Source organism: Henckelia pumila, chromosome 2 (genome assembly GCF_033568475.1).
Source record: "Henckelia pumila isolate YLH828 chromosome 2, ASM3356847v2, whole genome shotgun sequence".
Classification (NCBI taxonomy): Eukaryota; Viridiplantae; Streptophyta; class Magnoliopsida; order Lamiales; family Gesneriaceae; genus Henckelia; species Henckelia pumila.
In genome coordinates this window covers 23,281,354-23,353,442 of record NC_133121.1, presented here as the reverse complement: position 1 = coordinate 23,353,442, position 72,089 = coordinate 23,281,354, and the positions used below count along the sequence as shown (strand labels likewise).

At 36.8% G+C, this 72,089-nt stretch overlaps 4 protein-coding genes across 4 annotated transcripts; 2 read left to right on the top strand and 2 right to left on the bottom strand.

The window, feature by feature from the left end:
- Positions 1–40,409: 40,409 nt before the first annotated feature.
- Positions 40,410–46,887, bottom strand: LOC140879956 (kinesin-like protein KIN-5D). The gene is made up of 23 exons (XM_073283952.1): positions 46,755–46,887; positions 46,270–46,464; positions 46,047–46,176; positions 45,529–45,684; positions 44,967–45,443; positions 44,721–44,818; positions 44,460–44,616; positions 44,289–44,358; positions 44,139–44,215; positions 44,004–44,057; positions 43,843–43,923; positions 43,650–43,761; positions 43,285–43,371; positions 43,021–43,196; positions 42,753–42,914; positions 42,562–42,669; positions 42,310–42,468; positions 42,148–42,231; positions 41,531–41,736; positions 41,353–41,454; positions 41,173–41,282; positions 40,940–41,091; positions 40,410–40,799 (listed from the first exon to the last, which is right to left on the bottom strand). The coding sequence occupies exons 2-23, from the start codon at positions 46,428–46,430 to the stop codon at positions 40,596–40,598; spliced, it is 3,123 nt and encodes a 1,040-aa protein (XP_073140053.1). The 5' UTR covers positions 46,431–46,464; positions 46,755–46,887; the 3' UTR covers positions 40,410–40,595.
- A 2,455-nt stretch (positions 46,888–49,342) lies between these two features.
- On the bottom strand, positions 49,343–49,855 carry LOC140877376 (uncharacterized). Its single transcript, XM_073280910.1, has 2 exons — positions 49,696–49,855; positions 49,343–49,542 (listed from the first exon to the last, which is right to left on the bottom strand). Exons 1-2 carry the CDS (start codon positions 49,853–49,855, stop codon positions 49,343–49,345), a joined length of 360 nt encoding a protein of 119 aa, XP_073137011.1.
- A 7,874-nt stretch (positions 49,856–57,729) lies between these two features.
- On the top strand, positions 57,730–59,385 carry LOC140885468 (chitinase 2-like). Its single transcript, XM_073292449.1, has 2 exons — positions 57,730–58,171; positions 58,913–59,385. The coding sequence occupies exons 1-2, from the start codon at positions 57,730–57,732 to the stop codon at positions 59,383–59,385; spliced, it is 915 nt and encodes a 304-aa protein (XP_073148550.1).
- Positions 59,386–62,205: 2,820 nt separating this feature from the next.
- On the top strand, positions 62,206–63,484 carry LOC140885483 (chitinase 2-like). Its single transcript, XM_073292471.1, has 2 exons — positions 62,206–62,632; positions 63,012–63,484. The coding sequence occupies exons 1-2, from the start codon at positions 62,206–62,208 to the stop codon at positions 63,482–63,484; spliced, it is 900 nt and encodes a 299-aa protein (XP_073148572.1).
- Positions 63,485–72,089: the final 8,605 nt, after the last annotated feature.

Sequence of the window (72,089 nt, the reverse complement as noted above, 5' to 3'; positions counted from 1 at the left end):
CTATGTCAATTCGTTACCGTTGGCTTACCCAAAATCCATGAGTTAACATAGTTGATCACCAATCAACTAATTCCAAGCCAAACTTAGTAAAATTACTTGTAATCAAACACGAATCTTTGAATAAGTAAAACATGTATCATTACTTCAAGTTATGTACAATTTCCTTTATTACAATCCCATGTAATACATACAGTATTCAAAATACAACAAAATGTACATCCAATAACTTGAACTGATACAACCAAATTCTGATGATTCATTACAACTAAAATACTGTTTACAAATACATCAATACAGTATTTAAAATCGTCGAACTTGTCTTCACTCCTTGAGCATGAAGCTTCCAATCGACACACGCATCGATACAAGCATACTTCCGTCCAAGTCTCTCTACATGTCCTCCAGCGAAGAACTCCGTAGAAATAGCACGTGATAGCTAACCAGCTATGCTCTGCGTCAATGCATGTCAGTCGACTTCTTCTGCTCACGATCTACCATCAGCATTCTTCTTGTATCTAAATCATGCTTTTGAACATGAAGTTTTCAGTATGCCTACCAAAAGCATCGATACAAGCATACCGGCAAAACCATGTTCTGCACGAGTTTACAGACCTTACGTTCGAAACCTGTCATGCCTTAGGCACTCAAAGTATCTCCTGTGAAGGTCTATCTGACAATCTCTCCAGCTACGAGTGGAGAATCTTCAAGGACTGGAACCACATGGATTACTAAACACCATTCGTTCCAAAAAGCCCTCAGGGGTATCTAACGCGATATACTCGATCTTCCCTTCCAATCCTCCCTGGTTGAAATCCATATATTCTTCGATCAGCATCCCAATGCATCGAATGATGAACCGTCCACAACAGTCAGTCTATCTATCGATATGCTACTACTGGTGTTCTCATCACTGCTGCATTCCTTATAGTAAAGACTTATGCCGCAAACCTCGGCAATAAAAAACCAAATCTTCTTTCGCTAGGCCTCAATCAATCCTACAAGGATAATCAAGAAGTCTTATTATCAATTTCCTAAGTCCCATGCATGCAGCTCTGATACCAATAAATGTAGCGACCCGACCCGGATCCACTACCTAATCAGAGTTAAGAGCCTAATTAAGCATGCATTAAATAAAATCGATGTGGAAGACTTAAATACAAGTAGACCGACAGAATACAACCGGCTAACAAACTCGATTTATACAACCCAATCGAATTACTTAGATAAAAACCTACAGCTAAATACTGCTGTCTTCAAGGTCGCTGGCTCCTCCAGGCTCCTGGTGCTCAATCCTGCACCTACACCTACCCCGTAGAAATAGGGTATCCAGATACATAGAAAATACTGGACGTGAGCTCTAAGCTCAATACGAAAGCATGGATAAAAATACAGATATGATGCATGCAAATGACAGGGTATCCATATCTGGGATAACTGTATACAAACTACACAGACTGGCGCCTGGGATATAAGCTCGTCAATTCGGGGTAGCTAACCACTGTGTGCGACCACTCATTCCCGAATCACGGACGCGGACCACGGAGTCCTTCAGGTATCAGTACCTAGGGGTACTCGATATCAAACGTCCTAACAGGGCTGAGCAACCCTAACTGGCTCATCTCGAAAGATATACAGATGTACAGGCACAAGATGATATGCACATGCCGCATAACAATAATAACATGCAAACACATAAATGCAACATATAAGCATGCATATCCGCTGGCAATCTCAGTCAGTACTTAAGTACCTTTCTAAGGCAGTCCTAGTAGTCCCACTCTAGGTTCCAAGCCTATCATCAAGTCTACAATTCAAATACCCATGCATCATTCAATAAGCTCTAAAAGTCTTAACTAAGCTATTGCATACTCCTAAATAATTTAAGGAGACCATAGCTATACCTGTGTCCGTCGTCAGCCCACTGATGGCGACTATCCCGCAACTAGGGCACTCCCCTGCTGCGAATCCACAGCCTCGAACACGGCTCTACAACACGAGCACTGCTCCGCTACTATGTCAGACACTGTCTGACTATACTAAAACAATTATCCTACTCCAACTCTAACATAAGAGTACCCAAAGCCTTAAAATAGGACCACGAGGGCGAAGGAGAGAATTCGGAATTGGCAAGAAATGAATGCCTCGGACCTTATATTTATAGGCATCGATCGGAACCTCCGATCCTCGATCGGAACTTCTAATCCTTGATCGGAACGTCCGATCCTGCCATCGGAGCTTCCGAACTTCCTTATCTGCCACATGTCAAAATCTCACTGGTTGACTTCGGATAGGGGTGATCGGAGCTTCCGATCCTGTTTGGAGCTTCCGATCAACCACACGTCATAGATGACGTAATTCGATCGGAGCTTCCGATCGTTCATCGGAGCTTCCGATCACCTTCGGAGCATCCGATCCTAACTTCGGAGCTTCCGATCTGTCTGACCCTCCGAACCATTTCTGATCATTTTGGGTCTATTTTCGGGCTCCGTTAATCCATTTAGAAGTCTCCTTAATCACGTTTTATTAAATATAACATGATCACACGATAATTACTCATTATCGTTAATTCTGGATATGGGCCACTACAGGTTAGCTATCACATGCCATTTCTCCAGAATTCTTCGCAAGAGGACATGTAGAGAGACTTGGATGGGAGTATGCTTGTATCGATGCGTGTGTCGATTAGAGGCTTCATGATCAAGAAACGAAGACGAGTACGATGATTTTAAATATTGTATTGTTGTAGTTATAAACAGTATTTCAGTTGTAATGAATCATCAGAATCCGGTTGTATCATTTCAATTTATTGGTTGTACATTTCGTTGTATTTTGAATACTGTATGTATTACATTGGATTGTAATAAAGAAGTTGTACATAACTTGAAGTAATGTATATGTATTAATTATCCATGAATTTGTGAATGACTGTGATGATTTTCTAAGTTTGGCTTGGTCCTAGTTGATTAGTGATCAACTATGCTAGCTCATGGGTTTTGAGTAAGCCAGCTGTAACTGATTGACATGGAGTTAGTCTAGGTGTTTCCTGGGATTGAACTAATTAGCCGTTTGACTGGGCTAATGCTAGTGATGAGGTGATTCATCTGGAGGTACGTAAATATTGTTTGGATAGGAACTTTGGGCTTTGTTCTAGGTTGTTTCCTTAGAACTGTAATCTGTTTGACCTTCGTTAGGTTGAGAATTGCGATGATGGGATTTCATCAGGAACCAGGTCGAGTATATGTCGAGTTGTGGACTATGATCATGACTAGACGTGATGGGGCACGACCCTATGCCAGTGTTACTCTGGAAGTCTTCGTACTTCGGAGGTTGTCTGGAAGCCCTTGTGCTTCAGGATCGGCAGTGGGAATGCTTCTCAGTATAGAGTCTTGGTAACAGTCACGACGGGATATGACCTTGGATTAGGTGCCTGGTTAGGTATCAGTGGTTCAGATATTGTCTGACTGTCATCGAAGATATTGGTTTGGATTTCTGCCGTAAGGACTAGTCCTGGAGGGATTTCCTTGACGAGCATGTATTTTGAGCAGATAGTTTTAGTCAATGGGATACTGCGAGACTAGTGGATCTAGTCGATGATTGGATTCTCTTGTGGTAGGAGTTATCCAGGAGATGGTTTTGTAAAATTGTCTGAAACATTGACCCGGGGGAAGTATCTTCCAGCAATGATAGTTTCCTTCATTAATGAGCTATATCTGATGCTAAGGATTGTACATGACTATTTGAAACTGAAAGAGTGGGTGCCCGGTTAGCCAACTTGTGGCTAAGGGCTTTTATGACTCTATGTAAAACAATCTTTTGTTTAATATAATTTACACTTTTATAATGGCATTGACTTTATCTTTCTTCATATTGTTATATTATGATATACTATTGTTGTTTTGATAAAGACCTTGAATATACTATAATATATGTAAGATGTGGTAGCACGTGGGGATGGCTATCATGAAACACATCTTACAGTCACTGTATATTTTAAACAGTTTCTAGTCAATTGAGCCGTCCGCAAATAAGGATAAGGATCGCTCGAGATTGAGACTAGCATTTGCGATGCCGAGTACCACGTTTCATTGGTATGGAACATAGAGATGTTCAAAGCATGCAAATGGATATTCATATGATGAATGATCGAACTACCCTATTCGGATTTTCCAAGTGGTTATCACTTATCGAGTGGATAAAGTCCGCGGTTTTGGTTGGACACCATTAGTCCTTATTACTTGAAACATCATTGAGACTCTATATGCTAGTACTGTACTTTGACTCATTTACCGACTCTATTGGGGTTATCAGGTGTCGAGATTGGGTACAGTTACGACACATATAGGAGTCGATGCTTTGTTGTCAAGGATTCACCACATACTTGCGAGTGTGGATATCCTATGCGATCTGAGGAGATATTAGTGTGACGAATCTCTGGCCAGAGTACATGATGTGTTTTAGGTTACTTGGTGTTCCTAGTAACACATGCGATGTCACTAATAGATCTCCAAGATGTTATGCATAGTTATCGAATCTCGAACGACTCTCGATGCACCAATGGTTGTTGATTCGATCGGGATATTTGGTTGAAGGGACCGTACTGTACGCTAACCAAAATCTACTGGTTCTTGCAGGCACTATCAGTAATACCTAGGGAATCATGGGGCGATGTTGCTAGGCGCTCTTACCATGATTCGATGGGTAAGTCGGAAATTGTTGTTCCGAGTCACAAGGAGTTGTGAGCTCACGGCTAGCTGTATTCCTGAACCATTGAGGGTTACACAAGTAATGGATTACTAAAACCCCATAGAGATAGTTAAATTTAAAGAGTTAAATTTAATAAAAGAGAAGTTGGACTTCTTAATTAAAAGGGAGTGGGATTTCCTAAAATGACATAGGGATGGGCATTTTTGGAAATCACTGAATTCGGATTCAGAAAAATTATCTTGACTTTAAAAGATGCAGAAATGGTTTCTGTGCACATTGGTAAAATCAGTTTATCAATCGGAGTCACGATGAATTTTATATTAATTTCTAGAACAACGGGCTTGGCTTGTTGGGCTTAAGTTATGGATTGTGGGCCCTAAGGAGTTAGAGTCTTAATGCAATTATAACTTAATCTAGTCTAGAAATTATCTATAAATATATGTACTGTGTTCGAAAATTACACAAGCTTTCAGTCTAGCAATTTTTGAAAATCAGTCTATATTATTCAAGAGGTTTTTCGAAAATTCCTCTGTCCTTTTTAGAGAAAATTCGACTTGTGATTTTTGTGAAAAATTACAAATCGAATTAACAGATCATATCTATTTATTCTCTACGTAAAACTTCTGATTGATTTCTAGTGCAGTCAATTAGAGGGTTTCTGTTTTTCATTCATGGACCTAATTCCGGAGTTAGATCGTGACTGTCATCGGTTCCCGGGATTTACAAGAAGAGCAGATTAAATTCTGTTGAAGTCCACGATCAAGCCTTTGCTTGACGAGGTAAAAATTTAACTGTGTTTTATTTTTACTTGAACAAATTTAATCGTAAAAGTTTTGATCACCATATATGGAATCGTTCCATATAATAAAATAAAAATTTTTAAACTTCTGCTGCACCGGGTATCAATTTTTAATTGATCTGAACACGTATTCCAACAGTGGTATCAGAGACAGGTTGCTCAGATCAAACGATTAAATTAATCGATTGTACAAAATTTTTAAGCCTCGATTTTTGAAACAAAACGAAAATTTTAAAAATTGAATTTTAATGGGCAAATCGGGCAGCGATCGTCGCTGCTCGGGGCAGCGAGCGTCGCTGCCATTGGATCGCTGCCCAGGGCAGCGACGGGCTGCCCTGCCCGGGCCCCTTTTTGGGGCGCGGGCTGCCCGGGATTGTCCCGGGCAGCCCGGAAAAATTATTTTTAATTTTTAATTAAAATTTTAATTTTTTTGAAATTCTAGTTTTTGATTCGATCGAAAATTGTTTTTGATTGGTTCACGAGGCATCGGATCGAATTGTTCGAGTTCGAAAATTTTAAAATTGATTTTGGATAAATTTGAATTTTTGGAAAATTTATAAATTTTATTCGTTAAATTAAATTTTATAAAATTAATTATTTTGGTACAATTGATGATAAGATATGATCTTATGGTTGGATAAGATAAAATATGATTTTATCTTTTAAATTATGATGTCTTTGCATGTTTATCCAATTATTGAATTAATTATTGGATAAAGGATGATCGATTGCCATGATCAATGTTTTAGGTGTATGTTAGATAATTTACATTTGTCTTATTGTTGTTGGATTTTATTAATGGGCTTGGTTTATAGCCCAATATGATTGTCATATGTAATAAAAGTGGGCCTGGTTTATGGCCCGTTCCCATCCCTAAAAATGTATCTCATATTTGTCATCGAAATTTATTGTAAATTTATTAGAATTAGTGGGAGACAAAGATTTGAAGAAATGGTGGGCCCAGCAGACAATGAAGACCGAAGAAATGTAAATTGGAAGCTCAATGTAATAGGATTGCATTGCATACTTGCATATCACCTAGGATTGGACTTAGACTCGTGATTGGCAACCACGGATCGATTAGTTAATGGGATCGATCATCCTTAGATAATATATGATATTATTGATGTATGCATGTTTAGACTAAATTGTATGAATCCCGCAAGCATACATAAATTGCATGATGAGACAAATTTTCAAAAATTAAAAATCCCTCATTTTAAATATGATTTAAAATTGATATCAAGATTAATAAAAAGGAAATTTAAATATTGTTTAAATATTCCTACCTTCCATCAACTATCAATGTATGAGATGCTACCCGCGGATACGGTCCGGCTCATATTATTGGGGGGGCCCGTTCGTAGAAAAGCTGTATATTGGATCGACACATGTTGTAAGTTGGGTGGAACTCCCATGGGATTGGCTCATATTATTGGGGATCCACATGGCGACCGTCCATCACAACTTAATATTGATGGGTTATCTTGACATGTCACAATAAACGGCATCATATTATTGGGCCCTTATTGGACATGAGGTAAAAACATGGGGGTTACTTTGAAAGTAATTGGGCTCTACCTTTTGAAAATTATGGTTGGCTGATATTATTCGGGATCATGATTTGTCAATTGGACTCCATGTTCTCACTAAGGAAAACATTTCCCGTTTTCACTAGAGGGTAGTGAAATCGTTAAAATAGTGGGAGTGTAATTCATAAAATTAAAATTCGCCATATTTTATGTCTTAGTAAATTAATTAAACAATCATTGATTATTGTCTGTTTCCTTTTCAGTATACTATTACAATGACTTCTCGCAATCCACTGTTTTCAATTCTCGAACAAAACAAATTGACTGGCGCAAACTATACGGAATGGTTCCGTAAGTTGAAAATTATTCTTAATTCGGAAAAAGCTTTCTACGTGTTAGAGAAGCCGCCTCCGAAGGAAGCCCCGGCTAATACAAGTCCGGAAGAGTTGGCCAAACTTGATTTATGGTGGGACCATGATATCAAGGCCAAATGCTACATGCAGGATTCGATGTCTGATGAGCTTCAAAGGAGATTCGAGGATGCCGTGAATGCTGCTGACATTCACAAGAACCTCAAGGAACTCTTTGGAGCTCAGTCAAGGTCGGAGAGGTATGCCACCATCAGAGAGCTCATGACGAGCCGCATGCGAGATGGGACTTCGGTCTGTGAGCATGGGGTGCACATGATTGGGCTCATTGAAAAGTTGGTAACACTCGACTTGACTTTGGAGCATGAACTTAGCGCGGACTTGTTGCTTCTATCACTTCCTTCATCGTTTGACGGTTTTGTCATGAACTTCAATATGAACAAGATAGAGGCCACCCTTGAAGAGATGGTCAATATGCTTGTCACATATGAAGCCACACTAAAGAAGGATAAACCGGTACTCTTGGTTGGCTCCTCTTCTAACTCTAAGAAAGGACCAAGTGGAAAGGGTAAGAAACGTTCTGCTCCGCCCAAGAAGATTGTACCAAATAAGAAGGGAAAGGCCAAGGCTTCAATTGGGATAAAAGATGAAAACGTTTGCCATTACTGCAAGAAACCCGGTCATTGAAAACGTAACTGCAAGGAATACCTCGAACAGTTGCGAACTGCAAAGGGTATGTTTTACATTGAAATAAATGTTTCGCTTAATACTTATTCTTGGGTATTGGATACCGGATGTGGATCTCACATTTGCAATGATTTGAAGGTGATGACAAGAAGTCGTAAGCTAAGTATGGGTGAGACCCAGCTAAGGCTCGGGAATGGTTCTAGAGTCGAAGCCAAAGCTATAGGAGACATTTATGTAGTTTTGCAGAACAATTTTAAGTTATTTTTGAGAGATGTTTTATATGTTCCGGATTTGGTCAAAAACATTATATCTATTTCTATGCTTGATAGAGATGGTTTTTCTTGCAATTTTGTGAATGGGATTTGCAATATTTACAAGAATGAATGTTTGATTGGAAATGGACAACTTGAAAATGATCTATATAGCTTAAAATTAAAAGACGTTTCAATTAATTATGTTGATAAACCGGTAACAAAAATTAAAAGGAAAAACGATAGTCGAAACCCGGTAAACCTTTGGCATGCTAGGCTAGGTCATATTTCCTCAAGGAGGATGAACAAGCTAGTGGGAGAGGGCATGTTTGATATGTCTGATATTAACTCTCTACCTACTTGTGAGTCCTGCCTAAAGGGAAAAATGACTAAATCTCCTTTCAAAGGAAAACCTGAGCGTAGTCAAAATCTGTTGGATTTGATCCATACAGATGTTTGCGTTCCATTTAGGATTGGTACTAAATGTGGCAACACCTACTTCATTACCTTTACCGATGATCATTCTAGGTATGGGTATTTATATTTAATGAAATATAAGTCTGAAGAATTTGAAAGGTTCAAAGAATTCAAGGCTGAAGTAGAAAACAAACTAGGTAAAAGTATTAAGGCACTTCGATCGGATCGAGGTGGAGAATACTTAAGTACCGAGTTTTTGGACTATCTAAAAGAGAATGGGATTCTCTCTCAATGGACTCCTCCGATGACACCTCAGCTGAATGGTGTTTCGGAGCGTCGCAATCGAACTTTGTTGGACATGATTTGATCTATGATGTGCTTCACTGAGCTCCCACCTTCATTTTGGGGCTACGCGCTTGAAACGGCGGTATTGTTGTTAAACAACGTCCACACTAAAGCAGTAGATAAAACACCATACGAGTTATGGAATGGCAAAGCTCCTAAGTATTCGTACTTGAGGATTTGGGGATGTCCTGCTTACGTGAAGCAGACAGTGGGAGATAAGTTGGATAGTCGATCCACCTTATGTTATTTTGTACGGTATCCGAAGAATTCAATCGGATATTATTTCTATCATCCTGCTGAAACAAAAGTGTTTGTTTCAAGGGATGCCACCTTCTTGGAGAAGGAGTTCTTATTGGATAAGAAAGGCAAGATGATGGAACTCGAAGAAATTCGAGAAGAACCCGAGATACAAAATAGCGATCCTACACCTCAAGAATCATCACAAGACACGCCTATTACTAGAAGATCCGACAGGACTTCTAGGCCTCCTATTAGATATGGTCTTCTTCTTGAAGGGGATCAAAGTGAACCCGACATTGGATGTGATCCAAGAAACTTCAAGGAAGCAATTTCTGATGCGGATTCGAATTTATGGCTTGAAGCTATGCAATCGGAAATAGACTCGATGCATTCTAACCAAGTTTGGTCTTTAGTAGATCCTCCCGATTGAATTGTTCCAATTGGGTGCAAATGGATCTACAAGAGAAAGCTTGGGCCTGATGGAAAAGTATTGACCTACAAGGCACGATTGGTGGCAAAAGGTTATACTCAAAGACAAGGAGTTGACTATGATGAAACCTTTTCAACAGTCGTAATGTTCAAGTCCATAAGAATCCTTATTGCCATAGCAGCATGGTATGACTATGAGATATGGCAAATGGATGTAAAGACTGCATTTCTTAATGGAAACATTAAGGAAGAGATCTATATGATGCAGCCTGAGGGATACACATCCATGGGAAGTGAGCATAAGGTATGCAAGCTTCAGAGATCAATCTATGGTCTCAAACAAGCATCAAGAAGTTGGAACCAGAAATTTCATGAAACGATAAAGGATTTTGGTTTTATCAAGAACCCGGAGGAACCATGCGTGTACAAGAAAGTAGTTAAGAATGCGGTAACATTCTTAGTACTTTATGTTGATGACATCCAACTCATGGGGAATGATGTAGGGATGTTGCAGTCAACAAAGATATGGTTATCAGGTAGATTTTTGATGAAGGATTTAGGTGAGGCATCCTATATTCTAGGAATTCAGATCTATAGAGATAGATCTAAAAGAATGATAGGACTCACTCAATCAACCTACATCGACATCATATTGAAAAGGTTTTCAATGGATGGGTCCAAGAGAGGACATCTACCTATGTGTTATGGAGTTTCTCTATCCAAGTCTATGTGTCCCAAGACTGACGAAGAGATAGAGAAGATGACACACGTGCCATATGCGTCAGCCATAGGTAGTATCATGTATGGGATGATATCTACCAGACCGGATGTGGTCTATGCTCTGAGCGTCACGAGCAGATACCAAGCCAATCCCGGTCAAATGCATTGGAAAGCCGTGAAGGATATTCTTAAGTACTTGCGAAGGACTAAGAATTTATTCATGGTTTATGGAGGGAGAGAATTGAAGTTGAAAGGCTATACCGACTCTAGCTTCCAATGTGACGTGGATGACTCGAAATCAACCTCTGGATTTGTATTCGTGCTCAATGGCGGTGCTGTCTCTTGGAAGAGTTCCAAGCAGGACACCACAGCGGATTCCACCACTGAGGTAGAATACATTGCAGCATCAGCTGCTGCTAAAGAGGCGGTTTGGATAAGAAAATTCATCCAAGAGTTGGGTGTAATTCCTGAAACTGTTGGTCCAGTCCCGGTGTACTGTGACAACACGGGTGCCGTTGCTCAGGCAAAGGAACCAAGGTCTCATCAGAAGTCCAAACACGTACTGAGGAAATACCACATCATCCGGGAGATCGTGGAAAGAGGAGACATCAGTGTCGAGAGAGTGGCCTCTACAAACAATATCGCTGATCCACTTACTAAGCCCTTGCCAGGACCATTGTTTGACAAACATCGCGAAGCAATGGGATTACGTAGTATGACTAGTTGACTTTAGGGCAAGTGGGAGATTGAAAGAATGGGTGCCCGGTTAGCCAACTTTTGGCTAAGGGCTTTTATGACTCTATGTAAAACAATATTTTGTTTAATATAATTTACACTTTATAATGGCATTGACTTTATCTTTCTTCATATTGTTATATTATGATATACTATTGTTGTTTTGATAAAGACCTTGAATATACTATAGTGTATGTAAGATGTGGTAGCACGTGTGGATGGCTATCATAAAACACATCTTATAGTCACTGTATATTCTAAACAGTTCCTAGTCAATTGAGCCATCCGCAAATAAGGATAAGGATCGCTCGAGATTGAGACTAGCATTTGCGATGCCGAGTACCACGTTTCATTGGTATGGAACATAGAGATGTTCAAAGCATGCAAATGGATATTCATATGATGAATGATCGAACTACCCTATTCGGATTTTCCAAGTGGTTATCACTTATCGAGTGGATAAAGTCCGCGGTTTTGGTTGTACACCATTAGTCCTTATTACTTGAAACATCATTGAGACTCTATATGCTAGTACTGTACTTTGACTCGTTTACCGACTCTATTGGGGTCATCAGGTGTCGGGATTGGGTACAGTTACGACACATATAGGAGTCGATGCTTTGTTGTCAAGGATTCACCACATACTTGCGAGTGTGGATATCCTATGCGATCTGAGGAGATATTAGTGTGTCGAATCTCTGGCCAGAGTACATGATGTGTTTTAGGTTACTTGGTGTTCCTAGTAACACATGCGATGTCACTAATAGATCTCCAAGATGTTATGCATAGTTATCGAATCTCGAACGACTCTCGATGCACCAATGGTTGTTGATTCGATCGGGATATTTGGTTGAAGGGACCGTACTGTACGCTAACTAAAATCTACTGGTTCTTGCAGGCACTATCACTAATACCTAGGGAATCATGGGGCGATGTTGCTAGGCGCTCTTACCATGATTCGATGGGTAAGTCGGAAATTGTTGTTCCGAGTCACAAGGAGTTGTGAGCCCACGGCTAGCTGTATTCCTGAACCATTGAGGGTTACACAAGTAATGGATTACTAAAACCCCGTAGAGATAGTTAAATTTAAAGAGTTAAATTTAATGAAAGAGAAGTTGGACTTCTTAATTAAAAGGGAGTGGGATTTCCTAAAATGACATAGGGATGGGCATTTTTGGAAATCACTGAATTCGGATTCAGAAAAATTATCTTGACTTTAAAAGATGCAGAAATGGTTTCTGTGCAAATTGGTAAAATCAGTTTATCAATCGGAGTCACGATGAATTTTATATTAATTTCTAGAACAATGGGCTTGGCTTGTTGGGCTTAAGTTATGGATTGTGGGCCCTAAGGAGTTAGAGTCCTAATGCAATTATAACTTAATCTAGTCTAGAAATTATCTATAAATATATGTACTGTGTTCGAAAATTACACAAGCTTTCAGTCTAGCAATTTTCGAAAATCAGTCTATATTATTCAAGAGGTTTTTCGAAAATTCCTCTGTCCTTTTTGGAGAAAATTCGACTTGTGATTTTTGTGAAAAATTACAAATCGAATTAACAGATCATATCTGTTTATTCTCTACGTAAAACTTCTGATTGATTTCTAGTGCAGTCAATCAGAGGGTTTCTGTTTTTCATTCGTGGACCTAATTCCGGAGTTAGATTGTGACTGTCATCGGTTCCCGAGATTTACAAGAAGAGCAGATTAAATTCTGTTGGAGTCCACGATCAAGCCTTTGCTTGACGAGGTAAAAATTTAACTGTGTTTTATTTTTACTTGAACAAATTTAATCGTAAAATTTTTGATACCCATATATGGAATCGTTCCATATAATAAAATAAAAATTTTTAAACTTCCGCTGCACCGGGTATCAATTCTTAATTGATCTGAACACGTATTCCAACAGAAACGTGAGGGAAGCGTGACTTGTGACAGTGTACACTTGGTGGTGATTCCAGGTGGGACATCGTGGTAGGTTACCTCAGTCTTGATTTGTTTCAGTCTTAGCGAGGGATATAACTATCAAGAGCATGTTCAACGATAGTTGGAATCTTTCGGACTTGTATTGCATCCTGAGTTTAGCAAGTCCTAATAGTCATTTTGAATGAATATAGACAGTGGATAGTATGTCTAGACGGGTGTAGGCTTGGCACTAGTGACTACGTGTAGCTGTTGGTTGACTCTGTCAGAGATAGAGGATTGAATCAAGTGTGATTCTTTTGATTTCAAGTATTTAGGATTTGCGGACGTGTGGCAGTGAGATCATCGATACTGATCGAGCCCTGAGAGTTCGTCATTGATAAGTAATTGTGTGATTATAAGTGATATCGTCAGGCGGAATGAGAGCTACAATAGATCGACTGGAATCAATCAGATTATTCCAATTGGTGCAGATTGGGATATAGTGAATCAAGAAGTACTTGGGATAGTACTAGAAATATGGTATGCTTAGATTCAGCGATTCAAGTGCATTTAGGGAATTCTTCAGTCATTAGGAATTCCCAGGAATGCGGGAATCGGGACTTTTGGATTCTGCAGATCACGAAAGTGGTCTTAGGTTGACTCGTGTGATCATAGTTTGTTGATATTGTTGCTGAGATTACCATGGATGGATTTTGATCTGAGCATAGCTTGGTGTTAGCAACGATTCAATTTGCGGAAATATGATTTAGTGATTGTCCCAGGATTGTCAGCGGGCAAAATTTTGGGGACTGTTAGTCGGAGTGTTTTGCTTGGGTGCTTCCAGCATAGTTCTCAAGAGTTGTTCTTGAGGGACGATTCGAAAAGTGCTTATGGATTTCAACGAGCATTTACTGGTTAAGCATTAGTTGCTTCATGGGATGAGACAACAGCTGAGACTTGTGTTTCTGAGTCTGGCGGGAGTGTTGTCGCTGATATCCCAGTGCGTTCTGATATGCTGTGTCATTAAGAGGTTAAGATAGCGGGATTGCCGCTAGTATTGATAGATTCGGTGTGAGTTCAAGGTGAACCAGTTGGTTATTTCAGTTAGCGAGTCAAGGGTTTTTCGTTATCTAGGACAAGATAACTGAAATCGTTTTCATCGATACTATCTCTAGTGACGAGATAGAGGTAAGCGTTCGATATAGACTACTAATGCTGAGGACGGTGTTAGTCCATCCGAGAGTTTCAGCAGGATGGTAGAATATTTCGAGGCGATGACCTTGAAGAGTGCATTAAGACAAGAAATTGTGTACATTGATTTTGTCACAATTGGGGTTAGTAGACAGAAATTTTGTCATCTATTTACTTAGTTGGTGTTCTTGGGAACATCCGTCAGCATCAGGCAGGGTAAGTACTGAAGATAGGTGTTATGATTCCAGGAATTGTCAAGATTTGGTTGTTATCTATGGCAAGATGACTAATGCGATCGAATAGATACTATCTACGATGGCGAGATTCGGATCAAGATCGATCGCAATCAGTCTGAGGATTTCAGATGGTTAGAGCAGGATCTAGATCTATTGTTGAGCGATTTGCGATAACATCGAGGGATGCGATGATATCGTTAGATCAGGGAGATACAATGTGTTGTATCTTGTTTTTCTCATTGGACAGCGATGGAATTCGTGCGTGTCTAAAGATAGCTGAGAACTAGTTACGATCTTAGCAGGAGTGTCATCGCTAAGATTTGGAATCAGTGCGGATTCTAAACCGAGTATATGTTCTGATGTGATCGAACAGACCCTGCAGGTTAGCGAGGTTTGGGTTTGTCAAGGTTATTCGACCAGATGTTTCGAACTGGAACTATTGGAGGATTGGGCAAGTGGTCTATGTTACGTTCTCGGGGTTTACCCTAGATTTCGAGGACGAAATCTTTCAAGGGGGGAGAATGTAGTAGCCCGTATCCAAAACTAACAATTAATGAGTAATTAATTGAAGGATCATGTTCGGATTAAGTAAAACATGATTAAGGAAATTTCAAATGGATTAACGGAGTCCAAAAATAGATCCAGGACACTCAAAAATGGTGGGTATGGTTCGGCAAGTTCGAGCGCTCCGAACTTTAGTTCGGAGGATCCGAACATGGACGGAGCCATACTTCGGAGGCTCTGAAGACTTCGGACGGTTCGAAGTGGGTTCGGACGATCCGAACTCATGCGGCTAGCTGTCCCAAAATAATACATCATTGATGACGTCATCGGGAAGATGTTCGGACGATCCGAAGAGCCAGTTCGAACGACCCGAACAGTGTATTGGACAGGTGTATGGTTGCATGCAATTGGTTGGACTCGTGGCGGAGATCGGACGATCCGATGAGGCGATCGGACGGCCCGAAGCAGTTCGGACGATCCGAAGTCAGGATCGGACGATCCGAACGTGCTCTATAAATATGAGGTCCGAGCTCCTCATTTGGTGCGAATTCCGAGTTCCTCTCCTTCGCCCACGTGGCTCTATTTTAGGGCTTTGGGTACTCTTATTTTAGAGTTGGAGTAGGGAGAAATATTATAGTATAGTCAGACAGTGTCTGACATAGTAGCGGAGCAGTGCTCGTGTAGCGGAGCAGTGCTCGAGGTTGTGGAGCTGCAGCAGAGGTGTGCCCCTAGTTGCGGGATAATCACCATCAGTGGGGTGACGACGGACGCAGGTATAGCTATAGTCTCCTTAAATTATTTAGGAGTATGCAATAGCTTAGTTAAGGATTTTAGAGCTGAATGAATGATGCATGGGTATTTGCATTGTATAGTTGATGATAGGCTTGGAACCTAGAGTTGGACTGCTAGGACTGCCTGTAGAAAGGTACGTAAGTACTGACTGAGATTGCCAGCGGATATGCATGCTTATATGTTGTATTTATGTGTTTGCATGTTATTGTTATTGATATATGGCATGCACATATCATCTTGTGCCTGTACGTCTGTACATCTTTTGAGATGAGCCAGTTAGGATTACTCAGCCCTATTTAGACGTTTGATATCGAGTACCCTTAGGTAATGATACCTAGAGGACTCCGTGGTCCGCATCCGAGATTCGGGAGTGAGTGGTCGCACACAGTGGTTAGCTACCCCGATGTGACGAGCTCATATTCCAGGCGCCAGTCTAAGCAGTTTGTATACAATTATCCCAGATATGGATACCCTGTCATTTGCATGCATCATATTTGTATGTTTATCCGTGCTTTCGTATTGAGCTTAGCGCTCACGTCCAATCTTTTTTGTGTATCTGGACACCCCATTCGACGGGGCAGGTTTAGGTGCGGGATTGAGCACCAGGAGCTTGGAGAGGCCAGTAACCCTTGAAGACAGCAAGATTAGCTGTAGGTTTATTTTAAGTAATTCGATTGGGTTGTATAATCGAGTTTGTTTAGCCGGTTGTATTCTGCCGGTCTTCTTGTATTTAAGTCTTCCGCAGCGATTTTATTTAATGCATGCTTAATTATGCTCTTATCTCTAATTAGGTAGCAGATCCGGTATGGGTCGCTACATCCTATCAGTTTCTTCCAATGATTAAAAATCTCTTAGTTCAGTTCCTAATTACCAATAAATGAACAATTCCAATCGTCCTTTCTACAAAAGAACATGTACCTCTCCCATTACGGGTTACAACATCTGTATCTGCTACAGATAATTTAGAAGTAAAACTTCTTATCAATTCTTCTTAAGCAGAAGAAAACCCAAAAGCTGAACTAGCACATTTTTGAAAATTTCCCAAACACTGAGAAATTCTGAATATATCTCACAGACCATTTGTTTAAGCATACGAGCTACGGAAATGTTCCAAATATTTTTTAGTCAATAACAACTCAAATCAACATTGATTTAGTCTAAACGACCACATCAATCATTCTTGATTAACTGAAGCTCACACTTAGCCCAAAAGAATCAATCAATATAATTACCACTTATTAATTTCTTGATTACTAGAACTTTACACTGATGATCAACCACTAAGATCTCTTTGGTTCTGTTTAATGAGAAATAATTGAAACTCAAAACACTTGGAATCACAGAATTTTCATTCAGAATTTACTACTTTATTTCTAACGATAATCAAGAGTAGTCACTGGCACTGATCCTGTATCGATCACTCAGTAATCCTTGAATTAATCTCAATTCAAATTACCATCTTCTATCTTGAACAATCTCATTTCATATCTCTGACGAAGTCAATCGATAATCTAATGATCACTGATAGCTTACATAGCTCAATCAACAACTTTGATCTCGTTGTCATGAATCCGCTAATTCCTAACACTTGGAATTATAAAGTCCATACTGAACTCAACATTTCTATCTCTGACAGAATCAAACGATAGTCAAGGGTAGATACTGGCACCAATCCCATACCAATCCGAGCTTACTACCACTGCTTATGTCCATACAAGATGATACCAAAACAAACAAAGACTAAAGAAGATTTTTCCCCGATTCGATAACCTGAATCTTCCTTGTCCTAAATCGACAGAGCCCGGCGGAAGACCTAGCACTCGCGCGAGATACATCCCTCGCGCTCGCGGGGTTGCAAGACAAAACCCGCGGGGCTTGCTCGCGCCCGCGTGAGGCACTCAGCTCGCACGCACGCGGGCCAAATAGCCCGAGCCCTCAGGTCTCCCCTGCACGCGCGCGAGGTAAGGCCTCGCTCGCGCGCAGGCCAATCGAACAGAAATTCCCAGGCTTTACTCAAGTCAAACAAAATCATTTCTAATCAAAATAAAATCCCAACGCACAAAACAAGAGTTAAACCTGCTCAAAACAAAAGAACATACAACGAGTTTTAAGTTCTTCCAAAATAAAACATATCGAGTTCGATAATAGAGTTCAAACGACTCAACAAAACTAATACAGGTTCAACAAACACAATCCTATGACACACGGTGTCTCACTTCTATCATTCTCACCCCGAGTTAACCCAAACGACTCGATCCAGCTCCTGATCCTCCTGTCGTCAAGTACACATACAAACAAAAACAACAGCCGGATAACCCGGTTAGAAATATAATTTCCAATTAAAAGAGACAGGCATACAATATCAATTAAACACCTCATATTGAAATATATCAATCATCACTAATTCAAAAGAGTGTGGATGTATGCATGACTTCAAAACTCAGGATTATCAAGTCAGATAATCGTAATATCAATCGGTACTCGGTTGGGATCCCGGGGTTAAGTCAGTACAAACAACCCACCTACACTCCCATTCGGGGTGGATGTCGCATAAATCAAACCCCTAGACTTCAGAGCAACTATAAGAAGTATTCTGGCACTTGAAAAAACTCGAAATCCAAAACCACTTCAATATAGCTCCCTAAATCGTCTAGTTTCAAAACGAATCGGATATTCGGCTCAATATGAATGCAAATGTAAACAAGATAAATCAATCAAGTTCACACCAACAAATTAACATGCAGTATGTGATTTTTGGGACTCGAGAATCAATCGAACTCGAGTATTCAACCCCATTCAATTCAATGTCGTCTTTTTCCTTTCAAGTTCGTCGAGGATTCAAATCTGAAAATGACAACGAACTCAAATCAATATTCAATCGAATCAAAACGAATCATTACAAGAATCTCAATATATACCGTCTTCAACTCTCGAATCGGTTCAAACTCCCAAGTTCAATTCAAATCCGAATCTCCAATCCAAATCTGAAAATGTAGAACATACGGATTCGATATCAATTCAACAACTCAAACAAACCCGAAAATCAAACCGAAACAATACAACCAATAATCCAAAACTCGATTTTGACGGCATAACGGCTATAAACGGTCAAACCAAAATATCAACTCAATATCCACCAACTCAAAACCATGCACAAACCCTCATATCATTCAAACCAACATAAACGACCAAATCCAACCAAAATCCAAAAACCCATTTTCGAAATTAAGCTCCAAAAATCATATAAAATTCAAACTTCGATCTTTTTTCAAACCGACTTCGAATACACGGTCTATGCTAGCTCAAGAACAACATACCCGAAGATTATCAAATTCTGACAACCCAACAAAAGTCAAAGTTCGAGGAACGTAGCAAAACTTACGTCAAAACGAAGCCTTTGTTGCGGTGATCGTGAATCTCAACTCGAATCTGAAATCTTACGGTCGGATCGTGCGAATCAGAGGAAGAAGAAGCTTGAAATGAAAGCTATGGCTTCTCGGTCTCTCTCTCTTGGCGTGTGGGAGGATGGGGGAGGAATAGGATGAGTCATGGTGATAGATGATGGGTAGATAAAAATAATAATAATAAATCCCCAAAGACTAGTCAACCGTCTTATTTGCAATTCGGTCCCTAAAACTCCAAATTAAATCAATTCAGTCCCGGCTCAATTAATCTCCACTAATTCCAAAATAAATAATAATCAACTCTGCTAATCACGAAATAATTAATTTCAGGGCCTTACAATTCTCCCCCTCTAAAAATCGATTTCGTCCCCGAAATCAAAGCAGTTCAATCTAAAAAAAACAAGATAAAGTTCAAAGACTGCTATAATAATTCTTCCCTCAAAAATAACTCTGAAATCGCGGTTCTAATCAAACTCCACTTCTTGCACCGTTCTTCAAATCCATATCGGCTCAACTGCACAAACCCAACTGAATCGGTTTCGCTAAGGAGCTGCTACTATGTTCGGTCGACTCTGAATCGGTCGTCTCAACAAAACTGACGACTCATCAATTTCTTTCTCAACATCAAAGAAAATCTGTGAATTGGCAACAAAAGACGTGAAGCACGTCGAGAATACCCGAAGAATACGGAAGAACAAAGAAGTGGAAAACAAGGAGAACTGAAGGAGTAAAATTCGGTAGGCGAGATCGTCTATCTCCTCTAGAATCTCAAGGAACCCGTGAGTTCATTGAGACAGTTCTCTCTCTTATCATAACTGCCACAGCCTCTAAAAGGAGGAATCTTCTGAATTACTCGGCCTCCATGAACATAAGTACAGAGATCTACGTCGGAATCCGAATACTTCGTTCGTCCATCTTCTCAAGTCATCTTCATCTTAGACAGGAAATCTCCATCCGTCTATCGAACCTCGAATCAAGTCTGATCCCAAGTCAGGGAACTCAGAAAATCATCCCAATTCAATTTGGATTCTCATTTCTTCTCGCACAACTCATTTACAAAAATTGATATCAAGATACTCGTCTGATAGCTGTTGTACAGAACTTCGCAAAAGATGAGAAATCCATCCAGCTAGTGCCAACTGCCAAAATCAAGCACTACAGCTCAGCATATCCTCTCAAAGTCTATATCGTTTATTCTTGGCTGTCCGTCGCTCTGAGGATAATAAACTGAACCCAATTATAATCCAATAACAAAAGTCTCTCAAAGACTGAGTTCAAGGTTAGAGTTAACTCAAAATCTCATTTTGAAAGGACAGACTTTGACAAGTCAACTATCTAAAAATCCTCCTGTCAACAATCCCAATCATATTGTCGTGTCTGAAATCCATTATGTACGGAAACAGAAGCAGACTACAGCAATATCTCAATTATAATCAGATAGAATCTCCAAATCAAACAGTTCTATACCTCCGTTACCACATGCCGAACACTCCCAATTCTATTCTGCATGGATAAATTGCGAGAGAGCAAACAATCTGAAATTCTTTCTGACCAACTTCTCAACATCGGGTTGAGTCTGGAATTCATTCCGTACGGAATACAGTAGCAGATTTTGCAATCGGTCTAATAAAGCTCAAATGGCTTCTAATTTCCAGACTGATCGATAGCTTCAGAAAGGTATTCGTCAAAAAGAAATCTTCTTTTCAATCTGACAATTAACTGTACCACAGTCAGTCGGTTCCTTCTCTCTATCAGCTATCAAATGTGGACAGACTAGCAATTGTGAAATCATACTTCGAACCTCATTCTTCATCTGTTCCTATAAAGGTCGATTCCTCAATCCTCTGAATATCTTTCGGTCGTCTGAAAGAATCATGAATAACTGCAAAGTGCCAATATCAAGATACTCTGTTTCAATCAAAATCTCTGGCACAACAAAACAATTACTCATAACTGAGGTATCGTCACTGTCCTGAAACTCAGATTGTGCCCAGTTCTGACTCTTCTTCATTAAATTCTCCAATTCGAATCTGTTTTATGCGCTATCTCCATCTTCTAAATCAATTTTGGCTCAGTTCGGATAAAAGAATTCTGGTAGACTTCATATCTATTCCAAACTCTAAATCAGAAGTGCAACACTCATCGGTCGGCGAAGTCAAGGATAGTAGATAAAATAAGAACAGATCCATCGGCTCAAAGAGAATAATGGTAGTAGATAAAATAATAATAGATCATTCTGTTCAAACCTCAGTTGCTGCATTGTATTACTTCGGATCATACTGGAATTCACCATCATATTCTTCATCATATCCAATCTTTTCCTCAATCTCAGAATCAGTTCGGTTGCAAAACTCATACTTTGACTTCTTAGTTCAGAAAAGACTTCGAAAATTTCCCTGGAGATAGTGATGCCCGATCTTACAAGCAATAAGATCACTGCCAATTCAATATCACAAATTGGATGTTGAGTCTCGTAATGATCCAGCTGTTATTATGACTGAGCTATCATAGACTTCCCCTGAATAAGAATATCTCCAGAATCTGGATAAGAAGATGCAATGCAATGAAGATTATCAGTACAGAGGAAATAAGAAATACTGGAGCTCGGGTCGATCTCTTCTTCATGTCAAACAACTGATCTCATAAGATTCGGTTCAGGTACAAGTGCATCCTCTGGAGTTAGATGAGAAATTAGCTCCACGACGATAAGAATCTCTCGAAAATCTGCTATAGAACTCAAAATCTTCAATTCTCAGGTACAGATATCGGTTTGGCTTCAATCAAAACAGCTTCGGTCTTGCAATGATCACAGAAATTCCAGCTCTAGAATTAATATGATCGAGGAAAGAACATCTCGATACAATCAAAATTTAGACTTCAATAGCATAGTATGTAACGTCTCGGCACGCAATTCTATAAGACCATTCTCCAATACTCTGTATGATCAGTACTATTCTTCGAACAGAACCGAAAAGATCGATAAGAATTTTTAATTTCATCTAAATACCTCTAATAGATTCAGTTCAAAAGATCTACAATATTGTAGACAAGTTTCACTTCAATCGGTACGACTATACTCCAAAGCACTCATACCTCGATCCAAGTCCAGTCTTCAATATTTCTTTCCATCAAACTCTCAGCTGATGATGTTTGATCTTAAGTCACTGCTGAATCTAACCTCATGACTCAAAGGTAATCCAGAAATCTCATCTGGATGATAATATCAATTCTCTAACCACTGGTTTATCAACCAATTCAGGCTAGATTCTAGGACATCAGCTGTGAACAAGAGAATTCCTCCGCGAAATTCTGAAATCAAAAGGTCATTCGGCAGATCAACTAACAAAGAATCCTGGAATCGAGAATCCTTACCGGAGGATTTCCGTTCGTCTATTGACTCGGATCTGAATCTATCAACTTCCAGAAACAATCCACAGTAGTCTTGTACTGGATAAAGCAGCTAACAGACAATCAAATCAAAATCTGATAACTAAAGTACGATACTGGTCAGTTACAATCAAGTCAAAATCTCAATCAAATCAGAATCTGAAATACAATAATGTTCGGTTCCAACTTATCCCATCAATTCAAAGAATTGCGACTACTGTTAATCAAAATTCAACAAACCGAGATGCATCAATAAATATCAATAAGAAGAAAGATAAGGTGTGTAACCGATCATATCAGAATAAGAATAGAAACCACACTCCACTGTTTCATGCGGTCATCATCGGTGAAATCTAAGTCTAATCCTCGATAAGAGTACAACTAGAATCTGTTGCCTCAAAGATTGATTTGTCGTAGGATTAAGTTCTCATAGATTTTGTTATTGCGACCGAAAGGAGCAACTGAAACGTCTAGTATCTTTGTCGGAGTTAAAGACACAAGGAAATTCCCTTCGGAGATCTTTCGATAATATCATGATGACGAACTCTGGCATAGTGTTTGAACTGATGACAGACCTGACATCATCTTCTGATCTCAAGGCACTGCTCACTGATTTCCTAAATTGCTTTCTCTTTGATTAAAGATGATCTCTAAGTCCCTCTAACTCTGATCAAACAGTGAAAAGGAATCTGTCGAAGAAATTCGGATGAAAGCGGATTCCAAAAAGTGATCGAACCTTGATTCCCTAATGATCTCTTCTTCAAAACTCGGGATTATCAAGTCAGATAATTGTAATATCAATCGGTACTCGGTTGGGATCCCGGGGTTAAGTCCGTACAAACAACCCACCTACACTCTCATTCGGGGTGGATGTCGCACAACTCTAAACCCTAGACTTCAGAGCAACTATAAGAAGTATTCTGGCACTTGGAAAAACTCGAAATTCAAAGCCACTTCAATATAGCTCCCTAAATCGTCTAATTTCAAAACGAATCGAATATTCGGCTCAATATGAATGGAAATGTAAACAAGATAAATCAATCAAGTTCACACCAACAAATTAACATGCAGTATGTGATTTTTGGGACTCGAGAATCAATCGAACTCGAGTATTCAACCCCATTCAATTCAATGTCGTCTTTTACCTTTCAAGTTCGTCGAGGATTCAAATCTGAAAATAACAACGAACTCAAATCAATATTCAATCGAATCAAAACGATTCATTACAAGAAGCTCAATATATATCGTCTTCAACTCTCGAATCGGTTCAAACTCCCAAGTTCAATCCAAACCCGAATCTCCAATCCAAATCTGAAAATGTAGAACATACGGATTCGATATCAATTCAACAACTCAAACAAACCCGGAAATCAAACCGAAACAATACAACCGATAATCCAAAACTCGATTTCGATGGCATAACAGCTATAAACGGTCAAACCAAAATCTCAACTCAATATCCACCAACTCAAAACCATGCACAAACCCTCATATCATTCAAACCAACATAAACGACCAAATCCAACCAAAATCCAAAAACCCATTTTCGAAATTAAGCTCCACAAATCATATAAATCCAAACTTCGATCTTTTTTCAAACCGACTTCGAATACACGGTCTATGCTAGCTCAAGAACAACATACCCAAAGATTATCAAATTCTGACAACCCAACAAAAGTCAAAGTTCGAGGATCGTAGCAAAATTTACGTCAAAATGAAGCCCTCGTTGCGGTGATCGTGAATCTCAACTCGAATATGAAATCTGACGGTCGGATCGTGCGAATCAGAGGAAGAAGAAGCTTGAAATGAAAGTCGTGGCTTCTCGGTCTCTCTCTCTTGGCGTGTGGAAGGATGGGGGAGGAATAGGATGAGTGATGGTGATAGATGATGGGTAGATAAAAATAATAATAATAAATCCCCAAAGACTAGTCAACCGTCTTATTTGCAATTCGGTCCCTAAAACTCCAAATTAAATCAATTCAATCCCGACTCAATTAATCTCCACTAATTCCAAAATAAATAATAATCAACTCTGCTAATCACGAAATAATTAATTTCAGGGCCTTACAGCACCGGAATCACCTACTAATCAGAAACTTAGTCATGAAATTAAATAAATAATCAAAATCACAAATAAAATGCGGAGACTAGATCAATAAACTTAATACCAGCATGGTAAAATCTAATGGTTGACCCTGCAATCCTGCCTTGGTCACCACCAAATCTCCAAATCACTAGGAGAACTACCTGCAACTTCCTCGTCGAATGGGATGTCCAAAAACAACAGTACGAGGACGTGAACATAAAACGCTCAGTACGAGAGTATGAGTATACAATATTATATGTGTATGTATGCAAGTGTACGGGTACCAAGACACAAGGTGAAGAATATCTAATCAAGAACAGACTTGGGCCTTGGGTATATAGCATGTTGTGTCGTCGCTTCAGGAGGTGACCTACATACCCAACTGATGGTGACCTGACACAAGTCCATGTGTCCAACCATCAACTGATAGGATAGGGTAAACACCCTACTACGGGATATCACAAGGATACAAGCTCAAGATGGTCATGCATGCAGCATAATAACATGTCATAATATATGCAGATAAAATCATGTCATATAAACCATGCAATACATAATACATGCATACTCAGTCAGAGTGTGAGACCTCGATTCTAAACCACTAATCTCGGATTAAACAACAAGTAAGCGAACAAGAATCCTAGACTAAAACAATTCAAAAGTTTTTTTTTTTTTTTTTTAAAGGGCCCGCGCCCGCGCGAGGTACCAAGCTCGCGCGCGCGCGGGCAAACGATCCCGAGACCAACCAAAGGCTCGCGCCCGCGTGAGGCACCAAGCTCGCGCGCGCGCGCGGGCAAACCATTCAGAGGCCCAACGGAGGCCTCGCGCGCGCGCGAGGAACGCCTCGCCCGCGCGCGGAAGGCGTGGGCAGAAAAATGCTCAGGCTGCGGGAAAAAAAAGGATTCCGCGCTTGGTCCGACATGCCTTCAAATACAATTACAATAACAGGGTGTAGGGAAACATGCCATAACAAGTCATGCTTTCAGAAGGCCTAAAAACAACCAGAAGTCTAAATCGATACAACAACAACATACTTCGATTTTAGATTACAATCCGAATACAAACTAATTCGAATAACAAAACATATCAAGTTCGAGTTCTAACATGCTTCAATCTTAAACTAGATAAACATGCTAATTCGACTTCTAAACCGAGTCTCACTTCTACTACTTGCCCTCGAAGCTAACCATGTCTCTTCTGACTTGTTCCTGCCCCACCTGTTGCCAAGTACACATACAAAACAAAGCAACAGCCGGATAACCGGTGAGAATGATAATCCCAGTAAAAGCAACATATCAAGTAATGAATATGCAACATGCTATCAAACCACATATTCAAGTCGAAGTTAATGATATGCATGTCTTTAAAACCAGGATATCGATTCTGATAAACACGGGAGTATTGCTCTGCTTTTGGGATCCCGAGGATGAGATCACGTAACGACTCACCGACTCTCCCAATCGAGGTGGTGCCACGTATCCCACTCCTCTAGACTTTGAGCAACCATAATGAGTATGCTAGCACTAGGCGAAATACTACGACCTAGGCCACTCAATCATAGTTCCCAAACGTCTAACAAAAAGGGCGGTTCTGCCCGCTGAAATCAAAGTAGGCTCAAGATGAATGCATAACAGAAACATAAACATAAGCCACATAACAAAAACTCAATCAATCAACAATTACAAGTTCCACGTGCTAGAACAAGTATCAATGCAATATGTGATTTAAAAAGGGAAACTCGAGAACCAACAGTCCCGAGTATGCTATCCCGCTACGATGACTGCTTTTACCTTTCAATGCAGTAGTTCCAACTCCAGGAAAGCTACAACAAAAGATTGTATCAACAACTATACAATCTAAACAACAACTACGGATCAAGGTAAATCTCATTACCGATCTTCGTCCAACTCTGAAACGATCAATCAGCTGCTAACTCAGGGCTTGACAACTCCAAACGAATCTGTTCAGATACAAGAGATGATCAACAACCACGATCACTCACACACCAAGACTTCAATCAATACAAAAACGATTCGAAAACCCAAAACTCAAACCGACGGCATAACGGCTATAAACTGAACAAACCGGCAACGCAGACAGCAGTTCAATACTGATAACAACTCAATTCAATGCCCAAAACAACAATAACAAAGCAAACCCATCAATCTCAAAATCCACATTTTCGAAAATGGCTTCCAAAAATCATAACAAATCCGGACGTCGCTCTAATTCAAAACCGACAGATAATAAACGATCAAAACTCTGTAGAGAACAACATACTCGAATCTCAAACGATTCTAACAACATCCAAAAACTAGAATGTAACCGATCGTAGAAAAACTTACGATATAACGGAGCTCTCGCTGCAGTGATCGATAATCTGCCTTCAGAAATAAATTCCAATGGCCGGATCGAGCTCGGACTGAAATCAGAAAGCTTGAAAGCTCAAAGAATCGGCTTCAATGGATGCTCACGGTTGGGAGGAGGAAGATGAGGCTTCCAAAATAAATATCTAAGTGTAGATAATATATAAAATCAACTATTTGCGTTTTAGTCCCTGAAATTTCCAAAATTTGCAAAAAGGACCCTGATCAAAATCAAACCGGCTCGAGAACTCTGTAATCTCTGATTAACTCAAATAAACTCATTTAAGATAAAAACGGGGCGTTACAATTCTCCCCCACTAAGAAGAGATTTCATCCTCGAAATCAACGAGAACCACAACTCATAAGATAGAATAAAGAACTAAAGACAGTAAGAAGAACTCACGTCATCCGAACAACTCTGGAAAACGTTGCCTCATGTCAGATTCTGTCTCCCAAGTCGCTTCCTCGACTCCTTGACGGCTCCACTGCACTTTCACCAACGGAATCAACTTGGTCCTGAGTTGCTTTTCTTTCCGATCAAGGATCTGAATCGGTCGCTCAAAATAGCTCAGGGTCTCGTCTAACTCGGCTTCGTCAGGCTGAAGGATATGAGAAATATCTGGTTGGTACTTTCGCAGCATAGAGACGTGAAAAACGTCGTGAATACCAGATAAAGACGGAGGAAGTGCAAGTCTGTAGGCAAGATCGCCTATCTTCTCGAGAATCTCGTACGGACCGATGAATCTCGGAGATAACTTTCCTCTCTTACCGAATCTGACGGTGCCTCTGAACGGAGAAATCTTAAGGAATACACGGTCTCCCTGCTCAAAACTCAGAGGTCGACGTCTGACATTCGCATACTTCTCCTGTCTATCTTGAGCTGACTTCATTCTGGTCTGAATGATCTTAACCTGCTCTGCCATATCTCTAAGCATCTCCGGTCCCAAATCTGGTGACTCGGACAATTCATCCCAAAACAACGGAGATCGGCACTTTCTACCATACAAAGCCTCAAAAGGCGCCATACCGATACTCGCTTGGAAGCTGTTGTTGTAAAAAAATTCGACAAGAGGCAAAGAATCCTGCCAACTAGTGCCAAAGTCTAGCACTACCACTCGCAGCATATCCTCCAACGTCTGGATAGTCCGCTCTGACTGTCCATCTGTCTGAGGATGATAAGCTGTACTCAGATGCAATCGAGTACCAAGTGCCCCCTGAAGACTGTGCCAGAAGTGAGAAGTGAATCTAGGATCTCTGTCTGAAACGATCGACTTTGGCACACCATGCAATCTCACAACATTGCTAACATACAACTCAGTCATCTGATCATGACGATACGTCATCCTGTACGGAATAAAACACGCAGACTTCGTCAATCGGTCGATCACTACCCAAATAGCATCGCATCCTCGAACGGATCGTGGTAGCTTCGTGACAAAATCCATAGAAATGTGATCTCATTTCCATTCAGGAACAGATAGGCTGTGCAACAGACCACCTGGTCACTTTCGCTCTGCTTTCACTTGCTGACAGTTCAAACACCGAGATACAAATCTCGCAACATCGTCCTTCATTCTCTTCCACCAGAACTGACTCTTCAGATCGTTGTACATCTTACGACCTCCAGGATGAACGCTAAACCGACTGCAATGAGCCTCTCGGAGAATACGCTGTCTCAACTCCGAAATATCAGGCACAACAATACGGTTATTCACAAACAAAACGTCATCTCTAACCTGGAATTCTGACTGATGCCCAGTTCTGACTTTCTCTACCGAAACCTGAATGCTCGGCTCAGACTTCTGTGCTTCTCTGATTGCAACAAACAACTCCGGCTCGGCTTGAATAGCAAACACTCTGATAGTCTCCCTATCTGTTTCAAACTCTAAACCAGAAGTGCAACAATCATCGACCAACTGAGAAACACCGATAGTTGAAAGAGATAAAGAACAAAGCTTTCGGCTCAAGGCATCTGCAACTGCATTCGACTTACCTGGATAATACTTGATCTCACAGTCAAAATCCTTCAACAGATCTAACCATCTTCTCTGTCTCATATTCAGCTCTGCCTGTGAAAACAAGTACTTAAGACTCTTATGATCAGAAAAGATCTCGAAAGACTCACCATAAAGATAGTGACGCCAGATCTTCAAAGCAAATACAATTGCTGCAAGTTCAAGATCATGAACCGGATAACGAGTCTCGTGCGGTTTCAGCTGCCTCGATGCATACGCTATCACATGCTTATGCTGCATAAGAACACAACCCAAACCTCGGTTAGAAGCATCACAATACACTGTGAAACCTCCAGTACCCTTCGGAATAGAAAGAATTGGAGCACTGGTCAGTCTCCTCTTCAGATCAACAAAGCTAGCCTCACAATCTGTAGTCCAGACAAAAGGCGCATTCTTCTGAGTCAGCTGGGTAATAGGCTTGGCAATAGAGGAGAAACCCTCGATGAAACGATGGTAATAACCAGCTAAACCCATGAAGCTTCGGATCTCAGGTACTGATGTCGGTCTAGGCCAATTCATAACCGCTTCGATTTTGCTGGGATCGACAGAAATCCCATCTTCAGAAATAATATGACCGAGAAAGACAACTCGATCTAACCAGAATTCGCATTTCGATAGCTTGGCAAACAACTGCTCAACTCGTAAAATCTGCAAGACGATTCTCAAGTGCTCTGCATGGTCAGTACGGTTCTTCGAGTAGATAAGAATATCATCGATGAAAATAATGACGAACTCATCTAAATAACGCTGAAAGATACGGTTCATCAAACCCATAAAAACAGCTGGAGCGCTAGTCAAACCGAACGGCATGACTATAAACTCAAAGTGACCATACCTCGTTCTGAATGCGGTCTTAGGAACATCTTCCTCTCGCACTCTCAGCTGATGGTAGCCTGACCTCAGATCAATCTTAGAGTAGACAGAAGAACCCTGCAGTTGATCGAACAAGTCATCTATTCGGGGTAAAGGATACCTGTTCTTAACTGTAGCCTGATTCAATTGACGGTAGTCGATACAGAGCCGCATAGAACCATCCTTCTTCCGAACGAATAGAACAGGAGCACCCCAAGGCGATACACTAAGTCTGATGTATCCCTTGGCAATCAAATCCTCAAGCTGCTCCTTCAACTCTCTCAATTCAACAAGTGCCATACGATAAGGAGCTTTTGAAATAGGTTGAGTACCTGGCACTAAGTCAATGCTGAATTCAACCTCTCGAATGGGTGGCAATCCAGGAACATCTTCCGGAAACACATCAGCAAAATCTCTAACCACTGGTAAGTCAACCAAAGCTGGGCTAGATTTCAGTACATCAACCGCATAAACCAAAAATCCTTCTGCACCTCTCTGTAACAAACGAGTCATAGATAACACTGAAATCAAAGGAATTCTAGATCGAGAGCCCTTACCAAATAATTTCCAATCGTCTGCCATTTCAGGTCTGAACCTGACAACCTTCAGAAAACAATCAACTGTCGCCCTGTACTTGGTTAAAGCATCTATCCCGACAATACAATCAAAATCTGACAACCCAAGCACAATACAGTCGAATTCTAACAAATTCCCCTCGAAACAAAATTCACAGTTCCTGACTAGTCGGACAGAAACAATTCCTCCACCCAAAGGTGAAGTAACAGCTACTACTGTAGGCAACAATTCAGTTGGCAAAGCATGCAATAACACATATTTCTCAGAGATAAAGGAATGGGAAGCACCTGTATCTATCAAGACATGAGCAGAATGACCGAAAATCGAACAGTTACCTGCTATGACATCGTCAGGTGCTGCCTGAGCCTGATCCTCTATCAATGCAAAGACTCGTGCTTGCTGTCTCGGAGGCTGATTTGCACTAGAGCTACCTCCTTGTCTGTTCTGCTGTTGCTGGGGTTGGAAAGAGTGTACTGCAGACGACTGCCTCTCCGGCTGAGCTGCAGGTCTAGACGAACTCCCACTCTGAGCTCTATCTCTAATACGTTGAGGGCACACTTTAGAGAAGTGCCCCGGTTGCTGACATGTGTTACAATTGCCGAAGACTCCCACAAACTGATCCGGTGAGTGTCTTCCTCCACACTTGCTGCAGTACAAGGATGATGACCCAGAACTCGGTCCTGAACCGAATTGCTTCGAACCACTGGAACTGGACGAACTGTTCCCCTGTCTCTTGAACTGTTTACCTCTTGCCTTGTACTGATCCTTTCTGTTTCCCACACTGTTTCCACCTTCATACCTCTGCTGCTGGTTCTGATGTTGAGGTGGCTGATTCTGGTACTGAGATGGTTGGTTCTGATACTTTCTCTGCTGCTGGGGTGCCCCCTGATTACCTCTTTGCCTCCACAAGCCTGCTTCTGCTCCCTTTGCGTAATTCATTGCATCCGCAAAGTTGCTAGGCCTGTTGGTGTTAACCAACGTGAAGACATCGGGGTTCAACCCGTTGATGAACTGATCTGCCTTAGCTTCTTCATCTCCGGCAATTAGCGGTGCAAAACGCAACAGACTATCGAACTTAGCCACGTACTCTTCAATGTTCAGATTCCCTTGCCTCAGATTTGCAAACTCTGCTCCCTTATCTTTACGATACGAGATAGGGAAAAACCGCTTATAAAACTCAGATTTAAAAAGAGTCCAAGTAACCTCTGTACCTCTACTCTCAAATGTTTTCTTTGTCATGATCCACCAGCTCTTAGCACCACCACGCAGCTGATGAATTACTAACCTGATTCGGCGGTCATCTGTGTAGTCAATGGAATCAAACAACTGATCCATATCATCCAACCAACTCTCACAGTCAACTGGATTTTCTGAACCCATCAACAATGGCGGATTGAACGACTGAAACCTCTTCAGCAAGGTTTCCATAGGAGTTGCTGAAGCATCCAACTGATCAACCTCAGTGCTAGCTTGTTCAGTAACAGGAATAACTGGTGGTGTGTTTCTGTTTATCACTCTACGAGGACCCATCTGATAATCAAAGGTTAGCACACGAGATATCTCAATCGCTACCATCAGTGCCCTTACAACCGCTTGGAATACCGAATACCAGTCGAGAACAGAAACAGTTATATCTCAAGTAGATCATGCTTTATTAATTTAAATCACACAACCATGTAATTCAAATAATGCTCAAACAATAAATCATGCTCGCATGGAATTAAGTACACAATTAAATAATTCAAACACATGCGAGGAGTCATTACACACAGACTCGATCTACCTCGCTCACTCTAGTTCGACCAAGAATGTTATTGCTCTGATACCACTTAATGTGAGACCTCGATTCTAAACCACTAATCTCGGATTAAACAACAAGTAAGCGAACAAGAATCCTAGACTAAAACAATTCAAAAGTTTTTTTTTTTTTTTTTTAAAGGGCCCGCGCCCGCGCGAGGTACCAAGCTCGCGCGCGCGCGGGCAAACGATCCCGAGACCAACCAAAGGCTCGCGCCCGCGCGAGGCACCAAGCTCGCGCGCGCGCGCGGGCAAACCATTCAGAGGCCCAACGGAGGCCTCGCGCGCGCGCGAGGAACGCCTCGCCCGCGCGCGGAAGGCCTGGGAAGAAAAATGCTCAGGCTGCGGGAAAAAAAAGGATTCCGCGCTTGGTCCGACATGCCTTCAAATACAATTACAATAACAGGGTGTAGGGAAACATGCCATAACAAGTCATGCTTTCAGAAGGCCTAAAAACAACCAGAAGTCTAAATCGATACAACAACAACATACTTCGATTTTAGATTACAATCCGAATACAAACTAATTCGAATAACAAAACATATCAAGTTCGAGTTCTAACATGCTTCAATCTTAAACTAGATAAACATGCTAATTCGACTTCTAAACCGAGTCTCACTTCTACTACTTGCCCTCGAAGCTAACCATGCCTCTTCTGACTTGTTCCTGCCCCACCTGTTGCCAAGTACACATACAAAACAAAGCAACAGCCGGATAACCGGTGAGAATGATAATCCCAGTAAAAGCAACATATCAAGTAATGAATATGCAACATGCTATCAAACCACATATTCAAGTCGAAGTTAATGATATGCATGTCTTTAAAACCAGGATATCGATTCTGATAAACACGGGAGTATTGCTCTGCTTTTGGGATCCCGAGGATGAGATCACGTAACGACTCACCGACTCTCCCAATCGAGGTGGTGCCACGTATCCCACTCCTCTAGACTTTGAGCAACCATAATGAGTATGCTAGCACTAGGCAAAATACTACGACCTAGGCCACTCAATCATAGTTCCCAAACGTCTAACAAAAAGGGCGGTTCTGCCCACTGAAATCAAAGTAGGCTCAAGATGAATGCATAACAGAAACATAAACATAAGCCACATAACAAAAACTCAATCAATCAACAATTACAAGTTCCACGTGCTAGAACAAGTATCAATACAATATGTGATTTAAAAAGGGAAACTCGAGAACCAACAGTCCCGAGTATGCTATCCCGCTACGATGACTGCTTTTACCTTTCAATGCAGTAGTTCCAACTCCAGGAAAGCTACAACAAAAGATTGTATCAACAACTATACAATCTAAACAACAACTACGGATCAAGGTAAATCTCATTACCGATCTTCGTCCAACTCTGAAACGATCAATCAGCTGCTAACTCAGGGCTTGACAACTCCAAACGAATCTGTTCAGATACAAGAGATGATCAACAACCACGATCACTCACACACCAAGACTTCAATCAATACAAATGTAAGAGTGGGTGCCCAGTGAGCCAACTGTGTGGCTATGGGCTTTGATGACTCTTTGTATAAACAATCTTTTGTTTAATATTATTTACACTTTTATGGCAATGACTTTATATTACTTCATATTGTTATATTGTGATATACTATTGTTGTTTTGATAAAGACCTTGAATATACTATAGTGTATGTAAGATGTGGTAGAACATGGAGATGTCTATCATGAAATACATCTTATAGTCACTGTATATTCTAAAAACCGTTCCTAGTCGATTGAGCCGTCCGATAATAAGGATAAGGATCGCTCGAGTTTGAGACTAGCATTTGCGATGCGGAGTACCACGTTTCATTGGTAGGGAACATGGAGATGTTCGAAGCATGCAAATGGATATTCATAGGATGAATAATCGAACTACCCTATCCGGACTTTCCAAGTGGTTATCACTTATCGAGTGGATAAAGTCCGCGGTTTTGGTTGTACACCATTAGTCCTTACGACTTGAAACATCATGGAGACTCTATATGCTAGTGCTGTGCTTTGACTCGTTTACCGACTCTATGGGGGTCATCAGGTGTCGAGATTGGGTACAGTTACGACACATATAGGAGTCAATGCATTGTTGTCAAGGATTCACCACATACTTGCTAGTGTGGATATCCTATGCGATCTGAGGAGATATTAGTGTGACAAATCTCTGGCCAGAGTACTTGATGTGATTTAAGAAATGGTTTCTTAGTAGCACATGCGATGTCACTAATTTGATCTTCAAGATGCATTGCATAGTTATCGAATCTTGAGCGACTCTCGATATACCAATGGTTGTTGATTCGATCGGGATATATGGATGAAGGGACCGTACTGTATGCTAACCAAAATCTACTGGTTCTTGTAGGCACTATCAGTGATACCTAGGGAATCATGGGGCGATGTTGCTAGGCGCTTTACCATGATTCGTTGGGCAAGTCGGAAAGTGTTGTTCCGAGTCACAAGGAGTTGTGAGCCCACGGCTAGCTGTATCCCTGAACCATTGAGGGTCACACAGTGTAATGGAGTTTTAATCCCCGTTGAGATAGTTAAATTTAAAGAGTTAAATTTAATGAACTAAGGAGTTGGACTTCTTAAATAAGAGTAAGGGAGTAGGATTTCCTAAAATGACATAGGGATGGACATTTTAGGAAACCACTGAATTCGGATTCAGGAAAATTTATTTTGACTTTAAAATGTGCAGAAATGGTTTCTGTGCACATTGGTAAAATCGGTTTATCAATCGGAGTCACGATGAATTTTATATTAATTTCTGAACGAGCGGGCTTTGCTTGTCGGGCCTCAACTTATGACTAATGGGCCCTAAGGTGTTAGTGGCCTGCATTATAAATAAGTTATTGCAGTACAGAAATTAGACACAACAGGTCATTATTTTTGAGAGCAAAAATTTCGAACCCTAGCCCCTCTCTCATAAAGTTTCGGCCGAACACTCCCACTCTGTCAGAGAAAATTTCGGTCTGTGATTTTGAATCGCAGTCAGGAATAACGAATCAGATTCGTTTAATCTCTTCGCATAAAACTTCTGATAGATTTTCTAGTGCAATCTATCAGAGGGATTTAAACCCCATTCGTGGACCTGATTGAAGGAGTTCATCAGTTCCTGGGAGATACAAGAAGCGCAGAGAAATCTGTGTGGTGTCCATTAATCTCGCTTCGAGATTGAAGGTAAAATTTAATTAATTGTTATTTGAATTTTACACACACAATAATTTAATCGTTGAATGGTTGATACCCACACCATGGAATTGTTCCATGATAAAATTTTTAAACTTCCGCTGCACCGGGTATCAATCGTGATTGATCTGACCGCCAGTTTACCAACAACAAAAACGATTCGAAAACCCAAAACTCAAACCGACGGCATAACGGCTATAAACTGAACAAACCGGCAACGCAGACAGCAGTTCAATACTGATAACAACTCAATTCAATGCCCAAAACAACAATAACAAAGCAAACCCATCAATCTCAAAATCCACATTTTCGAAAATGGCTTCCAAAAATCATAACAAATCCGGACGTCGCTCTAATTCAAAACCGACAGATAATAAACGATCAGAACTCTGTAGAGAACAACATACTCGAATCTCAAACGATTCTAACAACATCCAAAAACTAGAATGTAACCGATCGTAGAAAAACTTACGATATAACGGAGCTCTCGCTGCAGTGATCGATAATCTGCCTTCAGAAATAAATTCCAACGGCCGGATCGAGCTCGGACTGAAATCAGAAAGCTTGAAAGCTCAAAGAATCGGCTTCAATGGATGCTCACGGTTGGGAGGAGGAAGATGAGGCTTCCAAAATAAATATCTAAGTGTAGATAATATATAAAATCAACTATTTGCATTTTAGTCCCTGAAATTTCCAAAATTTGCAAAAAGGACCCTGATCAAAATCAAACCGGCTCGAGAACTCTGTAATCTCTGATTAACTCAAATAAACTCATTTAAGATAAAAACGGGGCGTTACACAGAGTATCTCGAACAGTACTATCGTAACTTTCTAAGGCAGATCCTAGAAGCTCTCATCTAGGTTTCAAGCCTACTATGCAGCACTACAATTCATAATAACCAAACATTATCTAACATGCTCCAAAAGCCTTAATTAAACTATAGCATATTCTCTATTTTCTATAAGGAGTCAGAGCTATACCTTCGTCCGTCGTCAGTCCGCTGATGTTGAATGCCCCAGAGATTGGGCACAGCCTTGCTACGACCACCCCTGGACACCTCGCCAAAGCTCCGCTGCTTGACCACTACTACGGACACTGTCCGTTAAATATAAAAATACTATTACATACTCCAACTCTTAAAGAAAGAGTCACGAAGCCCTTATAATAGAGCCATACGGGAGAGGAGAGGTTTCGGAATTGGCAAGAAAATGAGAGCCTCGGACCCTCTATTTATAGAGCATGATCGGACGCTCCGATCTGCTCATGCATGCCACGTTTCAATCGGCCAAGATCGGACGCTCCGATCCCACTTCGGACGCTCTGATCCCATGCATGCATGCAGCTACGTGTTCAATTTCTGTTGACACGTGCATGGAACTACGATCAGATGCTCCGATCTGCCCCGTATCTTCCGAACTCCAACGTTGGCTCCGTTCTGGTTCGGACCCTCCGAACTTCCCGAGCCCAATTAAGCCCATTAAGCATTTTTCGGGTGTTTTGGACCTAATACCTTGGTCCGTTAGATTATATTAAAATCCTTTAACCATGTTTTATTAAATCTAAACATGATTAGCAAATTAATCTTGTAAAATAGAACTGGGATATTACAGATCCAATCCACCACTTCGAACCACACAATCAACTGTCTGCCCCCGGTAGTAACCAAAACAATTTTTCAAAAATGGAGGTAGGATGACCTCTAAGTTTAGTTTCAACAATGAAAATCAAAATTGGTGAAAATTTCCTGGATATCCGTCTGGAAATTATTGATAGACCTTGGGTTTCCCATCCCTCAGGCATTCCAACTTATGATCTTCATGATGCTCGGTGGGGTTGCTTAGCAACCTCCATCATTGGAGAATAAGAAATCAATGCACTGCTCGGAGACTACGATGAGAGGCATACTCTTCATAAGATGTGTGTACTTTTCTATCCAAAGAACTTTTTTACAAGTTGATACTCCAAGGCCATCATCTAAATGCAACTGAGTATGACCAGGACCATTAGATTCCCCGATTTTAGAAAAGTTCACTTTTGACCAACTTAAATAGAGTACTCCATACAAGATTGAGTAACCATTGTGGTGATTTGGTGTGGATGGCATGATGTGTCTTGAATGGTTTCCTCGAAACACTATTTTTTTCTCTTGGGAAGAAATTGTGTCCATGAGGCCCTCTGTAGATGTAGGTGAAACCAACGAAGGCTCTGAGTATTCATCCATCTCTACACGAAGCCAACTTAGCCAAATGCCATATAGATAATGAGAAGTTTCCAATTTAGGGGTTATACTCCAAAATTGGACGGTCCCGTGCAATATGATCAATCATTCCGCATGTATAACAATAGTTCGGAAGGTTTTCATAACGAAGATTAACAAGAGAACTTATTCAGAGGAGCCGATAGTAAGCCGAGCAACCCTCTTGAGTGGTTGGGTGATATTAATACGAATCCTAAGTCACGTAAAGTTCCAATACACCTTCCTTTAGATTCATCCTCAACTAACAGAACCGTTCCAAGAGCTCACCCAATTCGCCATCCAATCCTCGAAGTCATAACTTCAGGAAGAATATGAAAAGCTTGAAGCCATAAATTAGTGTATTGGAATAGTCCCAATTCTCCAGAAACAAAGCCCTCAAATTTTCAAACAACTAATAAAGCTCGATCATAGGACCAAGGCTCCATGTTGAGAACCCTCTACAGCTTGGTTTTCCTCTGCCTTTGGTGTTAGAGAAAAGGACCGAAGTTGTACTTACCATATCCTCCATCAAAACATAGTAGACAAACCAAGCATCTATGTAGCACGGATGCTTCAAAAAAAAAATTCGAAGTATCGGACACGGATACGACTCGCCGATACGCGTGTCGGATACGACAAAATCCGTGTCGTTGACTTTTTTCATGTTTGACAAGTCGGATACATTTTGGACACGGCATGGATACGGCAAGGATACGTTTTTGGCAAAATTGCAAAAAATTAAAAGTTTCAGGGGTTAAAATGAAAAACATTAAATTTCTAAGGACTAATTAATAAATAAATTAAAATAAATTGGGCTCAAAAGCCCTAAATTAAATAATTAATAGCCAGTTTCTGTTCTTTCTTGCTCGGCTTCTTGCATCGTCGATCATCACAATTCACGACACCACTCTTTGAAGTTCGCTGCCCCATCAGTCGCCTCTTGCCGATTTCTGTAAAGATTATAAAAATATGGTTTTCTATCTCTACAATTTTATTTTTAATACTAAATTTATATATAATATTTATATATTTTTTAATAATTGTCGTATTCTAACCGTAACGTGTCTTATATTTTCAAAATTTGTCGTATCGCCGTATCCGTGTCGTATCCGATACGATACCCGTACCCATATTCGTGCAACACAGCCAAGCATAAACAGCAAAACAAACCCCCGAGAACAGAGCAACTTCACATCTTCCAAAACCAGAGCAGCTCTAGAAAATAGAAGAAACGAAGACTTTCATTGAAAAATTTAAAAGAGAAATTTCCTGTCACGCCTCAATCTATAACCCTATATGCTCTACTTGGCAAGTCGTAAGCCATTACTATCGGCAATTGTGGATCCCTCTTCCATAGCAAATTTTTACCACTGGAAAGAGAGAATACGACCAAAATAATTGAAAGTCGTCAATTAGTCGGCGATTTTGGCATCTTTACCACTGGAAAGAAAGAATGCAACCAAAATAATTTGATATAGGATGGGTGATAATCATTGGATTAAGATGGGTGATAATAACTAAACCCACCACGGAGGTGGGATGTCTTCTCGGTGTTTGGAACGGGATCTAGGATTCAAACTGACCTACAATTTTCGAACCAAACATGAGATATGGAAGAATTATATATTAATCCTTGCTTTATACTATGAACCAAACGCATCCTTATTATATTATTAAACTTAAGCATCTCATACTAAAGTTTGTAATCTCTAAAAATAAATTATTATGGATTTTTTTTTCTTAACAGAGTTAAGAAAAAATGAAAAAAAAAAAAATACATAATCACTTCATTTTAGAGGTTGCAAACACAACCTAGCTAAATTTGGTATCAATGTGACACCAAAGTTTGTTTACAATTTTATCCTTCATATTTGTTATCTAACTATAATCTATCAATCAAATCAAATACTATATTAATTATAATTTTTTATTTATTTTTAATTGCATTATATTACTTATCTATGTATTATTTATCTCATCACTCAAACCAAACGATTATTCTCTAGCATTTCCCTTCGAAACAAATTACAGTCACTATACATCAATTGTCTCATTTATTGCAACTTTTCCTTCTTTTAACCTCCTGTGGACATCAATCAATTAACCCACTCTAGCCTTACAAAGTTAGCCATCTCCTTCTTCGCCAAATGGGAAAACCCTTCAAACTTGTTCACCATCTTGATTTGGAAAATATGGAAATAACCTTTCTTTCTTTTTTAATTTTTTGTTGGCAAATCCCTTTTAACTTGTTCTCGTTCAGTTCATTCCCATTCAAAATGACATTATCCGCTCTATTGCTACAATTTTGTTAGAATCGAACTGAATTGGAGAAAAACAGTATTTATGTTTTTATTTACTTTCTTCAAGGAGCTCAAAGAACATATAGGGAAGAAACAATTGTTTATTGTTACATCTGGAAAAGACAAAAATCATGTGGTGGACACCATTATTAAAGGGTAACAACTTAACAAAAGCAAAATTTGTTAGAAGTGGAGGTTATTTTACAAAAAAATAAGTCATAAAGGTTATATATTTAAAAAAAGATACATGGCCATGCTCCAATTATTTGAATACTGATAGGATAAATCTGATAAAGACATGGACAGAGCAAATTTAATGGAATAGAATAGAAGACAACATAAAATGTTGAATATTCCTTGTTTGAATTCTATTTTAATAAATCAAACTCAATGTGGATGGATGGTACCTAATTAGCAAATGCAATTCATTCTGTAACCAAACCATGCTTTCTGTACAAAAATGTATGAATTTGATGCTCTCTATATATATAAGGCATATATGATTCCAAAAATCTAGTATTTTCAGTTGACAGCAGTCAGAGGAAGCCGGGAGTCCCTCAAAGAAACAACAGCCTCTAACATTTGTTTTACCTCTCCATTCGCCTGCTTTAAAAATTTCGACTTCAGCAATTCTTCGAAAGATGGAGTCCTGAGTTCCTCGATGGAAGAAATGCTTGGAATATTGATTGCTTTCTTCTTCGGTGTTGAGCATGATGGTTGATCCACCTAATATTTCAAAAACCAGATTTCATTCTCACTGACTTCGTACTTTGCAAGTGTCATTTTAAGCAACTTTTCAATACAGATATGTTCTGCTTCATACTTGTGCAGAAACATAATTAAATTGTGCGAGAGATAGTCCCTACCACATAATCCTCTAGAAGGCATTTTCCTGCATTTTCTGTGATTTCCACAATCTTGTGATGATGCCCGCTGTTCAATTCTCTCAAGTCTCCACAACAAGGAACAATCATGGAATCAAGATTCGTGCTTGCCTCATGGTCAAGTTGTAGTGAACCTGCAAGTTAATAAAATGAAAAGGATAAAACAGCTGAGAACTTCACCAAAACTGAAATAGATATAATAGTAGTTATCTTACGGTCAACGGACGAGAGTAGATTTTTGCTTCCGATATCTGCATCTTCAAGAGCAGAGTTTACAGCAGAAGTAAACCTTCCACGCAATAGTTCATTGGTGCCCATTCCTCTCCTATAGTTTAGATCACATAAATAAAATGACGATAACGTGCAGGTGAAACTTTAAAGCAAGAATGACTAACCTAACTATTTCATCCATTGAAGCAACATTGCTCTTCTCTAGACTAAGCAGGGATTCTTGAGCATTTTTCCATTGTTGGGCACCCAATTTTGCTTGTTCCATACTGTGTATTTTCATTTTGTTCAGAATGATACGTGAAAGGAATTTATAATTTGTGAAAAAAAACGTATGAAACTAACCATTTATATAAAACATCCTCCATGTCATTTTTACCGATTTCCACTAACGATGTGTCATCAATATAATTGCATTCGGCGCTCTCCATATAACTTGTCCATTCACCTTTGATAGAACAAGTAGTCTCTTGCATAATTGACATCTCCTGCTGTAAACTAGTTGTTCTGCTAGCTGCACTCTCCCTAAGCCCATCAATCGCACATTGAACCTGGTAACAAAAACATGAAAAGGACATAATAATTTCTTATCATTTTAGTAACAATATAAAAAGAATAATAGAGTAATATTATAGGCCAAAGGAGACTGAGATTTGGCAGTCATCAGTTTTTAGTGCATAAAATAGTTGGTCTCTTTTATCTTTGTTGGCTTGGCAATTTGGCGGATTTACTGACATGGAACTTGAAAATGGAAATCATCAAAAAGAAAATGAATGAATAAACATTAAAATTAAGAACACAAAAAGTTTGATGATGTGTTGTGAAAGAATAATCTCAAGTTCCCTGTGGGTGAAAGTTAAAATGAAAATCCAAGTGATTCCATTTAATTCATCTACATAAAAAGGTCCTAGGTCAAATTCAAAGAAGAAAAGATGAAACTCATTTACTTTCTAGGTGCATACCAGTTTTCGCTTTCGAGAATTTGAACCAGCAAGCAGCTCTGCAACTTTTTCTAGTAGTTGCTTTTCTTCATGAGCAGCACACTCCTAAGAAAAATGAACATCCGCTCAGAAAATAGTTTGATGTGCAAGCTGAATGAAGTTTTTTAAGCAAAGAAAACACACCTCAAACTTCTTCTCAAATTCAGATAATTTCCGATCATTAGTTGTATGTGCTTCTTCCACAATCTGGCCCAATTTTGTGGCATGCCCATCTAAAGTTTTGAAGAAGTTTACAGTTATTTGAGAGATTGATCTTGTGGTTTCAACTGCTCTGCTGTGAGCCTGACAGGAATGTCACAATTGTTTAAATGACAAAAAAAAACGAAAAAGAAAAAAACACCAACTCCCATCCTAGTGGAACAAAGAAATGCCAACCTCACGTTGCTGTTGTGCATATACAGATAATCTGGTCTCCTGACTTTGCAGGCTATTTTGAAGGTCATTAAGTAATGTATCAGCTTCTGCAGCAATTCCTTTGAAAAGCTGCGATAGATTAACTTGAATCAGATTCTTGCTGAAATAAGGTTCTATGATTTTCTTACAGCAATATATTAATAGATTCAAACCTCCTCTAGTGCAGAAGAATGCTTAGAAACTTCCGAATTCAGTTGACCAAAAGTTGACTGAGAGTTACCATCAAGCTCTCCAGCTAACTCGTCTAAAACCTTTATACCAGATCCATACATGGTTTTCAAGTTTTTAAGGCGATCCCGAAGCTCTCCAGCAGCCTAGAAATGCAACAGTTTTATGAGGAACTCTGTTGACCAGGAACTTACAAATAGAATAGGAACTTACAAATAGAATAGGGCGTGCGTCCCTATCTAACCCACATACCTCAGTCTTTGTGGTTACGAATGACTGCATGTCTTCTTCCATCTCCTTCAGTTGTTGCTCTTGCTGAGTGGTAGAAGATGCCACAGCTTTGTGCAAGATCTCAAGTTGCTTAGTCAATTGAGACTGAAAATTTTGAATAAGAATCTTATTCCCATCTTCTATTTTGTCTTTGCGTTCTACAGATTTAGTGATACTTTCGTTATAATAGGGGATCATTTGCTAAGATATTTGAGCATATTACTGGTTCAAAGTCAAGATGCAAACCAATCTTGGCAAAAAGATTATGGACATCCGATACAGCATTCTCCAATTCTGCTCGAAGCTCGAGGGCACGCTCAACAAGTGCTTTCTCTGGTGAAAGTATTCAAGTGAATATTTCATACAAGTAAGTAACCCACTTTTAAACTTTTACTCCAACAACTAAGAGATAATAATGGTAAGCAAAATATGTTAAAGAATAAGAAGATTCACCATCATACTTAGTATTTAAGCCAAATTTGAAGTTCGATAGAAACAAAGATATTTCTAGGAATTGGCTCGATATTTCACTATTCAGCGTAATTTTACATCTGATTACCCTGACTCGAAATAAATTTATTGGGATTATGGTACACACAGATGGCACGTACCAGACTTGAGAAGATTGGATATTAGGTAATCTTTTTCTTTGATCGTTGCATTTGCCTGCCTATGCCTTTCTTCAAGATCAAGCAATGAATGCTCAGTTTCTTGCAGCTTTTTCTGAATATGAATAGAAGCCAAATTATTCCTTGACATCAAAGCGACAAGGTAAAGGATTAATGGCAGGCAGGCAAATAATACCTGAGTCTTTTCAAGTTTATCAGTTAATTCAACAGCCAATTGTTGTTCCGAATTGTACAAGTCCTGGAGTTCCAAGAGTTGCTGTGCACAAATTGTAAATTTTGTGATAACTCGACTTTTCCACAGAAAAGATTAAGATTGAAAATATGTGTTAAATTTACCTTGTCCCTGGATTCTAAATCAAGTTCCATGCGCTCTACTTTTTCAGACATGGCCTGAATCATTTAACAAAAATAACATGACTTTCACATATCATGGGGAATTTCATTAAATCATTTCAGCAAACACCATCAAACCTTTTTATCAGCCTCGTCCTGGAGATAACGATCTCGTGGTATGTAGATTCCATTCTTCTCCCTTGCAGCATATACCTCTGAAGGACATAAGGTCGTTATTATATGTATAGAAGTTCAGAGTACAACACACGCATGTACACAAAGAATAACCTTGCTTAAGTCGATCGATTTCAGAATACAAATCCTTCATTATTGCAGATTTCATCATTTTCTGATTGATCTGTAATAACAACCATCTACTTTTAGCTACCAATCCACATAGTAAAATAAAACAGCTGAAAGAAAGTAAGAGTCATATTCATATATTTGAAGACCACTAACCTCGGGTTTGTTCTTTATGTTTTTTGCACGGTGAGCATAATCCAGAGTGCTAAGTGTCTCTTCCAAACAGTGGATGGAAGGTGATATTGTTGCGATTATACAAGTCTTTGTTTTTCCCCCAAGAGAATCTCTTAGCAACCTTGTCAATTTGCTATCCCTGAAATTTCAGGTGACATTGTATGAATTGATAAACTAATATTTTCGTAACAAACCTCTGGATGATGGATATCCGGTTAACATGGAAAAATGGTATTTATTTACCTGTAGGGTACGTGACCAGAATGCTCAACCAAAGCATTTATGACTCGACCAAGGGTCAGCAAGCTCTTGTTGATCTCACCTGCTTCCCTTGCTCTGCCCTGAAATTGTATACACAATCACCGATTTGTGTCTAGATAGATAGATAGTTTTTTTATAATTTAAATTCTGATGACTTCTACTCTCATCATGCTCTACAAAAACACAGATAGAGAAGGGTTCTAAATCGGATTAATTGCTATTTCTTACCTCTCTGGCACCAGAGCGTGAAATATTTTCTGAACCAGCAAGATCAACCAAATTAAGCTTCCCACATTTGATCATCTCCTCTCCTTCTGGAGTGCACTCCTTGATGTGAATTGTGATTGAAAAAATAGAGTGAGAACGGCTGCTCTGTTTGTTAAGAAGAGTCTCTGCTGTTCTCCTTTTAGCAGAACCTTTCTCTAAGATTTTATAGATTTCATTTGCCGTGGTCACAATCTCCTCTTCCAACCCCCTAACAAAGACTCCACCTTTTCCGTCCTCCATAAGCGCTATTGGTTTCTTTGACTTGTCATCTATGAATTTGGAACATTCTTCCGGTGCCAAAAGATCGGTAATTTCCTCATTGTACAGTTCCAAGAATGTAACTTTCATGCTGTACTCGGCACTTTGAGTCTCTAGGATATCGAATATTTGCCGTACAGCTCTTGGAATAACTCCACCATCACTTGGAATATCACCGTTCTAAACAAGAATCAAATCATTAAAGATAAAGTTGCACAAGTTATATCTCGTAACAGTATATAGCTAGAGTGGACATAAATTAAACCTTTTTTCTTGATCCACCCTCCATTGTGTAAGTCTTGCCTGTTCCAGTTTGCCCATAGGCAAAAATGGTGCAATTGTACCCCTCCAGAACTTCAAAAACTATGGGGCAGATTGACTGATCATATATATCCTTCTGCTGAGATGTTGGACCAAATACCTGAACAAAAATCCAGCAGATGAAGCTGTGTTGTTAACAAACCGCGTGAATTTAAACTGAGGAAAAAGTAAAAATGTAAGGGGAAAACAGTCAGAACTTAGAATGGAAACTAAGGCGTAAAAAATGGTCTGCAACCATGTTGCTTAAACAACCATTCGTCTATCTGGCTGCTATTTAACGAACACCCAGAACCATGTTGTTTAAACAACCTTCAACAGCTGTCTGTTATTTAATGAATGGCCAGAAGTCTGAAAATAGAGCGAACTTGTACAATTTTCACTTCTTTCTTTTTGTACTCTTTAATATTCCCCAAATTTAAATCGTGCAACAAAAACATGTAGGCAGGAGAAGACATATCAGACCTTGTCAAAGTTGAAAGTCCTATCAATCTGCTTATTGGCAATATTCTGAATTGCGCAAACTTCTCTTCTGTTTTCATTGCAAGAAACCACAACAGGAGTATGCACTCTCGCTTCATCCTCACTCAGTGGCCTGATGAAACATAGATAAAGCCCATGAGAATTCAATTTTTTTTAAAAAAATCATTCAAATCAAAACACTTTAAAAAAACAAAAAAAGGTTCACCTGCATCGCACAATGACCTGGACATTAACACCTTTATCCTTGTCATTCTTTCCGTTCAAACTACCATCCCCAGATCGCAGATCTCTCGCTGCCTTATCGCTGGAACGTGGTGTGTGTGACGGAGATATCGGAACCATTCCACCACCTCCCCTTCTATCCATTCTCCGCAATCACAATTAAATTCTGCCCGTTCCACTGCGCCACAATCCGAATCCAGCTCAGAGAAAATCAAATCAAGTCGCATGAAACCCAGATTAAAAAATCTATAACAAAACCTACCACAAAACTAGAAAACAAAATGTGGGTTCTTAAATGAGGAAAAAATCGTGAAAACTGGATAAATAACAGGAAATCAAGGAGCCAGGGCGATTCACGATTGAAAAACAACAAAAATACTCACGGATCAGAAGAATCGCAGCAAAATACGATTACTTCGATTGGAAAATGTAAACGCATACGCGTATCGAACAAACAAGTACACTTACAGTAAAGCTGAAGCGGCCGGCAAATTGAGGGAGATTGAACAATGAATAGAAGCACAAATGGCGATACCTTTAGAGACAGTACACAGCGACCAGATTGAGTGTGAAGTTTTGGAATTTTTTATTATAATAAACGAAAAATAGTAGAGAGAGAAAATCAAACTCAAAAAATATGGCCGTTACGGAGCGTGAGGTTTGAATTTGTATATATTCTATAAGCCATGACGGTGTGAGAGGAACCCCCGTTTGTGAGAGACATTTTGACCGTTGTAAGTATGCATACATATAACATATCTATATTTGTGTTTTATATTTCTTTGTAGTTTCGATGAAATAATTTGTATTTTGTATATGTAATTTTTAAATGGGAGAGGGATATATTTCAACTTATTGTCGGGAACACACATTTTGTGTGTGTGACTTTGTGTTTTTTGCACCAAACTTTTTATGAAATATTGAAAGTACGCACTTTTCTTATGTAAAATTTTAATAGGCATCAAGCTCTTAATTTTTTATAATAATTGCACGTTTAACCCTTGTCACGACGAGTTTGTTAAACACGCCGCACGCGTTAAACTTCTATTGTTGTAATAATTTTCATATATACGCAAATACATCACACACATCAGAATACATTTTTTTTTTTATAAATACACGTGATTTATTTGAATGAATATGAAAAATATTATAATAAAGAGTAACACTCTTGTGAGACGGGTCAATTCTACCCATATTTATAATAATAAGTAATATTTTTGACATAAATTGTAATATTTTTTAATGGATAACCCATATAAAAGATCCGTCTCATAAATATGACCCTTGAGACCGTCTCATAGAATTTTTTGCCTACAATAAAATGATATTTTCGTACTATAGACATAATATTGTACTATAAACCTAATATTGTCAAAACAATGGTTGTGTTAGGCGTTGTGACAAGGCGTGTTCAATAAGTCGTTATGGCAAAGGTTAAACGCGCAACTATTGCAAAAGGTTAAGGGCTAAGGTGCCTATTAAAATTTCACAAGGAATAAGTGTGTATTTTCAATATTTCACAAATGATTGGTTCAATAAACCCGTGTAATGTATGGTGAATACTAACCTTATTTATTTAAATATAACAATTATCTCATATATTTAACTATATTTAATTTAAATTTAAATTAGTTTGCATGGAGTACTGTAACCTTTTTGTGAGCAGTTATTGAGTTATAATTAACTAAAAATGAGGGTGATAAATACGATTTTTAAGTGGTCATACCAAAAAAAAATCTAAAGACCTCTCAATTAATAATAATAATAATAATAATAATAATAATAATAATAATAATAATAATAATAATAATAATAATAATAATAATAATAATAATAATAATAATAATACTAGATTTTTTTTAAGAAAATAATACTAGATTAATAATACTCAAAAATATCTTAACAAATACAAAATATTGAGTCAGTGACCTCTTGTCTTAGTGGCAAGAATGAGGGCTGGAGGTTCTAAGGGGTGTCCTAATTGGTGGAGTAGGTGAATAATTTTTCAAAGATCATGAGTTCAATTTTCCTTACCAACACCTTCTTTGACTAACCTGTCGAACAGAGTTTACCTAGTGCGGTTTATTTGTCTAGCATAGTTTGCAGGCTATCACGTTAGACCGGAGTTTAATCAATGCACATCGAAAGGTGACGATTTTAATTCATAGTTGAAATTACGATATTTACAAATTTATTAACTTCTTCTTTACCTATTCGATTATTGAAAAAATGGAAATTATTGTGTATCGAACAATTATCACGAAACGTTTTATTTTTTTTAATTAAAAATATACGAAATATTAGAAGGAAAAAGAAAAAGAAAAGGACTTTAAAAATTTATTCTGTTTGATCAGTATTTTGATATATAAGTATTTTTTGTGCACTATTCTTAATTTCAATGCTTTTAGAATCCGATAGAGTTGACAGAAATGGCAAATATATTATATTTTCAAATAAATGTGTATCGAGTATACAAAATTTGGGATTATAGAGGCTTCATTAATTTACTAATTAGCAACTAATTAATAGAATGTCCAATTGAATCCAAAATATAAATACGGCAAATCTCAGGTATTAAAGGCCTATGTTTCAAGATTTTTTTTTGTCCTATATTTAAAGAATTTCTCTCTTTAGACACCATATTTTGTTTTACCAAAATTGTCCTTATGTGATATAAATATTACATTTTTGTTTTTTTTTATTTTTTAATTTCGATCTCTCCCTATATATATATAAAGAATCTCCCCCTTAAAGCATGTACAAAGATGTGAGGAAGTTGGTGTGGTCAAGTTGGTAACTTGATCGCATGATGATGTCAGCGTTGATAACTTCATTGCATGTTTCTACAGTGGTGTGGTGATGTTGTAGTGATGATGTTGAAATATTATTTTTTAATCTATTAAACAATGTTTTTAAACATAATAAAAATACAATTAACAAATTAAAAATATACATAAATCTTTTGATGCAACCGCTTGTAGTATGATTGAAGGTTCTTTTTTATGTCCACTTTGATATTGCCCTGCCAAAGCTGCCGGACAATTTTTTCAAGCTCAATGCATGCAATCAATGCTTCCAAGCATCCCGGGAAATCCTCTTCTAGCATTTTCAGCATTTAGCCGAGCAACGTCCTCAGATGTTGGTTGCCTCAAATATTGTTCAGAAAATATCTCATGCATCCCCCTGTAAAATGTTTTCAAACACTCCAGCGCTATCGATGCACCTATCCTCAAATATTCATCAACAGCATCGCCTGCAACATCATATGCAAGCATCCGAACAGCAGCTGTAACCTTTTGTAGTGATGACAACCCGAGTTTACCGGTTGCGTCCCTCCATTGGACAAAGTAAGGCACATTGGTCTATAGAGCTTCCATAATTCTCAAAAACAAAGGTCTTCTCATACGGAATCGCCTTCGAAAATCATGCTCGCTGTAGACGGGACAGTCGGCGAAGTAATCTTTAAATAATCTTCGAGCACCGGCAACACGTTCTCGATTTTTTGATTTCCGTTTGTAGCCACATACGCGACTTGACTCCCCCGATTGAAGCGTACAAACGTTCATTATTAATTTCTGGGTTATTGAACGTGGTGGGGAGATAAAGTCGTCCATCATCAGATCATGTGACATAATTTCATCGTCCGATGACGAAGAACTCATGTATGCCATGAAAAATATTGAAGATTGAGTGTGTGAATATGTTTAAACAAAGTGGAGAATGTGTAAAATGAAATGAAAATGAGTATATTTATAGGAAATTTCATGGATTTTGAAAATTATGGCCGTTTGTACTTTTTCAGAATATTTTTAAAAAATTTTGAATTTTTTTAAATTTTTTTTTGAATTATTAATAATTTTTTTGAAAAAAATCAGGCAGAAATTGATCTTGCCGTTGATCTTCAACGGCCAAATCATCCCAGCCCTTTTTTTTTTGTTCAGTTTTTCTTTTTTTTTTTTTAAATAAAAGGGCCAGATTTTTCTGGCCCTTTATTTATCAACGGCCAGAAAGATCTGGCCGTTGATTTTTTAATTTTTTTTTTATTCATTGGTGGGCTTGACCGCGCGGAGTCTCTCCGCGCGGGGCCCACCACTTGATCGCACGCGGATAACATTCGTGTGCGATTTTCTCGCCCCTTGGAAGGGCGAGTGATGAGGGGGCGATCAAGTTGGGCTGATCGCCCCAACTTGATCGCCCCCTTGGACATGCTCTTAGACACATCTTTTGTTTGCCAAAATTGCTCTTATATGATATAGATATATTACACTTTTGTTTTCTTTTTTTAAATTTCGATATATTAAATTATAGATTAGTCTCTAAATAATTTTTACAACTATGATATTTATCTTATTTGAATATAAATCAAATTAATTACAAAAATATTATACAAGCACGCAATACGTGCACCAATATACTATTACTAATAGAAAAATCTATCAAATTTTTAATTATTTCTTTATTAATTTACTACATGTATTCAATCGTTAATTTGATAAATGGGGGAAACAATATTGTTGGTATTTTAACTTACACATTTTTCGTTTTTAATCTTGTTATTGGTCAATTCACAGTTTAATCCACAAACTTGCATTTTTTTTCCTTCAAAATTTGGTCTTTTTTTCATCGAAATACTCAATATGTCACGTCAGAAATGTTTGATTTTATATCATCATTTTTCGGTGTCACGTTAGCGTTTCGATACAAAGAGGCCATAGTTTAAAAAAAATGTGCAAGAAAATGGAGTAAAACTGATAACAATTGACCAAGAGATTATGAAGGAGTATGGATTTCAAACATAAAAGATCTGATGATGAGCGAAGCAGTGGCAAATTTAGTCCATATCAAGAGATGGATGATTCTATGCTACATCGGGTGAAACATTCCCTAATTTTTTTGAGATGTTTGCGCGAACATTTCCGTAAATGACAAAAAATATAATGCTAAATGACAAAAAAAGTACAGGCGGGGTCCACATGATTTTTTTTCAGCAAGATGTTCGCACGAACATCTTAATAACAAACACAAAAGGAGTGTATCTCATCCGATGTAGCATAAAATCACCCCAAGAGATCGACCAACAGTGCTGCAAATACCATTGCTTTTTTTTTTCTTCTTCTTCTCCTACATCATTTAGTTGGGTGAATGAATATTTTCCTACTTGGTTTGGAAAACTTTTAAACATTGGTTGATTGGTACCATCTGATTTTTAATAATTAAAAGCCTTGTTATAAAAAAAATGATAATTAACCAATAAGTACACGACCTAAAATGAGGAACACTCGGCTTCTAAAAAAAAAAAAAAAAAAGAGAAACACTCAAATTACGTGACCAAACTTCTTGTTATATGGAAAATTTTGCTTTGAGCACACTCAATATTTGGAGACAAACTGCGTAAATCGAGTTTGATTTTTAATTTTAAAATTCAAAATCAATATGTGGACCTTTTCCTAACTATTACTGGAAATATTGGGAGACAATGCAGAATGTACTCCTACAAGATATTTGGCATTTTCTCCGGTGGGATCCATGCAAATATTTTGTGCTGGCATGATTTTGAAAATTGGAAATTTAACCATCGCTACATGTCAACTATTATGTTAGTGTCGTGGTCTAACTCGCAATAGGCAATATCACAAGTGACCGATCGGACCGAAACTTCCAAAATTTTTGTTACACTTTCTTTTGAATATGTTTTTTTTTTTTTTTTAGTCATTCTTTTGAAGTTTTTCACCCTAATAATCAAATTCATAAAATGAAGCTTCCTATTCACATTAATTCAATATTTATATTTAGAAATACCGTAAGTCTTCTGTGAGACGCACTGATGAAATCACATATGTTATCGGGCTAAAGCCCAGGTGGCCCAATGTTTTTTACTTTATATTTTAGCTTATGATAATTTCATATTAATTTGATAAAAGTTCGGGAAACTTAATCAAAAATCAATGGATCTCAGAGTTTAAAATCTAAGCTCGGCTGCTCAAGTAACAAAATTAAGGATTTCAAATTTTAAATTGTATCTAGGGTAGATTAATAATTCGGGATTTATCATTTGTGAGAGATATCACAGATCTATAAAAGCTAGTATTTCATAATATTAATTCAGGAGACGGTCTCGCAAGAGTTTTTGTGTTATAAATAATATGTATGTGTGTGTATGTGTGAAAAAATAATTAAAATGCAAAAAACCAATGTTTGGATAAAAGATTTGAATTTTGTACATAGTTTTACCTAGATATAATTTTTGGTAAAACGAAATGCGTCTATTGAAATGATTCGATGCAACACAATATATTAAATGAATTTCAAAATTATTATCATGAAGAATTTTCGAATACCATTTTCATCGGTACACATATATTCGTCGTTTAAAGTCGTTAGTAAACCTTAATGGTGTAGAACATTCTAAAACCTGTTAATCCATTTAATAAATTATTATTAATATACGTTTTCGAACAAGGTATTTGATTTAATTAACAATGAATGCTATTTGAGTTATGATGTTAACTTGATACAAGTAATTAGGCGTGAAGAATTTGAACAGTTCACTATTCACTATTCACTATTCACTATTAATGATCCAACGTGACAAGGCTTTGGAACCATCTACCCTATTTTTTCTCTTTCAAAACCAAGGCTTGTGTTTATATGCAATTATTCTTGGTAATTGAAGAAATGCAATAAATGTGAATAAATTTGATAATAATTGTGTCCATATTAATTTCATTAGACAAATAAATAATCTCAATGCAGATACAAACAAAATAAAAACTACTGATCAACATTATAGTGGATTTTGGCGATATAATTAGACAAGAAATAGAAAATGAATTAATCAACTAAACATAACTCTAATTTCCTCTTATTCTTATTTTTAATTAAATATTTTTTTAAAAAAATCATACTACAATAAATTATCATATCCTAGTAATAATAGAAGAAATAATTTTAGCATCACTTCTAATTAATCAGCCACACAAACGTAATTGCTTGGCCTCAAGGGCACTACCACAATTTTACTATTTTCAATAACATAATAAATTCTTCGACATAGGTATCATATAGTTAGTTCAAATTAGCCTAAAAAGGTACTACCATAAAGATTGATTTTCGTTACGTCAAAACTACGACATTTTTCTAATTAAGTAGAACATGCTCACTAATTTTTCATTTAGTAATGTAATATAAGTGCATATTATATATATACTCTTTCTTGGCATATGAATATTTTTTTAATGATGATGAACCCGAATTTCAATGCACACTAGGTGAACTCTAAATCGAACACAATAATATTTGCGATTCACATTAGTCAGATAAATCGCACTGAAAAATCAAATGTGATAGACTTGTCTAAGAAAATGTTAATATAGTTAGATAGTCGAATTTCTAAGTTAGATAGTCGAATTTCTGATCAAATCATCTATTTCGAGATTTATTTTGGATATGCGTATTTGTTGGGTAAAAGGTGGAGGAGGAGTAAGGTAAAACATCGCAAGAAAATCTGATAATAATGGCAAAGTCAGTAAACTAGAGGGACATATCTTGTGTGGTGTAAAATGTACCCCACGTGATAAAGACTGAATTAAAGTCCCCCCACATGTCATATGCCCCTCAATAATTGCTGCAAATAATTATTTAAAAGAATTTAATTTTTAATTACGAGGTTAAATTATTAAAACAATCTCGTTTAATTGTGGACTAATTGAAGCTGTGGTACATGCATATATGTAGCCGGCAATCAATTAATTGTGCTGCGGCCGAAGATTTAGGCGAATATTAGAATCAATTAATATATATAGTAAATTAAACACAAAACTATAGCATTAATATATACTTGTTTTGATCCAAAAATACTAAGAACTCGATTCCATGAAAAAGGAATATTAAATTCGGGTTTGATTCATGAAAAGAAATCGAGATAAATTCCAAAATAACTTCCCACGTGATTATAAGTCCAGACCGCACGTTTCGATTTTAGAATAATTTGGACTCAGACGATTCAAATGATCACGAAAAGAAATAAGTTGATAAATTGACATATTAATGTTTTCAAATATGTTTGATTTTTTCAGTTGTTCCCGCTCCATGCTACAACATTGATTGATTATGATTATATTAATTGAGGCGCCTGATAAATGATTATTGTAGTATAATTTAAGCATTAGATAATTCAATATTTGAGATTGATGCTTTACCTGATGAAGCTACAGCAGGGAGATTTCTTAAAGTGGCATAATTTTATAGATAAGTTAAAATATTTGAACCTCATCTAAGTATAATTAAAGGGCATTTTTTTAAAAATAACAATGGATCGAATCGTTTTCGCTACCTTGCGTTTTCTCGTAAATCATGCTGACCGGATAAATGATATGGAGCGTGGACATGTTTACGCTTAAAAAACGCTACTAATTAACTGCAATCGATGTATTAAAACTAAGCAAAAGAAATTTAATTAAAACAAACATTAATAAAGAATTTTGTCCCTGCACAGGCAAATGTGTGCGTCTCTTTTGGGCATGGTCACTCTGGTGAAAGCTGGGATGATCAGAGGTGACTTTAGTCTCAGGTGCTAATGTTACTTGGATATCACTCCTCCCATATGCTACTTGCGCTTTACTTCACCTCCATATTTTTTTTAATCTTTATTTTAATTTGGTGCAAAGACACCCTTTCGAGAAATAATTAATTTAATGACGATTTCGATCTTAATTTCTTGTTCAAGGACGTAGTTAGATATCCAGGGACGAACTCAGTAAATTAAATCGAGGGAGACCAAAATGATTTTTAATTTTATTGGATGAGGTGGACGATGTGGTTAAGGGAGTGTTTGCAATAGATTGTGCTTTTGTAGAAGTGATTAATTTATAAATTATAAAAAAGTTAAGAAAAATCAAAAGTTGGTAGTGTTTGGAAACAAATGTGAAAATTTAAAAATAAAAGTTGGGGTAGTGTTTGATAAATAAATGATTAGAGTGATTTTAACAATGACCACATGACTAGCTTTTGGATTTCAATTAAGTTAAGCATAAGCTAACACATAATCTAGGTTTAAGAAACATACAAAAATGATTTTTTTAAGCCAAAAACTAACAATCACTTTTTTTAGTGATTGCAAACACTCTCTAAATCATTTTTAAAAAATTACTGTTATTATAAATTTGGAGGCGACAAATACGAGAAAATTATGAGAGTTGAGGGACAGTTGCAACCATTGACCTTCCTGACTCCATCCCTGAGATATCTAAATTGAACATAAGAAATTTGAATGTTCTTACACGTGTTAATTTCTAGTTTTTTTATATTAAATTTAATTATGATATGAAAAAGATAAATTGCTCATTCATAGGGTTCAATTTATTGTTGTTGTTATTATTTTATTGTAGTTCACTTTTTTTTTTTCTAGATGAAACAATTGGTGAAACTCTTTTTTTACTTTTTATTTCGCTAGCTATAAATAAGTAAACCATAAGTTTTTATTTACTTCAAATAGGATCCAGAATATTAATGGCGAAAAAAAAAATCACAAGGAGTTAACATGTGGATTTATAAATAATGTATAAGACACCATATGAATATTTCGATGTATGTTTTAAATTATCTAATAATCAGGCCAAGAGAAAAACCAAAGTAAATGATATAACAAATAAGAAAATCTATTTATTGATTTTGACGTGTAAAATGGGTTTTGAGAAAAATTAATTATTGATAATTTTTAACTTTAATTTTTTTTTTTTGAAAAAAAAAAAGAAAAACTTTAATTTAATTAACCTCATAAATTTCCATATTCTCACAATAGACTTGCATATCAGGACCGGGCCTGAGGCCCAAGAGGCCTCCACCTCCACCGTTGCAATGGGTCCAACATATTTTCCTATAAATTAGGTAAAGCTCAAATTAGTCTTATTTTAAAAATAATAATCAATCAGTTATACATTTATATTATTTATAATTATAATATAAATATTTATATTATATAAAAGACCAAATACATAAGTAGGCCCCTTTTTTTTAAAAAAAAAATCCTTAAATGTCGTGAAATATTCTCCAACACAAAGATTAATACCGTACATTATGCGTACATTATGAAAAATTTTAAAAATACGAGAATAGTTCGATCGTATGAAAATTTAATTGCTCACGTGCTTAATTTATGCGCAAGAGTTTATTTAGTTTTAGAACAAGTGCTGATTTATTTGATTGTGATTGGTGTTTGGTTCTTGTTAATATTAGTGTATTTATGAATTATATGATATGATGTACCTCGTGTTGTCAGTAACTCGTTCTTGTATTTTTATAGCGAGGGACATTCTATTGGTGCATGGTTGAAATATTATAATGTTGTGGCGCTCAAATTTAGTTAGAATCTTATAATATGATGTGTTAAAAAAATGAAGTCAAGTCTTGAGTAAATGCGTGACTTAAAAAATCTCATAGAAGTAAATGATTTTTTTTTTTGTTTTTCACTGTGAAAAAACCCATTTTTCGCATAAAAAAAAGTTGAAAATTTAAAAAAATTGTTGTGTAAATGCGAATTGTGAAAAAATGCAAAAAGTTTACAGCCAAATTTAAAATATTATTTTTTCCCCTTAATTGCCAATAGTCCCCATAGGTAATATGGTCGAATTGGGATCATATTGGTTTCTTGGCGGATGAACCAATATTGCTGGATATTAGTAAATGCAGGCCCAGGAATCTTTGCTGTTGATCCGGATCTTTGGGATTCACATTCGGATTCTAACTTCATTCATACAATTTATAACAATATTATTTAATTTTAATTTTAATTCACACTATTATATTATTATTGAATTTTAATTTCAATTTTACACTACCATTTAAAATATATTTAATGTATATATCTAATTAAGATAATAATATAAAATATTTATAATTTTATTTTTTCGAATAAACGAATGTTTTATTATCAATGTGGAAGTTCGATGTATATAGAGTTTTGATACTTAATTCAATACACGAAACCTTAATATCAATATATACCTCCAGAGCCGTTTCTTCAAATGCCACTCGTTTCGATGTTATTCTTGAAATTTTTTGTAAATATATATATATTTTTGGATTTTTTAATACAAAATTAATCAATATAATTTTATTATTCTAAGAATTTAAAACCTTCTAAGACACACAACAATATTAGCAATTAAAAACAATAGTTATATCTAATGGTAACAAATTAAAACATTGCAATTCAAATTTTTTAAAATCACACTACAATTCAAGTGACATATTTCGATTGCTATTATTATATCCAACAATACAATTATTGCATCATAACAAAATGTTTTCAAATGTTCATACATACGTATATATAATATATACATATACTGAGTTTACACACGCATATATATGTATGTCTATATATTACATAGATATATATAGGGTTCCAACACACGAACTCTTTGTCGACCTACATGCACCAATGGAGTTCTCTAAACTTCATCAATTGCCCCTTCTCCTCCTTCAAATCCTCCTCCTTTTTCCGGCAACACAATCTGCCTCGAATCTCTTCCGGGAATACATCGGAGCAGAGTTCAAGAACGTCACATTATCCGACCTCCCCGTGAACTCGGACGTCGAGTTCCACTTCATCCTCTCATTCGCCATCGACTACACAAACTCGGCGTCCTCCCCATCTCCCACCAATGGAGAATTCAACATATTTTGGGACAAAGACAACCTCAGCCCCTCGCAGGTTTCAGCCATAAAAAGCAAGCATTCCAATGTTAAAGTTGGGGTCAGTATAGGAGGAGACAGTGTAGGCAATGGGTTCTACGCTAATTTCAGCCCTTCGGCTCCCAGTTCTTGGATTGCAAACGCTGTGTTCTCTCTCACAAACATAATACAAGAATATAATCTAGACGGTACGCATGGATATAGCTAGACTTGAATTTTACATCTTATAGATATTTTCGAAACTTTTAGAGTTATGTTACGTGTACATGCTGAAATACACGCATGTAATTCTCTTTGAAATTACAAAATTATCCAAAACACACTAATTGAAAGATCTCTTAATTGGGAATATAACATTTTTCTTTCCGGTATAGCTAGATGGATTCATGACATATTGCACCAAATTTGTAAAAATGTAAAACAATGCAATTAAATATAGCCGATGTAAACAATGCTGAACCATTAATCTCCGGCTTTCAACATTCTTTGCTTCGAAAAGAAAGGGGCAAGGGGACAAGATGTAGCGGATCATTCAACTTCAGGAATAATAAAAGCTCTCCGGTGCATGCAATATGGTTCATTATTTAATGTAAACGTGCAATATATAGTTTTTGGTGGTTAATGACTACCTAGAAAATTCTCATCTACACTAGCATGCACGCATGATTGCTTAATTCGACTCTGATTCTTTTTTACGTGGTTCATATGACGTACGTAAATAAATCCGAAAGAGATCGACTCACGGGACTAATAAAATTTCTTCCCTATTTAAAATCCAAGCTGATATAGGATTATTATTTTCTTTTTCCTCAAAGACTTGTTAGCTACCGTGAAATGTTAGCATCGGTGGTGAGCGAATTATGCATTGACCCCTTTTTTTTCCAGCTATATATCATAAAATCTATTTCTACTTACTGTTAATCTAGCAGGTATCGACATAGATTACGAGCATTTCAAAACCGATCCTCAAACGTTTGCGCATTGCATCGGAGAGCTTATTACAACCTTAAAACGAAACGGGGTGATTTCTTTCGCGTCAATAGCCCCATTCGAAGACTATAAAGTTCAGAGCCATTACATGGAGTTGTGGAGAAGATATGGACACATGATCGACTATGTAAATTTTCAGTTTTACGCGTATGATAAGGGGACGACGATTTCGCAGTTCTTGCATTATTTTGACAGTCAGAGCTCAAATTATGAAGGTGGGAAAGTTCTAGTGAGTTTTATTAGTGATGGGAGTGGGGGGTTGTCCCCTCAAAAGGGGTTCTTCACGGCTTGCAGCAGGCTCAAGAGTGAAGGGAAACTTCACGGGATTTTTGTGTGGTGTGCAGATGATTCCAAGGCTTTGGGGTTTAGATACGAGAAGCAATCTCAAGCACTTCTTGCAAATTCTCACTAGACACTATATGAATGGCCTGCATTTTTTTAAAAAATAAATAACAAAAAATTAATTATTGTTTGTGTGCTATATATATGTGTGTGTTTAAATATATATATATATATATATATATATATATATATATATATATATATATACACACACGATTTTGATATCATGTTGTCCACCCACCGTGCCCGTCCAATGTGCCCACCAGTACTGATCAGCTAATGTGGACTCACCTATTGGATGTGATTAATTGTACATTGGATAGTTGAGTGATAGTTGAGTGATATCTCATGAACAATATATCAAAACTCTCTCTATATATGATTATAATTTGTATGTATCATTTGTGATTTTTTTATGTGATGTATTTGTATTTAAGAATTAAGCGATGTTCTGCAAGAGGATGAATAAAAAATATATTTAATTTTAGTTATGTATATGATTTGTTTATGAGAAATTTTTTTCGATCATCTATATTCACTTCATTGCCTTTTTAGTCCACTGAGTTATCGTATGGGTTTTAGTCCATTATATTGAATTTCAAATTTTTGCGATTCCAGTCTCATTTGGGCTGGGCCGGATTACAAATTTACATTACGGAGCGTGAGGTTTGAATTTTTATATATTCCATTAGCCGACGCTGTGTGAGAGACATTTTGACCGTTGTAAATATACACACATATATATGGATGTGTAGAGTTTTGACACGATGATCACCTATAATACATTGACTGGTGTATCGTTAATTTATTAGATGTATAAGGTGTCACATCAGTCGGTGCTCACATAAGTGTTCACGGTAGATATTCACCATATAAAAACTCTGGATGTGTGTATGTGCTTTATTTGTCAGTGCATTCACGACAACACATAAATTCTGCTCATTGTCCCGATTTATATAATTCTGGCTACCAAAAGTTTCTCTACTTGGTTTAGGTACTTCCAATAAAAATCGGGGTTTTCTATTTGAACTAGTGACTAGGGACCGTGACACACATGAATCATGAGCTGCATGAATAAGATAACATGAGTCATCCTACGTACAGAACCTATTTGTCTGTATTTATGATTCCATTCATCTTGTACGTAAATTGATCGATGTTGAGCGAGGTAATAGTTTTTTGCTCGTGTTATATAATATTATTTTGATCACTTCGCATGTTGTACATATTTTAATGTTGCGTATTTTATATTTTTTAAAATTATTTTTCGAAAAAAATATATAATCCTATTAATTACGTTTAATCATGTAAGACTAAATTTTAGCTACATCTGATTATAATTATCTCAAAAGATATAAAAGTTTTTCTGTTAAAAATCCAGTCATTCGTTCTCTAAATCCAATCGTCCAAGGCAATAAATGGACAAAACTCTAGCACACTACTTTGAACATTTTTCCAACCTACAGTACGATTTTATCTGTAAAATATTAAATAGAAAAAAATGATTGAATTGACATGTGACCATTAATTAAATATTAAAGTAGCATTTAGAACAACAAAATCAGATCTAGGACATTATTCTTGTCACTGATCGAGAATTATAATTTCAACGTAAGTTGATCTATTTTGAATTTTAATCTTGATATTTGTCAAGTTTTTGTTTTTATTTAACATTTTTTTTTATATTTTTTCGCCGAAAGCCACAAAATCCACTGGATATTTCTCATTTGATATTAATATACTCTCCTAACATGGCTCATGTGACAAAAATAAAAATTATACCACACACGATAAATCCATTAACATAAATACAAGAAATGAAAAAAAAAAGTTTTTCATCTCATTTAATTTTTGAAATATTTGTGACATTTTGCTATATTTTCCCCTTTTATTTTTGCTTACACATATAGATAGATTTTAATGTGTGTAGTACAAGTTTTATTCTTGTCATAAAAGTCACATAAGAGAGCATCAATAACAAATAACCAATATTCTATAAGTTTAATGGCTTCCAGCAAAAAAAATTAAAATTAAAACGAAAATCAAACCTTTTTAAGTTAACGGACTAAAATTCAAAAATAAAGTCAACTTACCAGATTAAAGTTGTAATTTTGTCATAAGATTACATCAACTTGTTCTCAAAATCACTCATGATCTTAATTTTAATTTTAATCTTTAAAAATGTCATGTGTCCGTAAAATTTATAATGTTTCTGAGCTAGAGTTCAACACACACACACACAAAAAATCCAAATCGGAGATGAATGAATTACATTACGCTGAACACAATATTGTACCTTCGACGGCACGTCTGATAAGTAAGTGAAAAACGCAGGTGATGTTTAGTTACGTTTTTCGATCGTTTTCTTTTTAATTATAATATTAGATATTTAATCTTCACTTTTCAAATATATAATTAAGTATTTTTTTAATCATAAATAATTCTTTTTTCTTTTTCGAACTTTTAAAAGATTCTATATATATTTGTTTATTGGCTCGACCCCTCGCCTAATTACTAAAATAAGGAGCATATTTTTGGTACCTAGCTCCAAATTAAACATCAAAAAATAAAAAAATAAAAAAATCAAAAATGATTGATTCTTAGGTTCGAACTCAAAATATCATCTCATTTTGATCGATTTTTACTACACAGTGTGAATTGATATGGCTAAATTAAGAGTTAAAAAAAAACTAGAGGGATGCCATATTTTAATATATTGACCTATGATATCTAATTTGGCTGATTATGATTTAAAAAAGATATAAAAATACTATAACATTTTAACCATATATAAATTAACTTTTCTAAGAAAGCTCCTATATAAAAGAGTTTGTATCCCCTATCCCTTCCAAAGCACAAACTCTTGGCCATTACATGCAGCTAGCAAATAATGGACTTCTCCAAACTTCCTCTTATAACACTTCTCCTCCTCCTCCTCCTTTTCCGGCCAACACAATCGGCCTCGAATGTGTTCCGCGAGTACATTGGAGCTGAATTCAAGAACGTCAGATTCTCCGATCTTCCCATAAACTCGGACGTCGAATTCCACTTCATTCTCTCGTTCGCCATCGACTACGACACAGACTCATCATCTCCCACGAATGGCGATTTCAACGTATTCTGGGACACGGACAACCTCAGCCCTTCGCAGGTTTCAGCCATAAAAGGCAAGCATTCCAATGTTAGAGTTGCGGTTAGTTTAGGAGGAGACAGTGTGGGAGACGGCTACGCTTATTTCAACCCTTCTTCTCCCAGTTCTTGGATCTCAAACGCTGTATCCTCGCTCACGAACATCCTACGAGAATACAATTTAGACGGTACGAATATTCCACTATCTTATTAGCTAGTTTTGGGGTCTGCACGCGTATTAAGTATTAACTTTTCAAAATTTGATTTCGGTTAATTAAAATGTAATTATTTTTTTATAGAGTTTTTGCATTATAAACTTAAGAGTGAATAGTTGTGAGCATTGAAAGAGGTACGTAAATTCACATTTAAATTTCTTATTTTTCAAGGAATTATGCATGCATGATTCGTGTACTAGCTAATAATTAATTGTATACCACAACTATAGTAGCTAGCTCTCATATATACCTACACGATCGAGCTAGCTTACACATTGCTTAGCCTTTTGGGATGAAAATTATATTTATGAATTACAAATGAACTATTTTGATCAACAATTTGTCATAACAGGTATCGACATAGATTACGAGCATTTCAAAACCGATCCTCAAACGTTCGCACATTGCATCGGAGAGCTCATTACTACCTTAAAACAAAACGGGGTGATTTCCTTCGCGTCCATAGCCCCATTCGATGACGATCAAGTTCAGAGCCATTACATGGAGTTGTGGAGAAGATACGGGCACGTGATCGACTATGTAAATTTTCAGTTTTACGCGTACGATCAGGGGACGACGGTTTCGCAGTTCTTGGATTATTTTGATACTCAAAGCTCAAATTATGAAGGTGGGAAGGTTCTAGCAAGTTTTATTAGTGATGGGAGTGGGGGGTTGTCCCCACAAAATGGGTTCTTCACGGCTTGCAGCAGGCTCAAGAGTGAAGGGAAACTTCATGGGATTTTTGTTTGGTGTGCAGATGATTCCAAGGCTTTGGGGTTTAAATATGAAAAACAATCACAAGCACTTGTTGCAATTTCTCACTAGCTAGACTATATGCACTTATTTTGCTTTGTGTTAATCCATATATATGTGTGTGTGTGTGTGTTTTAAGTGATTGTCATGATATGTATCGTGGATCTAAAAATTTTGTGAATTTTTTTTTTTGGTTGTACTTGTAAAGTTTGTGTTATATGTGATGAATGAAAACAAGACTTTTAAAGACTTTTATGGACTTTAAAAGTTTAAAGGTATTCAATCTCTACTTTTGTATACTTTATAAAAGTAGAGTGGTATTCAACATAGATTTTCATAAAGTTTTAAAAAGTCAAGTGGTATTCAATCTTGACTTTTTAAAACTCTATAAAAGTTAAGTGGTATTGAAAAGTTATATAGATTTTCAATGACTTTTACCAAAATCTTTATGTACAAATATTCAAGCGCGCAGTAGCTACCATAAAAAAAAGTCTAGAATTTTCTTCTCATCACACCAAAGATTTGATAGATTTTTAAAAAAACGTTTAGAGTTCTACAAAGAGTTCTCTTCTCGCCACCTTCTTCTCTCCATCGTTCCAGTCTTCTTCCATCCAAAGGTATGAAGAAATTATTTCTCCTTAATTTTATCACTCATCGTCAATCTTTTCTGTTATTATGTTGGTTACCTTTTTTTTTTTTTGAAAAATATTCGTTACTTTATAAATCGTCGTTTTTTATATCTCATGAAATCAAATACACTAGTGCCAAAAATTTTACCACGTATTAAAAAATTTGTAGCATTTTTTTTTTGGGGTAATTTGTGATAACTTCAAAACTAAACAATAAATTTTTTGTTCAAAGTATGTAGCCGAGGAAGTGGGAGAAATATTATGAATTCCATGATGAAGAAGCCAAAAAAAAAACAAAAAACAGATCGAAAAGCATGTACCTTGATGAGTTTGTTGATGGAGAAAATATGATAGTATCTCAGATTTTCTTTCTGCTATGAAATATGAGTGGCCGAGAGTTTGTGAGGATTTTAACTGGTGCCATGTGGGAGAAATTAGTTTTAGGTAGTACAGGGTTGTACTTGAGATGGTATGTCCAATGTTTCTGTATATTGGTTACCATGTGTTTCTTTGTTATTGGTGACAGTATTTAACAGTGATTGGTGATATCTTCCATGTTTATCTTGATGTGATTCTGAGATTCTTGTAAAAACTGACTTGTACAATATTGAAGAGAGCTTTTTTAGCATGGTGATGATGTCCATCTTTACTTGCCAACCTTGCATTTGTTATAACTTGCATCAAAAGAGTTTATTTGATTAATTAGATTTACTTGTAGAATCCTTAATTTCGTCGTCCATCGATTTACCTCTCTATCAGACGACTTATCTCTCAATTATGTTGAAAACTCTGCTCCTCCAACCACAATCTGCTATCCAATCCACTTCTTGTCTTAAACATGAAAACCCCGCATACATGTTAAAATTTGGGTGCACGAATGAGAACAAAAAAGGGCTATGGAGACATGAGGCAAATAGAGGTTCCAAGTTGTATTGTGGGTGATATTTATAGTGGGTGGACACCACACTAATAATGTTATTATTTCCTTCTTTTTTTGTTGATTTTTTTTTGTTTTTTTCTAATTCTATTTTTTGTTGCGTCTTTACTACCGTACTCATTTTGTCTCGTGCTTTAGCATTCTAAATCTTCTGTCTGAAATTGGTGCTCAATTTTGTATTTATATATGTAGTGTTTTTTTTATACATGGGTGGAGTATTTTAGTCTAACTATAAGCAAAACAAGCGGGAATCTAAGCCAACTCAAAACTGGTGGTCTGAGATGATGCTAGCAAGCATCATGTTTCATTCCAACATTGAAAATCATGTCTCATTTACACAAACTGGGGTCACCAGATAAAATAATCTTCGAATTGTATATGTATGTTTATTGATCTGATTGTTAGTAAAGTGTCCATTTTTAATTAATTGCAATTTTTTTAGAGATAATATGGTGGTGTGTGACACGTGTCTCGCATCTATTGCTTGTATTAAGGTGGTGATTCTTGATCCATGTCGGCTAGTTATGTTAATTTATATTCAATTTTTAGTTTACATTGATAAATCTAATTTGATTTGATAAATCATTTAATTTATTTAAGCTCTCCCAGAAAACATTTCATTCATTGTATAAAATAATTATCTTCATGCATAATATATGTAATAATTTATATTTCATTTCTTTAAACTGAACATAGGCATCGTTTTCATATTAATTCCGAAAGGGTATTTATTTGTTATTTATTAATTCCGAAAGGGTATTTATTTGTTATTTTTGTTTGACAAATACTTTCAATTATGTTATAAAAAGAAAATGAAGTTAGCTGAGTGTTAGCTAACACACTATTGGAGGGATCAAAGCTTTCCTTCTTGTACCTGTTAATAGTAGTCCTAACACTGCATCCACAAAATATATGTGTTAAAAATAGAGACGCATGTTTGATATACAATATTTTAGATCGAAATATTTTCTATCGTAGAAAATGGGAGATTCACAAGCAAAGTATAATTTGTGGACGACTGAAGAGAGCAATTAATTGCTTAAACTCATGGTTGATGCTGCTATTCAAGGGTGGCGTGATAAGAATGGGATGTTGAACAAACGAACAGTGGAAAAAAATATACTTCCCGCTCTTAAGGAAAAAATAGGGTGTGAAAAAACTTTTGCATAATATCAAAGCCGTTTGAAGTGGTTCAAACAACGATACAGTAACTATTCTAAGCTTATACGTCACAATTCTGGATTTGGATGGGATCCTGTGACAAAGAAATTCACGGCTAGCGATGAAGTATGAGATGATTATTTTAAGGTGAGAGTATTTCTAGTTAAATAATAAATTTGCATTTCATATTATAATTAGAACTAATTTTTAACACTCATTTATTTTTTTTTCTCAGTCTCACCCTAGACATGAGTATTATTCGTCCAATACATTTGAAGATTATGAAGATTTGAGAATTGCAGTTGAAAATGGAACTGCTATTGGAAAATTCTCAAGTGCTGTAGGAGATGATGCTGATGCGACAACATTTGAGATAGAACAACACAGAGGCACTAGTTTATTAGATGATCTCGTGTTTGATAGTGATAATAGTGCATTCATCCTAAACGATGGACAAGAATCTTCATATCAGCCTACATTTATTGAGGACATTACTTTGCCATTGCCTTCTCAACCAATGAGCTCAGAGGTTCCTCCAGCCAGCAAAAAACGAGACAGAACTGATTTTGAATTAAAATCAAGAATGTCAAAGAATATTGATCCTGATGTTATGCAGAAGCTTTCTTGCAACCTTGAAAATGCTGCTTCTAAGATTGAATCGATTGGTGCTGTCGATGATAATTGTTGGGATGCAATTAAGGAAGTCCCAGACTTGGATAATCGCACTCGATTCATAGTACTTGACTTGCTTAATACCAGAGCAAAAAAAATGACTTTCTTGAAAATGACAATTGAAGAACGTTTGGAGTGGATAAAGTATAAATTGGAGTGATCGAATGCCGAGTTTGAATTCTCAATATGTTTTGGATTGTTTTCTTAGTTATTGATCTAGTAGATCATGATTTTGAGATTTTGAATTATTTATATAATTTTAGATTGTTTATCGAACAAATTTTATTTGATATGCATGTGGATTTTTTTTCTATGAATTCATGGAGATTTTTTTATTTAATCATTTGTTTTATGCCAGGAAGTTTATTTAAATGTCAAAATTTTTCCTCTGATTGATCATTTATCTAAAATTTTTATACAATTATTTATCTAGTATTTTTTGAGTCTTTATTTATCTAGTATTGATTATTGATAAAAAATGTTATTATATATGAGTGAAAAAAAATATTACTCATTGACAAAAAAATCATGAATTTAAATAAGGTGGTTGATTAATTGTTTTTGAAAATTAATAAAAAAAATTATAAGCATAAAAATTTATGATAAAAATTTTATATGAAACAATTAGGATCAAAAAATCAAGAAGAATTTACAAATAAAATTTACAAAACTCTACAGAAAAAAGTCAACAATAGTCTATAAAAGTCATTAAAAGTAGTCCATGAACTCTACAAAAGTCTATGACTAAAGTCTTGAAAAAAGTCAACAAGAGTCTATAAAAGTCATTAAAAATCCATGAACTCCACAAAAGTTCATGACTTTAAAAAAGTCATTAAAAGTCTTTAAAAGTCTTGTTTGAATACACCCTCCTAAATATATGTATAATTAGGATCAAGGACGAAGACAATAATTTGCGAGATAGGGTTGTAAATTAATTTATATAAAGTAAACTTCGTTAAGAGAATACATATATATATATATATATATATATATATATATATATATATATATATATAAGGGTTTTTAGTGGGAGGCAATTCGTCTGTTACAAACGCCTATAATATCTTTTGTGACACCAATTGTATTTTGCCTTTCTCACTTCAGTTGCATCAAATTTAATGATAATTCATCTCACCAAACAGTTAAACTACTTCTCAAAATAGCTACCGTACCAATGAATTGTAATTTAATTATTATACTAGTATTCAGATGCACGCGTTGCGTGCTGTTCATATTTTTTAACTAAAGTAAAAATAAAAATAATAAATAATGAAATAAAAAATGACATTATTGTAAATAAATGTTCATAAAAAGACAAAAAAATATAGTGAAAGTGACATTTCCTTAAATAATTAGTTATCAATGGATCGGACAAAATAAAATGACATTTTAATAATTAAATATATACTAAAAGACAAACAAATAAAGGTCGGGGTTGGTCATACCAACGTACCAACCCCTCAACTTTAATAGAATTGTATAGTATAGATAATAGAGATTATAAAATATCTAAAATAAATTAAATAAATTTATAATCAACATAATTAATTTAATTCCTTCCCTTTAAATAAATAAGAACTAAAACAACAAAACCCTAAAAAATTCATCTTTATTCTTCCTTCCAACTACGCCCCTCGGATAAATAAGAACTAAAAAAACAAAACCTTCAAAACTCCATCTTTATTCTTTCTTGCCTACGAAAGACTTCATCATAAAATATTAGAGCAGATATTTTCAACAGGTTTCGATAAGATTCATTATTCTTGCATAATGAGTTTTTTTTAGATATATTTATGCATTTATAATCATTTATTGAATATTACAGTCATTTTATTAAAAAATATAAAAAAATGATATATTTAATTCGGACAAGTTTGATGACTGCTTATAGTTTTTTTAACATGATGATTGCTTATAGTTTTTTTTAACATGGTGATTGCTTATAGCTATTCTTTTTGTTAAACATAAAATTGTTGGTTAATCGTAGATTGTTTAATGTATCTTTTTATCATTGCTGTATTTTTTTACCATAAATTTGTTTTAAAAACAATTATATTTGTATGCGTGATATTTCAAAACTAGCTTAAGCTGTTAATTTATGTGCGTGATAAATTAGATGCTTAATAGCGACAAAAGTTGTCAAATTTTCTATAATTATGGACAAAGATATTACTATGAAAGAAAATTGTACAGTAGTTCGTATGCTAGATTTCGATCAAGAAGATATTATGTCAGAAAGTCTTGAAGAAGATAAAGAAGATGTGAATGTTGAATTTGATACCGGAGAAAAATCCACTGTGGATTTTCACTCCGATATTTCAAAAGTGATGATTCCATATGTTGGTATGAAATTTAATACTGAAGAAGAAGCATATAAATTTTACAATGAATATGCGAGAGTGGTCGGTTTTAGCATTAGAAAAAGTACATTCACAAAGATGATAAAACAAACAATCTTGACATAATATATTGTTGTTCATGTCAAGGTCAAAGAGGGAAAGAGAAACGAGATGTGAATGTCAAGTCTCATCCTCCAGAAACAAGAACTGGTTGTCGTGCACAAATGAAAATCAATTTCCGGAAAATTTAAAGTTGTTAACTTTGCTTCTCCTCATAAAAGACATAACCTTGTTATAAGTCAAAATAAATCTCATATTTTGAGATCTCATAGAACTATTTATGCTACACAAGCAATGGATGTTGTTAATCTTGATATATCTGGGATACGACCAAAAGCAGCAATAGACTATTTGGTATGTAAATAAGGTGAACATGAGAATGTTGAATTCATTCTTGAAGATTATCGAAATTATTTACATACAAAGAGAATTGTAGAAATTAAAATAGGTGATACAGGAGGAGTCCTCGAAAATTTGCAACAAATGCAATCAGATGATCCGAATTTCTTTTATACAATTCAAGTTGACAATAGTGATTTGATCACTAACATATTTTGGGCAGATGGACAAATGAAGGTTGACTATATGTACTTTGGGGATTTAGTATGCTTTGATACGACATATAAGATAAATAAAAAGTGCAGACCATTTGCATTATTTGTTGGGGTAAATCATTGTAAGGACCCGATTTTACTATGTTAATTAATTTGTGTGTTAAAAATATGTATTTATAAATATCGATTTATAGACGATATTACAATGCATATATTATTTATAGAGCACACAAAAATTGAAATAACTCAAACTGAGTCAAGTTTTAACCCGAATAAATAAAATAAAACACACATTAAACTAATACATATCTATAGAAAGATATAATATATATAACAATCTCTCTCCTCCATCCGCCTGCGTTGCGTCTTCTTCTTCGTTTCTTTTTTTTTCTTTTCTTCAAATTTTCCTATCGCTTCAAATCTCTGTAACTTCTTCGTTTTTGGCCGGATTTCGAAAATAAATATAGTTTCGGAATCCTCTCGACGAGAGCTATCTTTCCGTACCTATATTTCATATTTTTATTGATATTCTCGGAAACCCGTTGCACCAGCCGCCGCCGTTAGCCATCGTTCGCCGCCGCCGATCGTCGCTGGAGTTTAGGGGGTTGTGGTTTCGGTTGATTAAACCTCTAATTCGAATATTTGAGGTAGATTTCGAGATTAGTGTTTCAAATTTTGGGAATATTGATTCAATTGACTTCCGATAATTGATATTTGATTTATTATTGGTTGTAGGCACTAAATTGGAGTCGATTGAAGGTATTCGATATTTTTCAGAATTTATTTGGGATTAATTTCGAATTTCCAGATTTTTAATATTGGGAATTTTTGAATTTAAGTGGTGATTAGTCAGTATTTGAGTGTTTAGATGCTCTAGAAAATTTCAATGCACATTTTCGAAATTTGTAGGAATTTTCGGAAAATTCAGATTGTTCTACTTTGGGTATTTTGACTTTTAGAGTCGTTTATTCGATATTTAGACATTTATAGGATGATTTTATATGAGATATGAATTTTTAGAAATGTTAGTTTGATTTTTAGACTTAGTTTCAGTAATTCTCAGATTATATAAATGGAAATAGGAATTAATATGGAATAAATGGTTTCCATAGGATTGGACTCTTCGAGAAATACTTGAGATATTCTGTGGTAAATTAAGTGTTGGTTGAGGTACGTATGAGCCGTTTAATTACGACGCCTATAATGGCATGTAATGATATTTAGTATTTTGTAATGAGTGATAACGTGCTTTATGTACTTATGTGTATTATATGATTGCAATCACTCATTTACAATTTTTCATAGCACGTTGAGCCTTGACTCCTTTGATTGCTATTGATATTGATCTCTTGAGATGTATTGAGTCATCGATGGAGCGAGTGACATTATTTAGTGCACTCCTGAGTTAGAACGAGACCGAGCGGGTAGCAACCGTGCTCTCGATGCTACGTACGACACTCCTGATGACAGCATAAGGTCGGACGGGTAGCTCCTGTCGCCCTCGATGCTACGTGTGTGGATTAGCAATGATGATTCGAGGTCTGCTGCCTTTCTGGCACGGGTGGCCACTGAGATTATTGTGATATGTTTCGTTTGGACTCCATTTGGTATCCCTTATTCTATTGATACCTGTCACGCATTACATTGCATTTCATTGCATTGTACTTGATTTTATTCATGTCAGTTATATTTGTCGTAATTTTTCTAGTTCGTCGTACTGGGGTCCGATCCCTGTTTTATGTTTATGTTGTGGTTGTTTGTGATTCCATAGCAGGTTATCCAGGGGGATTTGACGTATCTGGTGGAGCTTTATCTAGTGGTACCCAGTGAGACGAGCGTGGAGTCGAGTTCCCAGATATATGTAAATATCAGTTTAGCGAGTTTTATATTTGCCGGGGTGATGCCCTGTGTATCTGTATCGATAGTTTTGGACTTTGTTTTGGATTGTTATTTGTGTGATCGAGCCTTACCGGCTCTGCATGTGTTTAGTCCTGGCCAGTGCGGCTATAGGTTTGTAAATTGGTGTTGTGTCTCTATTTTCGAGTATATATTGCTGGTTGTGTTGTACAGGTTTTTGGAATGTCCTATTTACGAATAGGTCATGCCGAATTTTCTGTAGGCCCAAAATGCAAATTTTTAACTCGTTTTCGCTGTTTACATTAGTTAATCCTGGTTGTTTGATCATTAAATATTAAATCAGGACACGGGTTTTTTAATTTGGTATCAGAGCGTATACTGGGATATGCTCGAATTAGAGTTTAGGACACTCGAGTTTAGACACTAACAAAATGGTTGCGTATGTGTGTGACTTTTTGTTTTTACGCG

Coding starts and splice junctions, on each gene's coding strand:
- LOC140885483 (XM_073292471.1), top strand. CDS start 62,206: ATGGACTTCTCCAAACTTCCTCTTATAACACTTCTCCTCCTCCTCCTC. Junction 62,633..63,011: donor ACGAGAATACAATTTAGACG/GTACGAATATTC, acceptor TTGTCATAACAG/GTATCGACATAGATTACGAG.
- LOC140877376 (XM_073280910.1), bottom strand. CDS start 49,855: ATGAACGTTTGTACGCTTCAATCGGGGGAGTCAAGTCGCGTATGTGGC. Junction 49,543..49,695: donor TGATTTTCGAAGGCGATTCC/GTATGAGAAGAC, acceptor ATGATGTTGCAG/GCGATGCTGTTGATGAATAT.
- LOC140885468 (XM_073292449.1), top strand. CDS start 57,730: ATGGAGTTCTCTAAACTTCATCAATTGCCCCTTCTCCTCCTTCAAATC. Junction 58,172..58,912: donor ACAAGAATATAATCTAGACG/GTACGCATGGAT, acceptor TTAATCTAGCAG/GTATCGACATAGATTACGAG.
- LOC140879956 (XM_073283952.1), bottom strand. CDS start 46,430: ATGGATAGAAGGGGAGGTGGTGGAATGGTTCCGATATCTCCGTCACAC. Junction 44,819..44,966: donor CACGCTCTGGTGCCAGAGAG/GTAAGAAATAGC, acceptor ATACAATTTCAG/GGCAGAGCAAGGGAAGCAGG. Junction 40,800..40,939: donor GCCTTCTAGAGGATTATGTG/GTAGGGACTATC, acceptor TTGAAATATTAG/GTGGATCAACCATCATGCTC.